We start from the raw sequence: 60948 nt of genomic DNA, 5'->3' as shown, positions 1-60948 counted from the left end.
CGAGCAGCAACAAAAAACTAAAATGTCTTCTGTAATGTAACAAAACATTATAAAATACAAGTATGAAATGTACATTTTACAACAAGGAGTGATGAAATATTTTATGTTCTATTCAACACCCTCAAACAAATTTGATCACAGAAATTCTGTATATTTTCTTTTATTTATAGAGCCAGTGGATTTTAATCCAAGTATCAAAACGTATTAGAAATATAAATAAACAAATAAATAAATACAAACCAAACTATAACAAGAAATTGTTCACTTTAGGAAATATGTGTATTTGCTTTCTTGCTGAGAGCTAGATGAGAAGATCATGTCACGACTGTCAGTTAAACATTAAACTACAGCCTGCAGCCTGATAGCTCAGCTTAGCATGAACTTATCAGCACCTCTAAAGTTCACTTATTAACATGTTACTTATTGTTTGTTTAATCCATACAAAAACCGAAGTGTAAAAACAACAATTTGCGTCTTTATGGGGGTTTTGTGCAGGACTATTTCTTGGCTGGGAGCAGTGACTTCCTTGTTGTCTCCATGAGGTTGCCAGGCAACCAGCGGATACTCCTTTGGACAGAACCAAGCTGGCTGTTTCCAGTCTGAATGCTAAGCTAAGCTAACCGGCTGCTGGCTGTAGCTTCATATTTAATGGACAGATATGAGAGTGGTATCAATCTTCTCTTCTAACTCTCTGCAAAAAAACAAATAAGTGTATTTCCCAAAATGTCGAACTATTCCTTTAAACATTCTCAATTGTACCACCTGACAGACAGAAATACTCTTCTGATGTTGTGTAGCAAATGTAGGGACACACAAAGGAGCATCTGCAACATAGTTCAGACTATTTTTATTCTTCATAATCCTTTCCTAATATTTCCTCTCCCCTCTTCATCCTTTTGCAAAAAACAAAAGTATTTTGGGAGTTTGACATTGCAGATAGATTGTTCCTATTTATGTGTGAGCAGCCTGAGCAGATATAAGAGATGGTATTACAGGCTGGGAAAGTGTTTATGGAAGCAATTGGTGCTCACTTCATCAAGCTTCTCTTCTCTTGAACCAGCAGCTTAGTTGTGACACTGATTACTAGAAAGCCACAAGGATTTCATAAAGCTAAAAGAATTTAATCTGCTTCCACTGTGCCTGCATGATAAATCCACACATGGTTCTTAACATACATATACATTACATAAATGACTTAGAATCACTTCCCCAACTCCATAAGTAATATATACTGTATATAATCTTATTACTTAAACTTCTCATTTGGAAGAGAGCTTTAATTTGGGACTGCTCATCCATCAGCCTCAGGGAGTTTAAAAACATTGAATTGCTCTTCACACCCTCCTTCTCGCAAAAGGAAAGCAAAATCCAACAAAGGGGAAGTGGAAAATGGTGGTGGAAACAAATAGTTGCAACAGAGAGGAAGCTTAGCTTATTAGCTTATGAACAAGTGTTTCAACAATGTTTACAACAGTACAGTACGAGACAAGAAAATTATTGTAAAAGGAAACCCATACTTAAAGGAGAAGACACATTATAAAGGCTCCATTAGAATGGCTTGTTTGTATAAAATCATCATCTCACATTGACCAAAATGTGTCACCACGTCTTGTGAGGTGAATACCAATTGTTCACAAAATTCTTTTTAATTTCTTTTCATAAGAGAGAGCAGTGCCTCTTTTGAATCTCATGCCTTTTATACTGTATAGTTTTTGATGTTTAATTCAGGTGAACCCTCCTCATCCCCAAAGCCTCTTTGCTAGCTGTCAAAAGCAGCTGTTGATGCCAAAGAGCATTTTTGCGTTTTGATATTCATTGTATTAAATAGAAATGGCTTTTTTGGCAACGTTTTGAGTGCATCTTGGTCAATGTATCTAATAAAAATTGGAAGTATTCCTTGTCGCATTCCCTCTAAGTAACAATGGAGCAGATGTCTACAAGAGTTGAAGTATCCTGCTTTCTTTCTCCACTAATAACCACTAAGCAGTAAGATGACAGCAATAAGAACATTGTAAGATCATTTTAAAGTCTTTTAAATACTCTAATCTCCAGAAAAACTCAAACCCTGCACCTCATGAACAGTATGTTACGGGTTAGAATCTTATGTCCAATCATACTTCAGGCGCAGTTAAAGTGTACTTTTAGATGCTATTACTTGTTCTCACCAGACAACAGGAATTCTTCAGTCACACTGGACACATTGAGGCCTTGTAAGAGGAACCAGACTGTTCTGTAAATCACTTCATTGTTTGTACTGGACAAAAAGATTAAGTCTGTTCCCTTAGATGTTGTAGTGGAGATTATGCGCCCCCCCCGGTCACACAGCTGTGGTCTGTTTGATGCTGTGGAAGCTGATCCTGGTTGGAGATGTAGGGATGGACATGGCTCGGGCCACTCGCACTCGAAGGGCATGGTTGTCCTGCCAGCGGTGCCACCGTTTCCTTACTGCAGAACGTACCTAAAATGTTGAGAGTAAATGTTATATTATTGTACTGAACTACTTGTTTTATATGCAACTTGTCGCTACTCTTCTATGTCTGCATAGAAGATCAAATGTTATAACATAAAAGTTCGACATTTTGGGAAATACGTGTATTCACTAAATGAAAAGATCATTACCACTCTTATATCTGTTTATCAAATATGAAGCTACAGCCAGGAGACTGTTAAGCACCTTTCAGACATACACCCCTTTACATTAATCTGATGGCAATTTAACATGTTGGTCTCATGTCTGAATAAGCACCACCGCCAGCAATGTTACGTATTTCATGTCAGAAAAGTGCTTTAGCTTAGCTTAGCATAAAGACTAGAAGCACATCTAATGCTCACACATTGTTAGTTATTCAGTTTTTTATGGATTAAACAAACCAAGATCTAAATTAGAGAGCTTTAAAGGTGCTGATAGGTGGATTTTTTTTACCTTTGGACTGAGCCAGACTAGCTATTCCCTCTCTTGCTTTCTTGCCAAAAGTTAAATGAGAAGATTGATACCACTCTCATATCTGTTCATTAAATATGAAGCTACAGCCAGGAGATGGTTAGCTTAGCATAAAAACTGGAAAGAAGCTAGTCTGGTTTTGTCCAAAGGTGAAAAAATCTGCCTACCAGCACCTCTAAAGCTCACTAATTAACAGGTTATATCTTGTTTGATTAATCCATACAAAAACTAAAGTGTATAAACAACAAGTTATAATAGAGAAAGGATATCTGTTTCCCCCTGTTTCTGGTCTTTAAGCTAAGCTAACTAACTGTCTCCTGGCTGTAGCTTCATACTTAACACACAAATGAGAGCGGTATCGATCTTCTGCAAGAGTGCGAATAAGCGTATTTCCCAAAATGTCAAACTAGTCTGTTAGTGTTGAATTCAGACAGAATACAAAATTCTATTTGATAATTTTAAAGAGCAATGTGTAGGTTGAAATTCTTAAAGAATTAACATTTTTAGTTTCATGGAAATAATCATTTGAAAAGAATATGTATTATTATGTATTCACTGTAAATATTTGACTAACCAAATGGATAGAAATGTGGAGAAAAGGTAGGCATTTAGAGGCATGCTCCACTGAGAAAAGCATTGCCAAAATGTCCAAAATTCAAACTTATGTCTTAATGCCACACAATCACTTTTGCCAATGACAATTTTGAACTTGTATTAAATAATTGTACAAAAGGGGTGACTCAAATTCTTCACAATTCCTCGTCAAATTAACCACCTCTCCACCCCAGAGTTTCAATTATCCGAGGGTTGGAAGAGAGCAGCAAGAGGATCCTTCATTTTTCACAATTACAAATGTGTAAATCTTGTAATGGCATTAATGACTTTCAAACAGCTGGAATTCAAGCAATTTGCTTTTATCTTAATTAGATGAAAATGACAGAGCTCAATTAAAGTATTTTTTTTAATCATATTTAAGGACCATCATCAAAATGCTACAATTTCTCTACTGGAACAGAAAATCTTTTAGCAGTTTTACCCCCTTTATGAAAGCTACCTGATCCTACCCCTGCTTGAACTTAGCAAACACTGTAACTAGGGGTGTAGTTAGAAAAAAACACTACTAAACTAATCAAGGAAATCCATGTGGGGCTTTATTAAGATCATATATCAAGAATCACATTAACAATTTAATGAAATTCATAAATACTGACAGTCTTTTGCAACTCCAGTGACTCACCTCTCCATTTAGAAAGCAGTAAAACACTGACACAAAGAACCCCTGCAGAAAGACACATTACTGTTAGAAGAAGTAAATGCAGCTGTATTGTGTAATGGCACCTTAATTAGACATCAAAGAATTCAGATGGTGCAGTCATGAAAAGAAAATGCAAAAGAAATGAATCATTCAATTTTGGGAGCAAATGTTGTTATGCCAAATATTCTGTAATTCTTGGCTGTAAAGAAGCTCAGCTTGAAATCCCCTTTTTCCTCCCACTCAGTCTTATATTTAAGTGCATCAGATAGAAAGATAAAAAAGGAAATAATGCCCACATGGCCCTGTTAATCTTATCAGCTGAGAGTGCTGAACATGAGGCCATATTGTGTGTAAGCACAGCCAGGATGCTACTTCAAATCATGTTCCCACAAGAAGGCTATCCTGAAAAGTCATCCTGAAAGAAGTGATACAGCTCTGCGATAAAACACACACAATCTGTATGATTCACATGGTTCACTTTGTATATAGTGTGTGTGGGTTTTTTGAGTGTTTCCGAGTATAATTATCCTTATTTTCACCTGAAAAGACTGCAAAAAGGAGTTGAAATAGATGAAAACGATTTGTGAGATGTCGTCCTCCCCTGGATTCACAAAGAAGAGCATGTAGGTGATGCCCAGCAGAGGTAGCAAGACCAGTGTTGCTTTCACGGCTTTTCTGTGAAGACAGGGATTAAACATCAACAGCTTAATGTATAAAATTACTATTATAAGAACTTGGATTTCATTCAAGTTGATTTTGGAAAATGCATGATTTTGTGTGAGTGGCAGACTGGGAACAAAAACACACACACACACCGCCGCTAATACAAGTGTTAACCATTAACAAGAACAAAGTTTGGGTTGCCAGGTTTCATGGTTTTTAACATTTTATTTTTTTAACAATGCATTTCTAAATTTTCAAAGACTTGTGTTTTTACTTGCTAATAAACCATCAGGTCTGCAGTTTAAAATGTTAATAAGTTATTAAAAGAGTTTTTACAATTATCCATAAAGTCTGCAGGGGTAAATAAATTGTACTAAATTGATTTTGGTTTGGAGGTTCTGCATTGGTTGAGCTGGCCATTGGAGGGGTTTTTATGATGAACTAAAGAGCTAGCTAAAAAGATCTGGGAACCCAAAATGTTTAAAATGAAGTTGGGGTTTTAAATATGAGGAATTATATTCTATAAAAAAATGTTTTCTGCCCACAGTTTTGACATGCTGTGCCAAGCAAACAATTTAGAGATCACAGAAAATCCAATATTTTCTTGTCAAATCGACCCTGCTGTTCACATTGTTCATGCAATTCTGGTAAAACTGGCAGCATTTTGAGGGAACCATTATGTTCTATTTTTAGGTCAACAATTTATGTCTGTCCTCCACTCACTTAAATCTGCATGGCTCATGTCAGCATATCTGTCACACAACAACTGTAAATCCTACTGTAGCCTGAAAGGCCTGAATTTAAGTTGTCTGAGCTGTGACACTGTAAACACCCTGTAGACTCTAAATAATCCCAGAAGAAAAATACACTTAAAGTAAAAGGTGAGAAAGCACTCTAAGGATTTAGCAGTCAGATGCACAATATAAATCAGGACTGCACACAGCTCACCTCTCGCAAGCACACACCAAAGCTCTGCATTTACTCACTCATCAAGTCTTGTCAGACACATGAGATGTTTTCCACCTCCAAAGATTACTGGTGGGACTACATGAAATGGCCTCTTCCATGAAATACTGTAACTACCTTGTGCTCACTCAGGTCATTTTGTGTGTTTATCTAGACTTCATCTGGAAAAAATATGACAGGCACACATCTAGCCTTTTTTATAACATAGTCCATAAATTCAAAACCTGATGTCTGCTATAGTCTTTTCGGGAGATTACTGAAACGTAAGAAATTAAATGTCACCTTAGATTTGAAAGGAAGAAAGGATCTGAACATTTCTACTTTCTAACAAAAAAAGTTGATTTACTTGCTTGAAGTATCAGTATTTGAGTAAAACACATCAAAGAAATAGGTTTTTAGGGTGTAAATGATAATGATTTGGTAATGATTTACCAACAATAATTGGAATTACAGGCAATACTTATCCTGAAAGAGTCACAGCAAAAGCCATAAGAACAATAACTGATCTCTACTGATCTATTACAGTACTTGGCAGTGATTTGATTTGATTGCCCTTTACATCAGATCCTTTTCCTCCCAAATATCTTCTCTCTGAGCATCTGAGAGCTTGATCCTTAAAAATCTTGAGGATATTTGAGGATCAAGCTCACAGATTTGTATGAAATTAAGCCAGAATTTAAATGTTGACACTAATTGTGAAAGTTAAAATTAGTCTGATTTCTAAATCAGCTGCTTTGATGATTAAAAAATGCATTTCTTCACAGTCATTCTTCACAAACATTACATGTTGTCCTTGGAAGGAGCAAACAGAAAGAGAAGTGTAATTTCTATACTGTATACAACCGGGGGGAGAAGCATTGTCCTCTACGGTGGCCCAATGTACAAGAAAACGTGATGCAGTGACCTCTAAGGTGCTCTTCTGGTGGAGAAAACACGATGCAGAGACCTCTAGGCTGGTCTACATGGTCTAAATGGTTAAATAGTTAATAGTTCCCTGTGTGTTTTTATTACAGAGGTGTAGTTATACTTTAAATCTGAGTCACATAATAAAACAATTTTAATCTTAGCCAGGGTTTGGAACTGGTTCACCATAAACACATCACAACTTTCTACACGCTGGTGCCCCACGACATCAGCTGGTGCGCTGCTTCCACACTATCGACTCACCTGTACTGTATTGTTTCAGATGTGGTTGAAGCTCTTAGTTTGGTCATAAGAATTCTTACTATGTTGAAGAGGAAAACAAAGTTTATCTAGAAAAACAAAACACACAAAATAATTAGTTTTGGACCCTGTGCTAATGGCTTACACTGAAACACACCAAGAGCATTTTCTGCTGCGAACAGACTCTGCTCATTAAATCCTGAGCAGGAGGAGTAGAGGGTAACACAAGTCAAAGCCACCTCCTCTCTCAACAAGACAGTGTTAGAGGAGCACACAAATCAGAACTGGTCACAGCACTACTACATGCTGGTAACAGCTTGAACATAATCATTAGCGGATACATTCCTATGAATACAATTTGTTTTTTTCAGGATTTTTATGTGTGGAAATACCTTAACCCATCAGGAAGATTAATTCCACCTTGTCAACAAGCTAGATGCAGGATGGAAATGGGTTTCATTATAAAATAATTTTCATTTCAGTGCAGATTTGTTCATCAGTTTACATCTACAAGCAGGCATTGTTAGTGTGCGTTATATGAATGAATGGTTCTAACAAATAGTGTGGAAAATAATGTAAGTGGATGTACAGTGCAATGACTTTCTGTGTAGTTGCTTACCAGGAGCACAAGAATAACTGGTCCCTGGTAAATGTAGTCCATATATTTTCCAGGTTCTTTACCAAACCAACATCTGTTGACAGAAGAAACGAAAGAATCAATATCATCAAATTAGAGAAAACATTTAAAATTATCGGGACTTGGACATAAAACATAAAATTTGTTTTGGGATACTTACTGTTCATTTTCATAATACAACTTTCCTATGGCCCAGGCTACTATTATAGGGAATGGAATACCTGTAAGAAATAAAAAGATTCATGTAAGTCAGAAATAAAACATTTACAGAAAAGGGGGCATAGAATATTGTTAGAAAAAGCTCAATGAAAAATAGGAATAGAATGTATTAATTAATGTAGTAATCCACAGTAAAATACATTTGGTAACCTAACTATAAACAGTTTTTATTTTTGATGGCACTGGAGATAGTAGGTCAGAATAATGGTGGTGAATACAACAAAATATATATATTTTTTCCCAACAGAACTATATAACTTTGTGCCGCTTGATCAAAATGGAGAAAAATAACAAGACTACAATCTTCTGCTTATCAAGTACAAACTTGAAATGAACAAACAGGGCCACAGTGTATCACATACAGTAACAACATTTAAGCCTAAATTGGCTTCACAGTCATGTGATAGATCACTCAGGAGCCACAGCTGCTGCCCTCATTGAGGTCCAGCAGGGAAATAATGGATATATGTACATATATCTGAAAAACAAATGTTGTGGAGTGGGTGCTGGTTTTCTCAGAAACAAAGTAAATAATATACTTTGAGAAATATTTGTAATAATATGAGAAAGATATGTTTCCAAATTTAGACAAGTGACAGAACAGACGCCATGTGTATGAAAATCATTATTAAAATCAATTTAAATCATCTCAGAAAAAGAACAGAACAGTCCATGTTAAATTCTCCATCCTTCACATAGGCCTACCGCAGCTCTCTCTAGTGTACAGGGACCACATTTCAACAATCATCTGTCAAATCAGCATGAGTTGTTTCATGAATGCACACCAAAAATTAGCTGCTGCATAGCAGTGACATGTTTTGAGGAGAGGATGGCTGCATACTTGGCTCCAGAGATTTGATTTTATCAAGTCTGACTTTAAAAAAGACCATGTGTGCTTGAATCGTCTGTGATAAAATAAAACCATTTGAATTTGGCATGCTGTCATCCTTTCTTCAAAACAAACGCCAAAACATTTAGGGGTAATTCCCCGATTTCAATTCTTTATTTGTTTTCATGTTAATGTGGTCTGTGTTTCAGAGTTTGTGCTTATTTGACAGACTGTTTGGAGACTGTGCTGCATCAGAACCTATTTGCTGCTTTTTACTGCATGTTCAGATGGAGGTAAAAAAAAAGTAAAGCCCTTCGGAATATCTCACTGCCACCCCAGAGCACTCAGGACTGCAGTTCAAGGAAAGTCTGAGCGAAACATCTTCTAGCTAAATATCATTAGTGACTGCACAAATCAGATGTGTTAATAACACGGTGACAGAAAGCTGACCAGATGTGGTCGAGTTTTGTAACTAGCTAGATAAAGAGGATCACATGTTCGTAACAGTAAATGATCAGTGGAATGACCTTTAATGGAGCTGAAAGAATACAGGTCTAAACCTATTTCAATCCCAGCTAACATCAGGGTCTCTGGTGGAAGACAGATTTAATCTGCCCCACTTCCATCATTTCCTAATGAATTCTAATTAACAATCTCTCAAGGCTTATATCAGTGGCACAATGAGAAATCTCTTTTCTGGCTTCCACAATGCAGCTGTTGTAAAAATGAAAGAACAAAAGAATTTGTACAGATTATTCTTCATACTTATACCAACTTACCTGTATTTATATTATGTATAGTCCATACACTACAGCTACCTGTTTCGACTTTAGTATGACTTTTAACAAGTCATTTAAATGTATCTATTACATTTTAAATAGTTACAGTATTCCTGTATCTGCTTCCAACATTTTTAGCCTGTTTCTTTTGCTGCGGTAACATGTGAATTTCCCCAACAAGCAAATTATACTGTTTTCTTTTCACAGATGGAATATACCGATGAGGGGCATCAATTACAGAAAATAAAAATATTATTTTTCACTGAAAATACACCCTATGGGCTATGTGGCTGCAAAGATATATTGGAGTTTAATCTACACCTGCAGGAGTGCCTAGTGAATTTCAAGTGCTGATGAGTTGACCTTCCCCAAAGAGGAAGCCACACAGATAATCGAATCATCATAAGAATCACATTAGGTCATTAAAACTAGATTGATATGTGTGATATCTGCCTTTGGTTACTTCTATTTTAAAGCCTATACGAGTTTCCTAATCATAGTCATCAGTCATCCATATGTCATTACCAATCAAATGTCAACTACTCATCTGCTAGTTATCTATTTACTTTTCATTTTTGAGCTCATAAAGCTCTACTGCATGACCTAGATGCAGTAAAGTATGTGTTTATTTGTGCAAGAACACACAATGTCTATTACATAAAAAGAAAGAAAGAAAATGTCAGACTGCCTAAGGGAAGCATACAAGCATGTTTCCATGTGAATTCTTCTGCCTCAAGATGAAATATTCTGACACTGTGTTTCCTAATAGCTTAAGTCAAAGTGAGCATAGATAATTTATGACGGGGTCATGACGTCATGACGGGGCATCTGCTACATGTTCAAAACTCATTCTATCACTGGAAGTCAAGCAAAAAAAAAAAAGACATTTTCCACACTTCACTGCAGCTCTGTTCTCTTATGAAATCAAAGCCTCATCTTGAGTCTGAAGCACTAAAGGGTCTCCCTTCGCTTCAGTCACTGACCATACTTCACTTAAGTGCTTTCATTCAAGCAAATGCTCACTTTGAATTGGGGAGAAATGTCATATAACATTGTGGTCCAGTTGTTTTAAAACCAGTTATTCATATAAAACAGGACAATATATCGAATTCTGAAACTGATCATTCTGGGCAGATATATGATTGGTGTCAGAAGTCAACCAGACATCAACACTAATACTCATGTACATTCACAGTTAATCCAAAACATCTATAACAATTCAAAATGATCTTGTGATATGATTGAAAGCTTTAGAACAGCTACTAAATGGACCTTGAGGTTAGATTGTTTTGTCAACTACTGTTTCCAAGGTCAAGAATATACTTTGCAACCCAATTCCTAATCTTGATTTGGGAGTCAGTCCATAAAATAACTACATTTGGGATCAGAAAATATAAAGTTAAACTGGAATTTAAATTGGGTTTTGTGGCTTGGCCAACTCAGGTTCTAATATTTGCATTTTGAGTTAAAATCCATAGGAAAAACCATTAGACTATAAGAAAACCAGGTTTTTATACATTTTCATTCATAAGGATCAGTAAACACTTCGATTGTCATTTATTATTTTCATTTCATACAAAATGAAAACTATAGTAAGTGTACCAAACAGTGAACCATGTGATTCGTACAGAACCGTACAGAGTGAAGTGTTACTAACGCACTGTCAACATTAACATACTCACACCAGCCGATGAAAAGGAAGACCCATTTTCTGAGCTTATCAGTTGAATAAGTCATTACAATGGCTGTGTGAAGGTAACATCCTTCAACAAACATCCAGAAAAAGTTTGTCACCACAAAGTAGTTGTATATGGTTGTAATTAATCGACACCAAGGCTGAAAAAGAAAACACAAGACTCAAAGTTACTTGTAAATTGCAACAGAAATACTAATACTTTTCTTGATATAAAATTGTTTATAGCTGAACTTGTTAAGAATTTCTAATGGCTTTATATATACAATACTGTAAATGAATGATGTTACCTCATTGCTCTCATGGATATTATGGTCTATCAACTGGAGCAAAAACCACATAACATTCCTAAGTATGAAGGTGGTGATCAAGTTCCAGTGGATGATGTTTCGAAGACACCGTATGCTCCTAGACCACAAGTCGAATGAAAGACACGTTTTATTATCATGCTTTCATAGAGGCAGTACAGCTTATTCAAAGTAAAGCGAAGTCTGAATATTAGAATAAAGAAATTGGGGGAATATTAGCTTTTTGTTATACTGTCCGACAAGTTATGTCATGTCACTGCAGATAGAGGCTCCAATAGTATATGCAAACAGTCTGTAAAAAAGTATGTTGATATATTTTTCATAATTTCATCAAATACTTTTTTTTCAATTTACTTATAAAAAATATGTACTTAAAGTATACAGAAACTAAAAATATACTGTATGTATCATGTCTGTGTGATCAAATTTGACTGACTTATGATTTAGAAAAAGGAGTGTGATTTTTGACACAAATTGGGGTTTAAGTATAGTACAGTATTACTGTAGATGTGGTTGGTCAGCATGCTTTGAAGAGCCGCTAAAAGATTAATAATTTCATTTGTCAGGCTTTTAACAGACAGTTTTAGTTCAGATGACGGTCAAAATGTTGTTTCAGATCATTTCTTATCTTGCCAAGAAAAAACTTCTGTGGAGAAAATACTAAGTAGTTGTAGATTGTGCCATGAAATCTAAAGAGATTTAATCTTGGAGCAAAATATTGACTATTTTGGCCTTCAACCTAAAGAAATCCATATTTGCCTTCAGAAACCCACATCGATTAAACCACAGTGAAAAACTCAGCTGAGGCTGTTTAGTATCTGACCTGTTCTGTCATAGTAGATGTAGATGTGTGTGTGTGTGTTTAAACCAGGACATGAAAAGAGGTATGACTGAAGAGAATAAGTGTTGTGAAATACACATTACATATTTCTCAGCCTGAGTGCTCCAGCTGAGCCATGCAGCAGAGATCTGCTCATTTGACATAAGCAAGTTAATGAAAAGCTGTCCAACGATATTACATGAATTTCCCTGATTGTCTACTATGAGGTCTCATGCATACAGGACACATTTAGATGGGTACTATTTCTGTACTTGCCTTAAGCACAAGAAGAGAATGAAGGCCACGACTAGAGCTCCCACAGAGATACAGTGGCCTAGGTAGTTGATGATCAGCGCTATTTTATAATGCACTGGATATTTTCTCTGTAAAGACAACACGTGAATTACTTCTCTAATGTAACTGCTGGACAATAGAACAAACATAAGAGGTTAGGAATACATAAATAAATGAATAGAAACAGGGTGTATCTATCTATTTATCTATCTAGGCTTCATTGTTTTGAAGTTTAGCTTATGTGAGAGAAGGCAAATGTCACTGCCACACTTCAGATGTCTTGGCTTAAAATTATCTGAGAAAATAGAGCAAGACCCAGAAATACACACAATCAGGAGCCATGATGTGAGGTAATCAGGCCAAAACCCATACATCAGTCTTACAGTTTGGCCTCAGGATTTCCTTATAGGGACACAGACAAGACTGTACTGGAGTGTTTATTAAGTCGTCTGGAAACAAATGTTTTAACACTTTAAAGGGACAGTTCACCCCAAAATCAAAAAGACATATTTTTCCTCTTACCTGTGGTGCTGTTTATCCATCTAGATTGTTTTGGTGTGAGTTGCCAAGTTTTGGAGATACAGGCCATAAAGATGTCTGCCTTTTTTTAATATAAAAACTATATGGCACTTGGCTTGTGGTGCTCACAGGGGCAAAAAACACATTTGAAAAATATGTATTATGTATTATAAAATATGATTTTGGGGTGAACTGTCCCTTTAACTGCACTACACAGAAAAAGAAAATGCAGTTCAATAAACATTACGCAATCAAAACACTACATTTCATTTGCCATATCCAGTTGGTTTTCCCTGTATGCCATTAGTGTAAAGATGAGGAACTGTGATGAGCATTTATCGGAGATAGTTAACAGACTGCTTGCAAAATGAAGGACATAGCAGGATTGCTCCAGCGATGCCACACTAACCTTCTCCTCCAAAATGGGTTCACAACTGGAGTAATTGCTCTTCAACGCCCACGTCCCATTATCCATGCATTCCCTGTAAGCACTCCCTGCAGGAAAAGATTAGGCGCACGGTTGAGAAAATTGTAGGATTGTTGCAAACATTGATTAAGTTTTCAAAAACAAAAACTCTAAGATTTGGTTGGTTGAAATTTCCCATCTGTATTCAACATCAGACACTGCACTCAGCTGAGTAAGTGCTGGTGCAAGCCAGTTGTTTGTTGTGTTGTTGTTGTTGTGTTTGCAAAGTAGGTAAGCTAAAACATCCTTGTAATTTCTTAGGGGCTCAGTTCAAACTTGAGCACTATCTGTATGAGCCTTACACAGAATACCAATTCAGCAATACAAATTTTTATTCATGGTGGGGAAATGCAAATCCTCTTACTCTGTCAGTTTATTTGCATATCTTTTAAAACCCACTTTCCATAATCATTTTGCAGTTCCTCACCGCACATTCTGAGGGCCCTTTATCTCTTTAACATTGAAAAATGTATAAAGAGTCGAGCAGAAACAGAGCAGCAATAAATGTGTAAAGGTTATTTACTTCTATACTATCATGACCAGCCACTTAAAGTGATCATTTGAACCCCTCTGCTGCCAAGACACACATGATTAAGTTAGGTGCTTTATTATTGTGCATGAAAACTCACATCAGTTATGGTTTTGCTGCTGTCAGAAGCTGAATCAGAAGTCTTATTTATACAGTTTTCAAAAATGCATTAAATATAATAGAGTCAGTACACCTTTTGTTATTATTTTACCAGACAATATTCTCACAGGTCAAGGCCTCCAGTGTGTATTACATATTCACATATTCATTTATATATAAAACTCCAAATAAATGCCTTACAGATGAATTTTATTTCACTATATGATCAGTTTATTTCTAAATACTCAAACTGTTCAACATTATTTCATAGTTATGTGCTGAAGTTGCTTCAAATGCTCTTATTTCCTGTGAGCAAATGAGTGATATCTCCTTAAATATATGAACGGATTAATTAATAAATATATTTATCTCAATGTTCAGAAATTTGCATAATACTTACAGTATTTTTTCCTGTTGGGGATTACCAGTTCAGACAAATCTCACACTAGTGTAGACTGTAATGTTTGTATTCACTCATCCTGACTCAAAGATTCTTGTCAACAACAAAACAATATGGCAGGAAGTGAGGAAAGCATCCACCTCAGAAATGTCTACAGCAACTTTTGAACCAGTGGCAGCAGCAGAATAAGATCCTTTGCATTCGAATTAATGTTATGTAATGTGACATTTGTATTTGGAGAGCAGACAGCAGTATTATGAGCCTGTTTAAAACAGGCTCATAATACATACACACTGCTTTGTGCTGTTCATGAAGGAAGATCCCAATTCTCTGCCGTTTGAGTAGGAGCTGTGGTAAATCAAAGTCGGTTAAATCACTAACGCACGAGTGGAATGTCAATCCCCTGAGATGCAGTAAAACAGTCAGTTACAAAATACTCTAAAACACAAACACAATGTGCTTGTTTGGTTGACTTTAAGAAAAAAACTGCCTCAATACGTTTATTGATTAGTTGTGGCATCCACAAATTTCTTGTGAAGTCTAAGCAACCGTGATATGACAGCTAAAGGCTCATGCATTGTTGGAACATGAACTAAGGCAAATAAACTGGAGAATCAGGGCTGCTGCTTTTGTTTGTATCATCTGTGAGGACATCAAGTAATTTTCAGGAGGGACATTACTTCTTTTGACTGCTTAATAGTGACAAATGACATTAGTTTGGAGCCATTATGGTATTGATTATGCTGCACACTGAGTGAAGTGAAGAAAAAATGGAAATCCTTGTACACTCTAATGGAGTTCAATACAACAGTCAGAGAGGTGTTGATTCAGCTCCATGGTAATTTTAAGCTGTTCCTGTTCTTACATTGAGCTCCATTATATATTGGATATACACAATATAATAACAACACATATTAAAAAAAATTGCTGAATCAAGAGCTCTTTGACGCAATGGACTTTATTAAAAAGATTTATATTTTCTTCTTTGTGTACATGTATCGAAATTTTTTCAACACTTAATTAAAAAGGAACTTGGACCGACGACAAGGCATAGACAACAAGGTCAGCAGCGCCTGTAATTCATTATCCTTGTGTTGAATGAGCAACTGGTTGATGTCTTTGTTTGTTTTCTTCCAGAAAAGGGACATGTGAAAAGGGCGTGACGAATCAGGGAAGGACACGTGGTCACTGACAAGACGCAATCAAGAAGCGAACGTGGGTGTCTGGGTCATCGTTTTAAAAAGTCTCAGTTTTTGCATGTCAAGACTAGAACGCAACCCCATAGTTTTCAAACAAAATCGGGGCTAGCAGTGTTTCTAAATGTATCTGTTTTCGGGGCTCAAAGTTTGGATGCTAGGTGTAAATGTAGAAAACTCGTGTTTTAAAACAAAAACGTAGTAGTGTGGATGTAGCCTTATATTTGCAGACTTGATGGCTCATTACAGGGTGAAGTGAGAAACCCATGAGCATGTATTAATGAGTTACTAACATTTATAACAGCATTATTCCAAAATAGACAGGATACAAAATAAGCCTACAGTAATTTTTCACAACCTGGCAACCCAAAAGTTGTTAATTAATAGTTTATATCAACCATTAATAAATCCATTAGTTACAAAAGGTGACCTATTAGACACCTTTATAAGTGAGTAACATTAAATGTGTGGTTTCAGTTATTGCATTTTCTGATATTAATTTATTTCTGCAGGCAGTTTCAAGTAAACCTCAACTCACTTCAAAAGAAAGAAAATATATATATATATTTTTAAACAGGCATCCTTTAGCATTACACAGCTAACACCACTGGCATTTAAATGAAAATGAAAAGATTACCACCAATAATAATAATAATGCACCAGGGAATGTGGAACATATGCTGTGTTTTTCCATTAAGGCAAGTAAACATGCATTTTTGTATTTCACTTCAGTGCGGTTTAAATAATCCAACATGTTCCATCTTCAGAACATAAAGTTGTTCCTTGTTAGTGGGCACTACTTCTCTGATGGTATCTGTTGCATTTACATCACCTTTCAGTTTATTAGTGAGTAATTTCTCTTCACTCATCCCAACACAATTATTAAAACAAAGCACATCATAAATAATCTTTGCAGACAAACAATCATAAGCACTTTGTGTCATTGTAACTGTTTTGGGGAATCAAGCTGAGAGTCAGTATGACAGCATCAACAGGACACTGGAATCACTTCAAGTCATCAACAGCTAAAATTCCTCCAGTCAGGTAAGTCTGCAACATCTGAAGTGACAAACACCCGTCACAGGGAAGATTTTCTCTGCCAATCCAATGTTTTAGTTTTTTCAACAATCTCTTTTAAACTACACATTTATTTTCAGATACATGATGAAGAACTATTCTTATCACGCGACATATTACATCTGCAAAGAACATCATGAAAACTAATATAAAACCTTATAGCACCTTTACAGTAAGTTGCCTGAGTTGATATTGCAGTAGCAGCACAAGCTTTCCAGTGAAAGTTCTCAGCCTCTCCAGGCAAATACCACACTGTCTTTGTGAAACAAGCAGTGATGGGGCAGAAATAGAGGAAGGGGAGCAGGTTGTGAGTGTTGTCCCTGTGAGCCATTCCACTGAGGCAGGACTAATTCAAGGCACTGGTGCAGGAAGAGCACATTTCTGACTAACCATCTGTGCATTACACATGATAAAGCTATTCTCTCCACATTTTTCTTTACAGTGCGTTATATTAACAGTACATTTCTAAAATAAAGCAAATGACTCAGTCTCTCTTGAGTTTGGGTAGGGATAAAGCTGCCATGTGAAGGTGTTAACAGTGCTGTAAGCAGCCCAACACTGACCACACTCCACTCATGTAAAGATGCATAAGGAGACGAAAGAAATGTACAATTCCCAATTTGCTTACTCTGTACCAACATTGCCCACTTCCTGCACTAGCCACCATGCCAACTTTCGTGCTTTTCTTGGATGCACAAATATGCACATGCAAACAAACACCATATGACTGTTCAAGGATTAGAAGCTTGTTTGTCGAGATAAATGAGGAAAGGAGTTTTATATGAGGGTCATAAACATTAAAGATTCAGTTATCAATTGTGAAATTAATTGTTATTACATTTGTAAGAACTAATCTACACAACCCAAACAGTCTGTGTCTTCACTGCTGCTGAGCTTGACCTGTTTTTTTCAGCTGATTGTTGCTGTGCTACCAACCATGGGACCTGCAACAATGCCACAGGAATATTGCATTTTCACTTAAAGGTTGTGTAAGCCTGTCTGTCTATGTCTGGTGTTTGATTGCTCTGTGCTTTACTTTGTCATCTGTCTTTTAGCTTTGTGTTACTTTTGAGCCAGGAGGTACTGATTGATGGACTCAAACAAAGGAAACTGACTGCTATGCCTCCTCAAAGCACAAAGCTGCTGCTCACAGCTTATCACAAATTACCCACTTGTTTCAGTTGCTTTGTGAAATAGTCAGTGACGCTATAGCCTTCTATTTTGATGAGTTTCAAAATGAGGTAAAGATAAAAGGCTATAATATCTCAAAGTTGCATGATCAAAACAGCTCATGCAAGCTGTACACCTGAGCCAGTTAAGGCAGCGTTTACTTCAAGCCATTTGAAATTTAATTTCATGAGCTGGGGACAGAGTAAACTAGGCCATACCATAATAACATGGGAACCTCACAGCTCATTGCAGTTTGATATTTCAGTTAGGCAGGAAGAACTGGAGCAAAGCTGCCATGTTGCATACACAGACATCAGAGGGCAAGTGATGACCTGAAGGCATACCCAGTAACAATTCAATCACAGTCTATCATATCAGTCTTTGAAAGACTGTGGAGTTCTTTTACATCACTTATGACCTGCAGTGATTTAAATAAATATTTAACCATTTTATTAAACTGGGCCCCATTTCCCAGAAGAATCTTAAGGCTAATATGGTCAATAAATCTATTTTATGAGCCTTCTTAAGCTTAAGAGGTGTTATATATGTTATATAGATCCCAAAAGCATCATAACATAAGAGGGTCTTAGAAATGATTGTAGCTCACCTGGTAGAGCGCGTACCACATATCAACGCTGAGGCCTGGGTACGAATCCAGCCCGGGCTATTTGCTACATGTCATCCCCTCTCTCTCTACTGTGACTATCCAATAAAGCAAAATTCCAAAAAAAAAGAAATTATCATAGATTTACAAGTGTTTGAAATGTAAAAATTCAAAGTATCCATGGTTTGCAGGAATGTAAAATGGCTTCATCTCTATCACTGTGCGAGCTGTGGTTTTTATGGGGAGCCACATAAGCACTGAATCCTTGATATTTGTCTGAAACTGTTTAAAAATAATGTAAGTTTTTGGGTTATGTTTTTTTTTTACATTGTCAGGATGGTTCTTACCATTTTGGGGCCTGCATCTCATCTCCAAGTCTGTTGTTTTTGCTTTTTATGTGTATGTCAGCAACCGCCCTTGCCCTTTTTGTCGTAGATGCAAAAGTGTCCTTTTCAAAGGGCAAATAAAAAAATGTTTTTCTTTTTTCCCCCTGTATTTATCATCTTTCTGGAAAAGGAATACCCTAAATGATACGTTTGCCAAAAACACCTAACATAAGACACACGGTGCTCCCTCTGTGCAGTATAGTGGAAAACTTAAACTGTTCTCTATCTGGAGAGAAATAATCAGACTTTCCAAAAATCACATATTCATGAATCAGGTGACCTGTGGTTCAGATCAGGAAGCGTTAGTCTCCAGTGAGTCTAAGCTGTCAAGGCTAACATGCCAACATCACAACATTAAAATGCAACTGTTCCAAAAGCCCTTGATTGACCCAAGTTTGATCAAACACAACATGGCAGCTAAACCACTTCACCAAAAAGAATACTGTCCTGTCCTTGTCACATTCACTCTATTATACATTTTGTCAGAGGTGCTGATCTTTTTCAAAGCAAAACAAAGTCCCTGGCTCTCTGGCATTATCAGCACACGCTCCAAAAGTGGATGGATTACTTAAATTACGTCTCTGGGAGGTTTATCCTGAGGGGGTACTGAAAGCCCAGACTATGTTTGATCACAAGTCACATATACATTACAAAGTGTTTAAACTCATCCCTCTGGGTGAAAGCTTTCTGGTACTACTGCTGCAATTTAACTCTGATGCTCTGACTGTTGACTTCTACCAGTAATTAGCACTTCATTGCTTAAATATGCTAAAGAAAAAAGCTTGTTAACTCATAACCTGTCCTGTGTTATTAAAAGAAATCTGTTTGTTTTCAGAGATTATTTACTCATCTAATCATGTCCTCCTGGGAAAACTAAGTTGTTGTATCAAGCTGCATATGGAATAAATGTTATACAGTATATACACAGTTTAAATGTTTAAACAATCCAATACAAATGTGACAAACTGTGCTGAATGTCTTTGTTTTGTCATCTTTTCCTTCTGTGAAATTCTGACACACACTCATGGCTTCTATAAAGGGAACAGCCCAAGGGGAGGAATAGCTCTAAAGAAAGACATTCAAGAGAAATATCACATATCTTTGCTGAGAATTAGACACCCACTTCCACTGTAGATGATTCCTGTAGTTTAAAATACATCTTGGGAACATCACTAACGTGAGTGTAGATTTTAGTTGGATAACAGAAAAAGACAATCATTTGTATGAGAGCCAAAACAACAGGGTAGAATGTAGTGCAGGGAACCTGCCAGAGTAGAAATCCCACTGTTGTTTTTACTGTTTTCTCAGAGTGACTGTAAGCCTTGCTGTCATGCTACATGTGACAATTGAGATGGCAGTGGGAGATGTGGTTCTAGAAATGATGCACCGGGTTTAATGGCTGAGACATGGTGTAGCCTCATGGACGACCAAACCACACAAGCTCAGGTCAACCACCACTGAGCCAATCAACAAAAGACATATGGGGTCAGTCTAAAAACTGGCTGCTTGCCTGACCAGCCTGCTACTACCATCCTTTACAGTAACCTACAGTACATGGCTTATTGAACATCTGATTTGGCAATTTAGCAGCAAGTGGCTTGAAAAATACATGTTTCTTTCAGGTTTCTCTTGAGGATAGTGTGCAGCTGAGTCAGCAGTTAAGAGCTTCACTGCTTTTGGATGAAAGTTTCAGTGGAAAAATACAATTGCATTTGGCAATATTGCATTATTTTTCTTTAAAGGTTGTAATGAGAGAAGGCGAATGTAAAGAATGTCCACACTCAACTAAACTAAACACTCAACTCAACTAAATGACAATGGCCAAATTAAATCCCTCATCGAGTCCTTCAGATTATATGCCTGCTTGATTTCTTAAAGAGGTTTTAACAGTGTTGGTCCCACTATTTTATCAATTCCACTGTCCACTAGCTGTGTTCCCTCTTGCCTTTAGGACGCAGTAGTTCACCCACTTCTTAAGAAACTTGGCCTTGACCCTGTGGATTTTAAAAATTTTAGACCCATTTCTAAATTCCTATTTTTTTATTAAATGTTGAGTTGACTTCTTTTATGAATACTTGTGGTATCTTTGACAAATTTCAATCAGGTTTCTGTTCACGTCATAGCACCGAATCTGCTCTCATTAAAGTGAGTGACACAACCTTTTTTACAGCTGATGCTGGGGATTGTTCGATTTTATGTCTTCTGGATTTGAGCTCAGTGGATCACTCCATCCTACTGGACCGCCTTGAAAAGTGGGTTGGCATCAGGGACACTGCTCTAAAATGGTGCAAATCCTGTCTATCAAACAGGACTTTCTCAGTGGTCATGGGTAATGCCTCCTTTTCAGTGGCCCCTCTGACCTGTGGTGTTCCACAAGGCTCCATCCTTGGCCCCTTGATGTTCTGTATATACATGCTGCCACTGGGACAGATCATAAATAAACACAAAATCCAGTACCACTGTTATGCAGATGACATACAAATGTATGTCCCATTAAAAACCTGAACACAGTTTTAATCATCTTTTATGCTGTCTGTCAGAAATAAAGTGCTGGATGTTCCAAACCCTTCTCCAGCTAAATGAAAACAAATCGGAAATAATTCTCTTCGGTCCCCCAAAGTCCATCCCTATTTTACAGAAACATCTTGGATTCCCGTCTTCAAATATCAAACCTTCAGCCAGAAACCTGGGTGTAATATTTGACAGTGAACTTTCATTTAAAATACAAAATACAAATGTTGTTTGATCATGTTTTTTTATCAATTAAGGAGCATCTCAAAGATCAGGTCTTTTCTCTCTCAACCTGATCTTGACAAAGTCATTCATGCCTTTATTTCTTCTTGGTAAGACTATTGTAATTCACTGTATTCAGGTTTGAGCCAAAAAAACATCTTGCGCCTTCAGCTGGTACAAAACGCAGCTGCTCGGCTTTTAACAAATACTAGAAGACAAGTTCATGTCAAACCTGTTCTAGCCTCTCTTCATTGATTACCAGTTGGTTATAAAATTGATTTTAAGGTTTTACTGATCACCTTTAAAGCACTCATGGTTCAACGCCTAGCTACATTGCTGAATTGCTGCTCCCCTATGAGCCAGGGCGCTGCCTCAGATCCTCAGGCAGGGCTCTGCTGGCTGTACCTGAGTCCCAATTCAAGACTAAAGGTGATCGGGTTTTTGCAGTCAAGGCCCCTCAGCTCTGGAACTCCCTGCCCAAAGATCTGAGGCTTGCTAAATCAGTGACATCTTTTAAATCACTTCTCAAAACATATCTTTTCAAAAAAGCCTTTTATTAATTCTAGCACTCTGTTTTATTGCCAACATGTTGTATCTGTTTTATTATTAGTAATTATTTTTATTGTTGGGGGTTTTATTTTAGTTTTATTTTATTTTATTATTATTTCATTTTATTTCATTGTGTTGCTGTATTATTTTAATTGCCTGATTTTATTTGCCTCAGTCCTGAAATGTTTTAATCCTGGTTTAATCATGTCAAGCAATTTGTAACTTTGTTTTTGAAAAGTGCTGTATAAATAAAGTTTATTTTGATTATTATTATGTTAAATCAATGAGAAGAAAGAGAGCTATTGACAGAAGATGGGCAATAATAGTCAGTCAAGTCATGAATAAACTGATCAAGCAGAACAAGAAAACTGCAAGAGCAGCTACGAGGAGAAGCCAGCTGTCGAAACAGCTCAATCACACACACAGACTTATGGTGTTATCATTCTCTTATTGTTTTAGTGCCCCGAAAGGCATGACAATAAGACACCAGCAAAGTCATAGCTTCATGTATTAATATCTGTATTTAAAAATACAAACAGCTTTTTAACTAAAAATACCTATAAAATGATTCAAATTATGTAATTGCAACCCAAGGGAAGTAATCATTTATTATTCCCCAGAAATGGGCCTATTAGGTAATCTGTTGATCTTTGCAAAGTACCAAATACAAAAAAAATCAAAGTCATCCAAGCATAGATTTTGTTAATAACTGATGTCTTCATTATAGACCATGGATGACAAGCACTGGAGGTAAACTAAAAACTTAGTCTCAAATGCACTCTGCATGAGCTAAGTATGTAATTGCTTGTGATGATCTATTAGTACATTTAACATATACATATTAGCATACAAATTAATAATCTGCATGTGAATTTCCTCTCTGACTCACAGGAAGTAGGTTGTGGGTATAAGCCTGCCATTGGCCGACTATCAGAATTCTCCTCCCCTTCTGCTATCTGCATGTTACTGTTTTAAAAGTCCCCGTCATTACGTGAAACAACAACAACAACAACGTCCAAGCTAGCAACCTACATGCTGAAAATTTCAAGTTTTAACTCTGGCAGCAGCATGTGCCACTGACATTGACTGTTCCCTCTGATATCAGTTTAATAACGTTCTCCAAGAGCTAAATACAGCTATTAAATCGTCGGGTTTTACTGAGTCCAGTGAGATCCTCCAGAGCTAAAGTATAGGCAGGCTAACCTCAAGGGCACCAATAATCAAGTTATGTTTGTCTTTTTTATTAGTAAAAGTCATATCACATAGTCAACATACGTCATACTGTCTTTTTCTTTTACAGGGATTTAACCATTTTAATGCACATACAAATGTTCCACAAAAACAACTCCCCCTGACACTATTTCACAAGGGAAAACATTCATGGTCCCCAGAGGATAAAACCTACTGATGTTGGTGATCCCCTGTCTTTAATCCAGCGCCATCATCAGGTAAAAATTTAGATTTTTTAACACTTTGGTTTTTGTCCGAATACCTGCACAAATAATGACATTCCCATTAGCCTTGTGTTTTGAGCTAATTAGCTAATGTCAGCATACTAACAAGTCAAACTAAGATGGTGAACATGGTAAACATTATACCAGCTAAACAACACTATGTTAGCATTGTCATTATGAGCATGTCAGCATGTTGATGTTAGCATGTAACTAATGATTATTTTTACTTATTTACTATATAAAATGTCAGAAATTAGTGAACAAAGCCCATTCATATTTTCCAGAGTCAAGGTCTAAAAATTGCAAGTGTTGGCCGATTAATAGCCTACTCCAAAAGCCAAAGATTACAATAATATAAAACTGAGGAAACTAATTAGCAAGTGTTAGCAAGCTAACACAATAAAATAAGACAGTAAACATTACCCCCTAAAAATGAGGATGTTAACACTGTCTTTGTGAGCAACTTAGCATGTTGATGTTAGCATTAAGCTGAAAGCTTAAGAACTATGATTGGCACTCTCATTACACTTGAGATGGTTCGTTGAATTTCATAAATGAACTAATGGGAAGGAGCACGACATAGATATACATACACAACATAGGTTTTAATGTATTGCTTGCTTATGCCCTATAGTGAGGACATCCTCTCTGCTAAAACATCAATGAACCTGAAATAAATATGTTCTTTTTGAATTTGCTCAGTATTACTCAGATGTGTAATAGAGTGATTATTTTCAAGAAGAAAATAATTTAAAGTGAAAAGAAAGCCTCTTTTCTAAGCTGAACTCAAAGGACGGGGGCAGGATTTGTTTGGGTTTCAGAGTCAGTCGGCTGGAACTGCTGGACACACGCAAGGAGAGAGAGACAGAGAGAGAGTACAGCATACAACTGTTATTATTCCTCTAGGTGAAGATTTTGTTTGTTTTTCTTTAAAACCAAATATGCAGATTTGGAAGGTTGTGGAGGTCATTGCATAAATTTAAGTTTATGACCCCAGCTGGAGAACAATGTCAGAGGCATGATGCGCAGTTTAAGGTGAGGATTTTTATTCATATTAACATTTATTTATGGCTATTGATTGCTGGGTTAACAAATCCCCTATGTTTAAGGTTACAAAAAGAAAAATCTACTCTATTGTTATATCATTAGTTCTAATAAAATGTTTTGCATTTATATTTCAAAATAGTTGATAAGTCATTGTAATGATAATGTAATGTGCTCAACAGTAGCCAAGCTAATTCTACAAATAGGGCTAGATCATTGTCATTGTCAATTATTTGTACTAATTATTTTTTTGATTAATCCTTTAATCAGTTTGGTCTATATAGTGTGAGAAAATAGTGAAAAATGTCCATCACAATTTTCCAGCTCAAGTTGCTGTATTCAACCCTGAAGTTTCAGTTAAACATCAGAAGACTTTCTTAGAGTCTACAGCCAGGCTGCGAGGCTGTACGTACAGTAAGCACAGTGGTGCTTTGAACTAAATGCTAATGTCAGCATGCTAACATGCTCACAAAGACAATGCTAACATGCTCATTTTTAAGTGGTAATGTTTACCATGTTCATCATCTTAGTGTGTTAGAATGCTAGCATGTGCACTAAACACAAAATACAGCAGAGGCTGACAAATTAAAAATTTGACCTGATGATGATCACCAAAGTTATTAGAACGCATCCCGCAGGATACATGAATGTGTGTACCAATTTCATGGCAATCCTTCCAATAGTTGTTGAAACATTTAACTCTGAACCACAAATGAGAGTTTCATGGTGATGTTAGATGAAATGTCAGGGGATCACCAAAGTCATTAGGATAATGACATGAATGCGTGTACAAAGTTTTGTGCCAATCCATCAAGAAGATTTTACTCCGTCGCATGCTCTGCTGCAATGACACAGTCTGTGCTCTTCTTGAGGCACACACTTTGGAAACAATTTTCCCCTTTGGGGACAATAAAATCTATCTATTTATTTTTCATGGTAGCGCTATAGGAAAAGCCATAGGATCACCAAACACTAGGCACCAGAAATGTCTTTGCAAAATATCATGGCAATCCATCCAATAGTTGCTGAGTTATTTCAGTCTGAACTAAAGTCGTGGACCGACTAACCCACATAGAGCCATGCCGCTAGAATAGCTAAAAATCATTAATCGATTATTAAAATTGTTGCTGATTCATTTTCTGTTGATTGACTCATTTTGGATAAAAGTATGACTATAAGCATCACACCATGAACACTTGCAATGAAAGGTAGTTTGGGTAACTGGTAGTCTATCTCCTTTTGTTTAGTGGGGAACACTAAATCTTTACTAAAAAGCATTGTGCCTTGAGTGATGACCACTGAAGCAGACAGGCCAACAGAGCCTGATGAAGCTGGGTTATCTTTTACTCACAGCTGTGCTTTCCAGTTTCTCTTCATGCCCTTGACATATTTGGAATAACTACAATCGAATTTCATAGATTTAAATGTTTTTCTCGCGTGTTTGCTGTCAAACTCTCACATCTGGTGAGTGAGAGAAAATGAACAAAACCCTGTGTACTACAAGTCTGTGGCCCTGGGGTAAACTAACAAGCCAAAGGAAGGAAGATAGCGTGTCTGGATAATAAGAACATATTATACCACATTACACAGCTAAAAAAGCATATATGCTGTCACATTTTATAAGCACTTTATCAAAGTTATTTATGGCAGGTCACTGCAATAACATAAAATGCTTTTCAGTCATTTGTATTGGTCCTGTGGCCTTTGACTTTTATATAATAATACCACAATACAGAGCTCCCAAGTCTAATTTTTCACTGTCAGAAATGTTTTCCAATCTAGGAATTGTGACATTTTTATACTGCACAAGGTCCATGAGATTGAGATTCTTGTCGGCGTGTTGTTACTGTATGTTGTGTTGCGCATTGGAGACTTTTGTTCCCTCACTTTAGATTCAAGGGCAGTGGCAACAGAAGTAAAACACAAAATAATATCGAGCTTCATGGAGGGGAATGAAAAAGATGAACATACTTGAAAACCCCAGTAGCTAGCTATTCATACACATATGCATGCACAACTACAAATATGAAGTACCACACAAAATCACAATTGTAAACTTTGTCAAAAGAAAAAAACTGTCACAAACTAGAGGGATAAGCATCTCCAGAAGGACAAAAGATGAAAATGAGTGGCTGCAGCACTGCAGGGGTGTTGTTGATCAATACCACTGAGACCATTGTTACCTCTATTAACAGGTGCTGAGATTTTAGGCTCTCTTGACAAGCAAGCTGGTCCGTCCTCTGAGTTTTGATGTGTGAAAACGCCAATTTGGGAGGGGGCTGGAGGGTCAGGGTGGAGGGAATAGAAGACACCAACCAAGACTCCACTACACCACTGATTTGAATGTAATTTTTAGGAGACATGGTTAGTAATTCAGTGTCATTTGGAGAAACAAAATAAGAGGTCAAGGCTTCATGTCTGAGATGAGGAATTTAATAATTAAAATGTTCTTAGAACAATGGAATGTGTGTAACAATTTGTCATTTGTAAAATACCACTAAATAATCATTAATTGATGATGGACAATCCATTGCATAATATGTTTTGCAAGGGAAACAATCAAAATGGGACAATAAGAATGGGACATGACTAACATCTCTTTCTCAGGTGCTATTATTCAAATAACACAAGACAATACCTAAAATTAAAAGCTAAGAGCTCCATACTCAACAGTTGTAACCACTGATGTGAATATTATATGGTGGCTTAAAAAATGTCTGTCCAAGTTTTGTACTACACAGCCATCTTGCGCTTTTGACGTCATTTGGAGCCAGAGTCTGCGCAGCAGTGATCAGAGATGGAGCTGTTACATCGAGGTCCCGCCCATACACCCGGCTGACTCAATCACAAGCATGGCTCAGCTGTCAACCATGACATGAAGCCCTGTTTTTTTAATAGCGTCAAATAACTATGGTGGCCGACAAGTGCAAACACACTGCAACTTAAGAAAACACAAGCAAATTTAAAAAAACATCTCCATTAATTTGACAACACATGCACAGCATTTAGAAAACATGCTGCAAATACAGAAACACTCTGCAAAACTCTGCAAAAACACACAACACAACCAAATACCCGAACACATGGCAAAAACACACAACAGTTGAGTTTTTAGTCTGGCTCATGTCCTATCCGCTAACACTGGGGGGGTGGGATTGATGACCTTTACCACAGCCAGCCACCAGGGGGCGATCAATATGTTTTGGCTTCACTTTTGGGGAGCTGTCATGTCATCCATCTTTATATAGAGGTCTAGGGTATTGTAGTATATGTGGATGCTGAGCCAGTGGTGAGTGCAGCTAGGGGAGCCTGGTGCCGATTGGACCGCCTGGGAGGAATTGGTGTGCAGTGGCTAGTGAAGTGTTTGCTACACATGCTGACCTGAATTTGCTGACTGACTAACCTCTTACCCAGTCTCACCGGGGAGAAGTGGATCAAAGGTTTTAAAGGGGTGGATTCACCGCAGGAGACGCACTTTACAGAGGACTTTGGTGCAGTCACTGGATTCAGCTAAGAAAAAACAGCACGGGTTGTAGCAGCCAGGAGTGCATGATTCTCGAAACAGAGGAAGTCAATTGCATCAGTGACGAGTGTCTAAAATAAGATGTTCTTTGGTTTGGAAATTTCAAACCAATAAATACAATTTTATTTAAAATTCTGCATGCAAATCTGGGTCTTGACATGCACAAGTCAAATACAGCATACAACACCTTCTGTCCTTCTTCCCACCCTCGATTCGGAGAAGGAAAAAATCCCCCAAAAAACATTTTAATGGGGAAAAAATGGAAGAAACCTCAGGAAGAGCAACAGAGGCTGAATCCCTCTCCCAGGACAGACAGACATGCAATAGATGTACGTGTGTACATAATAGACCAACATAAAATTAGACAATCAGGATGACAGAATTATAGATAGATTGTAAACATATGTGAAGAATATGGATGCAGGAGGATATGCCTTTTTAAGGCAGAAATATGGGTTTCATATAATTCCTCCACAGGGGAACTATGGGGACATGACAGCCCACTGACAAGAAGATGCAAAGCATTATTATGCTCATTTAGACTGCCATCAAACTTTAGTGATAAACATTGATGAGTCATTAGGTTATGCTGATGGTACAGTGGAAGGATTTCTTTTACACTGCTTGGGTAAATATCCTTAACTTCTTAAATAGGTTACACAGCCATACCTCCAAACGATCTACATTACATCTTCAGTCACTTTTAAAAATTTATGCCCACAGGTCTGTCCTTCACTGTCACTAGAGGCTCACATCTAAATGATGTACTAGAATGTTTTTTTTTTTTTTTAAAAGATGACTGTTTTATGCATGTGGTGGTTTCTCACACATAATGACATTAAAACAACAACAACAGAAACACACATAGCATCTTAAAAAGCATCACCATGAACTTCCTGAGTTGAAACTTTAGCCTGTCTCTGTATATTCACCACTCTATTTCAGTTTCGTTTTTGCTTCAGAAAGACGAGGTAATGTTGCACAGACTAATCTCTGATTTAAAATATAGCATCAAGCTGTATCCCCAGCAGGCAACGCTGCAGCAGCTCCGCTCTTCTCTCTGAACCTGATACACACCACAGCACCGATACGTCTCAGACTTTATTAATCCTGATAAGAGAATCAATAAAGTTCCATTGTAGAAACAGCAATCCTGAGTTGTGTTGACTAGAAAGGTATATTATGTGCTGATGGATGTCTCCTCAGTGACAATGAACAGAGACACACAGGGATGAGGTGAGTTTACCAAAGGAGGGAACATGATTCACCGAATAATTACAGTTACACTCTGAGAATCTGAACAGAGAAAGCACACAGGTCACTGAGATATTGATACTTGAATTTGAAAACCTGATACACTGGTGTTGATATCATTCATCTATACTGCTGTGAACATCTTATCTTGCCTGAGGCTTGACAGAAAGCACATTACATGGCAGTTCCAAAGCAAAGACAATGAATGACTGTAAGTCACATCTAACAATTCTACCCAACTGTTGTGATGTGCATTTCATGTAAGCCAGAGAGAGAAAAAAATGACGATGGGACACGGGAAGGTTTAAAAATGTATAAACCTCTTAAGCCACTCTGCACAGACATTAATATTTATATATGCTTGATGAAATGGAAAGGAATTTACAGCCCCTTACCTGAGTGGGCCTGTTAAGTCTGTGAAATCTCTGATTTTTTTTTTTAAAAGAACTGCAACATTTTGCTGACATTAAACTTACTAGTTTAAGCACAGGGATTTGTCCTTAAAACATAACAGTAGCCCATCCGGGATCATGCTTTTCTAATATGCAGGCCTGTAGCATTAAATGCTTAGCTCTGAGACATTCCAAGGAGGAAAATGGAAGAGAATATATTGTTAGTCCCATAGGTCAGATCCTGTATGTGGCCAACGTGAGCAACTAAAAAAACAAACACACATCCAGTTTGGCTTTAGTTTGCAAAACAGTGTGCTGTAGCTTCACATCAAATTTTCTAATTCTACTTTATTTCAGACTCTGCGTGTTACTGCACTGTGTTAATTAACACCTGCTCATGTGAAGTTAGGGCCTACTTCTATTCTTAGTGTGACCTATTTTGTGATTCCAAATTTTTATTTATCTGTGGCTGCAAATGGTTGCTGCTAATGTGATCCCAGCAGGATCAAGATAATCACCTCCATTGTCTCGGGATCCATGTCACTTTGTTGTAAAAACATGCAGCATCCTGTGACATAAGTGTCAATTATGCAGTTAGGAGTATTGTAAAGGCTCCCTTGCTGTGTTTAACCAGAATCTAATGTAATACACGTGTGCTCTACTTGCACTGATACATTCACCCTAATACAGTGAATTTCACAGACTGGATATCCTTAAAATTTAACATGGATAATTCAGTCTTTACATTGTGTTAATATGCTATTGTTTAACTGAAATTAAGGGGGGGGGGGAATACAGCACTACTGAGTAGTTTGCCTTGGTGATGTGCATATGGAGTTCTACAGATTACAGAGCCTACAGAGTTCCATAGTGCATATAGATGTGGTAAAAGGTCAACAGGATATCATGGTGCAATGTGGCACTGCAAGATACATTATAAAGTAAGCTATACACAACATTCAACACACATACTGAAGCAATCATTAAATATTTAGCTAAGTGAATAAATGTATTTCCCAAAATGTTTAACTATTCCTTTAACATTAACTCTGCCCCCTCTCTGAACTTACCTCAACGACTACTGTAACATGACTTTTAACCAGGCATTTATCCCTATAGATGCTCAGTGGCTAGCAGAGGACAACTGCCAGGTTGCTGTTTCACAGTTTGTAATGCTTGTTGCTTTACAAATGTGAAACATGAGAAAAAATACTTTGCTGAATAAAATACTAAATAAATAAATACTTTCTTATAGCTCACAGAACAGCGCCATAGATTTGGCACAATTAAACCTGTTTTTGATCCATGAAAAGTGCACACTAAGGCTAAGCATGCAATGTTTCAACACATCATGCTGCAGTCTCACCAACCTCCCTCAAAGACTCCATGCTTGTATGCACTGCTGCCATAATCTAAGTGTGTTAAAAGTGTATTAAAACGTTCCATACCACAAATTCTCATCAGCCTATTACAAATCCTGTGTGAGTACTTTTTTCATATATGACAATTGATCATAGACAGCTAAACCGATCAAGTCTGCCACAGTGTCTCTAATACAAAATTCCATGATCCAAAAGTCTATTATCTTCTGCTACAGTGGAACTTGTGAAACAAGCTGTAAAATACTTTCTGATATATAAATGCAAAGTGGACAAACTGTAAAATTCACTCATATTCTTTCCTACTTTGTTCCCTGTCTGAAATGCAGTTGTAATGATATTTATAAAAATAAGCTTTATGACAACAAAGCTTATTTCACACACATTACAAAGCACATGTATGTGACAAATCAACACTAATCGACCAATCTGTGGTAAAAGTAATTTAACACTTATATTTATAAATGGTGTTGACGGTGCAAGAATAAAACCTGTAGAATCTGCTCTCAGAAAGACTGATTCCTGTAATTATCTTACTCAGGAGCTCTACACAAGGGAACAAAAAAATCTGTCACCTGTTTCATTCCACCTCAGAACTGCAATCTGTTCGATAACGTGACTTAATTTTCCAAAAAGAGTTTATTTTATCTTTAATTCTTATACTTATTCTTTCGTATTTGATTCATCAAACCTGTTAAAACAGCATGAGGCAATAGGAGTAGTGCAATTACATTATCATCTCTAGCAAACACAAAATGCCATTATACTCCAATGCATTTGACAGGCCTATTGTTTGATTGGAAGATCAATTTCACAGAAATATTCAATCACTGCAATCTCACGACAATATCTAATATCCTTAGCTTGTCAAAACTATTATATCGATCCACAAGGGTGTCAATAAATGAAGGTATATGTCAGAGAAGGTGTTGGCACATGTTGTCATGGCAAATGACTGCACTTTTCACACGAGTGAATCAAACCACCAGGCATGTCCAACTAATGCTGAGCACCAGTAGAGCAAAGGGTGAATCAATGCAGTAAGAGGTAACTAGGCAAACAGCAGGGTGTGCGTGAGTGGGTGTGGTGGGGAGTTAGTGGGTAATGCCACTGCACCTGAGCCTGTTACAGAAATAACAGCTGTGTTGAATGAAAAATCCAGCCTTGGACACTTTTATACTGTCAGCCTGAACCCTTACACTCGGTGCATTACAGGAGTTATTTTCTGATGTTATTTCATGAAATGAATGCTGTAATTTACTTTTTTGAGTGTGTCAACAACAACTTCATCAGTCTTATGATTAATACAGGAGTTACATAACGCGACAGTGTTGGGGTGGTAGAGAGATGCTGTTCTCAGCTCTTGGTAAAACTGTTGGCTGATACAATTTGGGTTTGGAATTGCTCAAGCCAGTCTTTCAAGCCAGCAGACAAAAAGCATCCCTTCAGCTTACTGTTAAAATCAACAGTTAAAAACGTTATTATTGTTGAGAATTAAAGATAGCGCCAGATACTTTGGCTGATGTTAAGACTTCAAGGTGATTTGATTGTCACTAGATTTATAGGTTTATCCACGAATTATGAATTTTCTTCTGTTGCCCAGGTATTGAATCCCTGTTTTGGATGATCTTTGTACATTGTCTTCATCATCCCTATGTTTATGTTTTTCAACTGTGAGATTCTATGACATTTTCTATATTCAAAATTTTTTCTTAATTATATCCTATTTCTTATTTATACTATTATATAATTAAATTTGGCTAGATTAATTTTGTATTATGGTAACCTACTGCCTAGTTAGAGGTATATTCATGGGGTAGCCTAAACAGTGAAGTTATGATAGTGTTACCCTGAGATCTACCACTAGCCTAACTTTATTGCCATTATGGAAGAGATGATTGTGGGTAAATTGATTTTTAATAATATTCAATGTGTGTATATAAATTGATGCAGTTGCTGTTCATTAAAGATTGGTGAGATGTGCCTTCTAATTGGCTAAATGCACACAACCTGTGGGACTGATTGCCTGATAGCTCATGGTCCCTGACTGGCCTCATCTGAGGAAGCATTGTCTATATGTCTGGAATGTTCTTTCTTCCTCAGTTTTACCTGAAGGACCAAAACGTTGCATCAAGTTTGTATAATGTTTATTGCAAGTAAAAGAACAACATGCAGAAGTTCTTGCTTCTCTTGCCTGCAGAAATAACCTCTTATGCACCTGTGTATAGAAACTGAAGGTGTGCATGAGCCTTTACAGTCAGGGTGAAGCTGATTAAAAGAGAAACAGCTGCACACTGACTCCAAACCGCAAATTTATTTGAATACACAAATAACAGGAGACACATGATCTTCATAAGGTCGCAATCCCAACCAACAGACAGATGGGTTCTATGATGACAGGTGTGGTTATGGTGAAGCTGCAATAGGTTAGAGCAGGCATACGTCACCTGTCTTCAAAACGACCACGCCCCCTTTTCGGTGAAAACAACCGCTGTAAAAGTGCGAGCGCCAATTGAAAAAATTACTAGCACCATACCTAAAAGCTGCTGCATCGCATTTTGCACGTCAAACAAAAACAAAAAAAAAAAGCAACGAGTTTTCCCCCCCAAAGAGCGAAGGACAGTAAAAGAAGAGATCTGTGGCTTCAGGCCACCCACAGAGAGGATAAAAATGCTAAACTGTGGGACCCGGCCAGTCAATACGTGTACCTCTGTGGCAAACACTTCATCACAGGTTAGTTAATGATGTTACTGAGTAAATGGCATGTGTGCCGATTACGCCTGTAGATAGAAGCGAATCATTAAAGAGTCTTTTTGATTGTGTGAGTACAGTTTTTCTGTGAAAAAATTTGGCCCTACCATAAAACACATGCTTTTAGAATGGAGTTTGGTTCAACAGTCTGTCCGCTCGAAAGACCGGGGAGCAGAGGGTATTTTAACGTTAATAGTCAACATAAATTGAGCTGACCTAAGTTCTAATAATGAACCTTGTAGGAAATTGGGCTAAATCCGACCCGTTTTCTACTTCTCGGCTCATAGTAAAAGGTTGCGTAATAACTCAAACAGCTATCAAAATTGAGACAGCGGTGCTTCACCAGAGCGATGTAATTAGTTTACAGTAACTTCACATTGGACAGACTACCAAAATAGCAACAAAAAGTGTCTTAGCGATATAAAAAGTAACAGATGTCAGAAATACATTACCTGGAGATTCAATACGGTATGTCAGGTTAGTCCACTTGTCATCAACCCCTATTTCTTTCTTTTCTTTTCTTTTTTTCTATATAACGACGCCGGTCATTGATCAGCAACGACATAACATAATTGTTTGCCTGACTGGCCATAGGATTTGGGCTCCTGATAGCTAAAAAGCAATACAATATTCTTATTTTATGCTATTAAATTGGGGGGAAAAAACTCGGAATTTGCATTTACTGCCAGTCAAATTAGAGGGGCTGCTTTAACCCAAAAGGGGGCTGGGGCTTGACGAAGGTACCCGGATGCTCTGCTCTCATCTTATGCCATATATTCAGCCTTCTGAAATTGCTGTGGGCTAGATACAGCAAAAAATATGTGATTGGAGGAGACCTCATGAAGTCAACTCTGTACCAGATTAAGTGGACAGAAAATTCTGCTGCCTGGCTGACACTCCTGTATGTTACAGAATCGTAGACTGCAATGCATTCTGGTCAACTGAAGCTGTTGTCCATGAGTAAATATGTGCCTCTGCTTCTTTTTATGATGGAATTCTTCTTTTTGTTTATGATTGTTAACCATTATTGCAAATCCATATTCTCTTGACAGTGCATTTTACCTCTGAAGGTTTTTATTTATTTTTTCTCTATGATCATTGAGATTCATAGTCATCGCTGCTTTACATCAGATCAGAAGGAAAAAGACCCAAAAAAATCATCCAATTTAACATGAAAAGAAATCAAGAAATGGTTAATCTTCACTGCACTAAGACACATTTAAGTTGTTGGGTTTGTTTTGCTGATATATAGTATTTTACCTTTACCTGAAGCAAGCACATCTGGCTGTATTGTGCGTTTTTTAATCTCTTTTTTTCATAACTGACAAACCAACTCTGTACAAAATGTATAATGTTATAAATGCATGATGAAGAACTTTTGCCGTGACAGCTAAATATCTTACTCGTTGTGTTGTACTTCACCCCGTTGATGTACTCAGGGCAGGGTCTCTCTACAATCCTCCCGGTGCTGGTCCGCGGCCAGCAGGTTCCAATCTCATCTGTTGTGGCATTGCAATATAAACCTTGGGGGGGGAGTAAAATAAAAAAGGCGGAAGGCTTATTGTTTCCGTCATCCAAGAAGCAACACCTTTCAATATTTAACTGAAAAAAGGAAGCAATTCTATCTTACCATCAGTGCTCAGCAATGACAATGAAGCGTTTTCCAATAAAGTGTCTTGGAAAGCATCTATCAAACTACAGTTTAAGTCCCCGAGCTCCCCAAATATGATCTGATAAATGGTAGCATCCATGGTGCGAGCCGCCGCTTTAAATAATGAGAGATTAATTTCCAAGTCCGAGAGGACATGGACACACTGAGCCCAGCGGTGTTCATGGGCTTGTGAATCGGAGCAACAGTAATGACAAGTAGAGAGCACAGTGCTCCTGCTGGGATGCGTGTGTCTGGCCAATCAGAGCCACGCATCCGCACATTCATCCACGTGCTGCAGCAACCCGCTGAACACGACTGACCATACATATCATAGGCATTGTCAGTCTGACATTTTACACCTGACACCCAGGTCGTGTAAAACAAAAAATACCATTTTTTTCTCGTGTTTTATTTAAAAAGTCGCTGCATTCAGAAGGAAAGGTGTGAGAGAGACTAATAAAAATGCACAAAACCCAGGCCTACTTGTTGATGCCTGCGGATGTAGCCTGAATGTGTACTGCATTTATTTAAAAAAAAAAGCAGTTAATCAGCTGCAAAGCCTACAACAAGAAAAAGGCCATGGTTAAAAGAACCAACAGTGATTGTTGGTAGGACACAGGATGCAAGCCGTGGCCTCTAGTGTCAAAGTCAGACACTTTATACACCCAACCATCCACCTCAATCTCCTCCCTAAGTGGTTTTGTGACATTACAACAACATAATGCTATTTCCACCTTTTGTTTCTGAGACAGGATAGCCATTATTTCCACAACCAGAAAAGGTCGGTTGTCCAAAATGTAAATAAGTCGTTTTAAGCATTTCAACAAATGGCTGACACTGAAATACAGTAATTTAATAATTTAGGCTCCACACACTCAGTCCTTCATTCTTTGTCAAAGGAGCAGAGCCTGATTTTACAATTCAGTGACAATAGCTCTAGAAAGAATGAGTTCTTAAAATAGGTGGCTTTCCCCTTTAACATTATAGGCCTATTTTGTGATTTTAAAATGTGAAAATAATTATGACCACAATGAAAATGCACATGTAATTCAGTACTCCCAACACTTAACATTTCCAAAAAAACTGCAAATTACAATAAGGTTGAGTGGCTCTCCTCTCTAACAATCAACTGCTGTGTTCACTTAGCTGGGTATACAGTTTGGTTTAAGAGTTTCAGTATATGTCAGATGCAAACTAAAACCCTTCACAGTATAGTAATAATAAATAATAAAACTTTATTTATAGAGCACTTATCAAAACAAAGTACAGTGCTTCACAACAAGAGAAATAAAATACCACAGTGAATGATGAAATAATAAAGAAATAAAATACACAAAAGAAATAAAATAAACAGCCAGTTCAGGTAAAATGTGTTTTGAGAAGAGATTTAAACAAAGACACTGACTCAGACAACCTAATTTCTTCGGCGTCGGGGCCCTGATGGCAAAAGCTCTGTCCCCCTTAGTTTTCATCCTATACTCAGGAAGAGACAGAAGACCCCTGCCTGAAGATCTCAAACTACATGAAGGTTCATTAGGGATTACAAGGTCTAAACTATAGTCTGGAGCCAGGCCATGAAGAGCCTTAAAAGTAATCAATAACATCTTAAAATCAATCCTAAAACAAACAGGGAGCCAAACAGGTGTGATGTGATTGTACCTCTCGGTCCTGGTTAACAGCCTAGCAGCTGGGTTCTGTACAGTCTGCAGTCGTTTCAAAGTTTTTTGATTAAGACAAGTGAACAGTTTGTTACAATAATCAAGGCGTGAGGAGATAAAAGCATGTACAACAGTTTCTGCATCAGTAGAATGCAACACATTAGTCAGTGGATCAAATATAGGCAGACATTCGCTGTTTGAATTTGAACTTAAGTCCAGTCAGTGAATTTTGTCATAAACAAAGTGACCTTTAAACAGATATTCTGAACTGGCTGTTTCCAACTGTTTATGCAAAAGCATTTTTTTAAATAACTAACTAATAACTAAAATGTCTTAAATCAGTTGACAAAACATCTTTCTTTGTGATTTGCTTATATTTTTGTTAATATGAAAAACATACATATATATGCAACTGTCCAATATATGCAAAACTTGTCCAATGAAAGGTGTCTAGACTAGTCATGTACCTCATGACTGAGTCTAATATCGTGGCTGTTTACCTGTTAAATTTGAGACATGACCTTTTCACCAATGTGAAGCTTTTTCTCTGAGTTCCCTCTAAGCTTCCACATGCAGCACTCCATCTCATTTCAGCGCACTGTGCTTTAAGATCACGTACTCATACATCTGTAGCACACAGTGCTAAGTACAGCATCTGAATGCTGACTTGACCATGTGATGAACAATGTTATAATTGCCCACGCTATTAATAGTACACCAAAAAGTTAACTCATTCTCCCACAGCTCCCCCTCAGAACTACACTGCTTTCTGTGATGGGAGGAGAAAGGTGTGTTTTTGTCATGACTTAAATCTGATGGAAAAAGCATATTCCAATGTTAAAATAATGTTCCTATATTGTTTTATTATGTTATGTGTTGTCACACAATGCATCTTATGTAACCTGTGAAAAGGAGCAGAAGACTTGTGGCCTTCTCATTCTTCAGCTGAAGACAGCTGTACAAAATTCTAATAATTGTTACCATAAAGATAGTGATAAACATAATGTCCATCTAGGGTTGAATACCTCTTTGTAACTTCACAGATCAAATAGAGTGCTTTATGTTTTATCACATACACATCACAAAGATCTGAAATTAGTTTACCAGTAAATAACATTATAACACGTTGCTGTCTAAAGGACAGTTTATTAAAAAACAAGGTCCTCCCCAGTGTTATTGACAGCCTCTTCGTGACTTAGAAAAAAACAGCAACACCCTCCTCCCTGTGTCTCAAAATAATATATTTATGGCCAACATTACAAAATAGTGAAAATACAGCCACTCTCTAATTTTGAATAAAGAGCTGCCAAATAAACAATTATGACAGCCTCCAAATCAGTGAACCAGGAGCAGACTGCTGATTTTGATGAGAAAAATATAGCCCTAATACAGAAATAGGACTGTTGTCCATTTCGCCAAATGCACCTTTATGATCCAATGGCACATATTAAAGCTATCTTGTTGATGTCCCTAAAATGCATCCATTAAATTACATATATCAAGTTGAAGCCAAACAAATATCAAGTAGGAAAAAATGCAATTCAAAGTATTATATGCATTATTTAAACTGCATCCATGTTAACACAACACATTTAAATTTCACACAGATTTTAAATACTCTGCTGCTAACTTACAATGGGCATAAACAGAGTCTTGAACAGATTAATCCATACTTTTTGCAAAATTATCATATAAACTTGTTTTGAGCTCAAATTGCACTGCTCTGGGCTTATTATTGCTAGAGGTAAGGGAATTGCAAATCACAATAATGAGGATCTGGTTGAAGAGTGCATTTGTCAAATAATGTATAATATATCATGTTGCCTAGGATTTCAGCTCAGCAAAGATTTGTATCTTTGTACCTTTCTCTTCTGCCTACATGACATTACATGATACATACAGTATGTTTTCACGCTTTCAGTAACCTCTACTCTTTGTTTGAACAACAGAGCATTCATTATGAGCTAAGATGAGAGACATTTCATCAGGGTTGCATGGACCCAAAGCTTGCAGTTTCATCTGGCTGTGGATGACTAATCACATGTACATGGGCTGCAGTGCAGAGATACAACCTGTGATTATTACTGGTTTTCACATGTGCTTTTTGAGGTTGTTAATATGGTTACAAACCAAATGAATCATTTGAAATTAATGGGACATTCCTGTTGTTTTCTCTCAGTTTTGTTGCCACTGGCATGTTGAAAGCCCTTTGAAGGAAATCCTTTACCCTTTGAGTCTAGTTGACCTAATTCGAATGAATGTAATTTCTGCAAGTTAGCCTTTTTGCACAGTAAAAAAAAGACACTTTTTTCTCCTTTGGCTGACAAAGGCAGAGCCAAACTCCAAAGAATGAGAATCTGCAGGTCAGTTATGTGTCGAAGGATCATGGAGGTGTGGCTCAGAGCAAGGGCACGGCACGGAGAAACCCACTGCAGAGAGGCAACAGGAGGGGGGGAACACAAAGTGCCCCTTGGAGCCTCTGAAGAACCTACAAGGTTCCGAACAAGGCTAAATGAGACACAACAAAAGAATACCTTGGGCTAAATAGGTCACAGTGATAACATATTGTGTAAAATATAAAAAGCCAATACCAGCTATACATTATACAGCACACTGGCAGGGTTTGATTAAGCTTTAATGTGACTCCCTAGAGTATAGAACGGCAAAACAATCTCATGAGTCAGCCTGAAAAGCTTTGCGTAACTGCCAGGTTTAGCATGAGCTACTTACTGTGCTCAATGAAATGACAGCTGCCGAATAAATATCCTCATGCACAGTCCAGTGAGTACAGGTCTCAAGGTGATTTAATCAAAGCTTAAAGCTGTTTGACAGTGCAGCTCAGCAGTCACATATTGAGCCATGCTCAGGTGGCACAAGTGATACGCTCTGCTCATTGTAGCTATTTGACTCCCAGTTCATTTGGCTGAGGATGTGAGCAGTTGTCTGTCAGTCCAGTTTGTTTATGCCCTGCTGCTGCTAGCCATGACCTACTCCCCTGAGTCATTGTGCCACAAAACACTAGAATGGCATGTTGAACACATGCCTCAAGGAGGGAAACCTTTGACCACTCTGCTCTGTCTGATCTGAGTGGCAGTGATTACATATAGCAGTGGTTAAACCCTCCAGTTCTTTGCACTGTTTAAGAAGACCTTCATGTTAAAACACTGTAAATGACCTCTCTGGGGGCTGAGGAAAGCAACTGTACTGCAATTAATATGCTGAACTAAATGACCTGTTGTCACTAGTATCTTTGTAATTATCTGCCTACACCGCACTGCGAACTCTGCTTCCATGCTGAGCCATGATGAATGCAGTGTGTTATCACAAGCATAGCACTGTCCATGCATTGTGAGGGGTGAATGGGAATGCCATATCTTCTAAACAATATTTGCCAAAGCAGATCATTCTAGTCGGCTGAGCTCAAACTGAGACGCTCCTGCTGTTGCACTATATATAAAGATACAGCTTCGTACTATTGATGCTGGCTTGTGTCTCACATCACTTTGTTGTACACTGAATTCTCACCTGGCCGCACTGTGAGTAAGAACACAACTTTTAATGCTAATGGATCTTGTTAGTGCACATTTAAAAAATATATGTTACCCACCTGAACTGAATAAGAACGAATTAGCAGAATGGATTGCTGCAAAGGTGTTTTACCAAGCTGTTCTATAGGTAATCTGGATTTAAAGTGATTTTTGCATTGATAAGTAATTAATAAGCAATAGCAGGTCTTAAAACATACATATTAACTTATCAGAATCAGAAATACTTTATTGACCCCTGAGGGGAAACTCTTTTGTTACAGCAGCTCACTATCACGACAGTGCACACAGGAATAGAAGTATTAAGTAAAAAATATTATACACTAAAATACAGGTCAGGAAATAAATTAAGTACCAAGTGGGTATAAGTATAAAATTAAAATAAGTGTGAAGTACAAGGTGGGTTTACCGGTTGATGATAATAATACAGCATAAAGTAATAGTGCATGAACTGTTAAGTGTAGCTCATTAAGATTATAATAAGACGGAGGATATTGCACAGCAGTAATAGAGGTATGAATAAATATCAATAAATAGGGAATTTTAAACTGAAAAGAGTATATTGCACAGCAGTATTAACACAGAATATTGCACAATTATTTCAAGTATTGCAGAGATGTTAATGATCAATGTCCTGTTTAATGACATAGGGTCATACAGACTAACACTTAGAGGGAGGAGTTAAAGGGTTTGATGGCCACAGGCAGGAATGACTTCCTGTGGCGCTCTGTGGTGCTTTTTGGGGGGATGAGTCTTCCACTGAAGGTACTCCTTTGTTTGACCAGCACATCATGGAGTGGGTGGGAGACACTGTCCAAGATGGCAGGTAGTTTGGCCAGCATCCTCCTCTCTGACACCACCACCAGAGAGTCCAGCTCCACCCCCACAATGTCACTGGCCTTACGGATCAGTTTGTTGAGTCTGTTAGCGTCCGCTACCCTCAGCCTGCTGCCCCAGCATGCAACAGCATACAGGATAGCAATGGCCACCACAACACACCACATATTAGTGGTTGAAGTTTTGAAATATTTCAAATGAAAAAAGTTGAATCCCTTTTGAAATTAGAAAAGTGAAGTAATTACATTAGTGGGGTAATAATTGCTTGTGTTTATGTGGTATGTATGCAGCGCCATTTTTGTACTGTATCCACTGTTCTGTGTGTGTGTGTGTGAAGGTTTGAGGATAGAGCAAACTTTTTTTTTTTTTAAAGGAGACCACACAGTCAAAGTCCCTAAAAACTAAAATTGTATTGAAGAGACACTAGCCTGAGGTTGTTCAGTTTGTTCAGAGTAGGTACATAAAAAAACACATGTTCACGGGAATAAAAACTAAGAAGGATGATGTGTCTGTAGGTATAAGAAGCAACTCTATAATGAGACCAGTCCAACTCTGTGGGTGGAGAGTTCTCCCGCTTCCTCCAGCTTTCACCTCAACAAATACACTCCAAAGTTCAGCTCAAGCTTTGACTTTTTATCCCAGTTGATGTTTGTGCTGTTTGTTGATTTCTATTTATACGTATGCATGCCCTTGTGAGTCTGTGTGTGTGTATTTGCATGTTTTTTGTTTCTTTGCCACCGTGAGAATAATCCAAGTGGTTGTTTTTGCAACATGGAGCTCAAGTGGATGATCTGAAATGACTTTTAGTAGTTTGTGTTATTACCGGGACTCTTGGGACTCTGAAGTGTGAGTTATTAGGGTGAAGATGAGAAAAGACTTGTCAGCTGCAATCTTTGTTTTTCTAAAGCCTCTGTCTCAGAGTTTGTACTTTTTCTCTTGGAGTAGTACAGAGAGTATACAGCACACATTACAAAAACGGGGCTACCTGAATACATTTATTTGGTCTGTCACTGTTTGAATCTTTTTGGAATAAATCTTCTCATACCGCTGCTATCAGATTTGTTAGTGCAGACAACACAGACCACTGTTTGCAAACTCCGGTCTCAGACAACAGCAGTAGTATGCAGGTACATGCAGCAAATACTTCACTTCTGTTCTGAAAACACAAATTTGTTTTAAGCTAAATATTTCAAACTGGTGTTTTAAGGTGGTAAACTATGGTGTTTGAAATTTGGCATGAAATCTTACTCTGTGTTCTTGTGAAATAATGTCCGTAAATGTTTTTGATATTAGCACCAAATCAAATGAAGCCCAAAAGCAGCTTTCAGCTCATTGTTTTGGTTTCCCAGAAACATATGGTTGAATCCAAAAAACTCTTAAGAGGTGAATGGAGTGGAAGTGGGTCACATGGATCTGACACTGAAAGGGCAGCTGACACTAAGAAGTTTGGCTCGCAAAGGTCTTTGAAAAATCTGATTGAGTTGGAAAAGAGAAGGGGGGGGGGGATGAAATAAATAGAGTAAGCGTGGAGATAGTCTTCCAGATTGAATTTTCGCTAAGCTTAATTTCTCAGTAGGTGGCGAAGCATAAAGATATATGGTGTAACTTTATAAGCCTTGAGCAGAACAGAAACCTTTGTTACATACTGTCGGCTCAGGACTGGCTCCAACAGAAATTACAGTAGTGTTTTCTTCCTTCTCATTATTCAAAATATTATTGTCATTTCATCAAAAGGATTAAATCATTTTCATTGTCACTACTGTACTCGTCAGGTGTCGTGTTCTTTTCTGTGGTTGTAGCTCACGAGGTAGAGCGGGTCGTCCATTAATCACAGGGTTGGTGGTTTGATCCCCAGCCCCTCCCGTCCACATGTTAAAGTGTCCTTGGGCAAGATGCTGAACCCCAAATTGCTCCCGATGGTCAAGTCACCTTGCATGGTAGCTCGCTGTCATCGTGTGTGTGTGTGTGTGTGTGTGTGTGTGTGTGTGTGTGTGTGTGTGTGTGTGTGTGTGTGTGTGTGTGTGTGTGTGTGTGTGTGTGTGTGTGTGAATGGGTCCAAATTGTAAAGCGCTATATAAATGCAGCCATTTAACATTCTATCTGTCTTTGAGTTTCCACAAATTAATTAAACAGCACCCCCTCTGAGGTAGTGTAAGCCGTGTATTTGATACTTTTTGTAGACACAAACTTTCGGATCTGTGCATGATTATTGCTTGGCATGTTATAGTATCCCACTGATCTGGACTTAGTATCCACGTTGGCAATAAGATTTGCCATGTGGTGTACACAGTATTTTAGAATGTTAACAGACTTGTGAAGGACTTAATCTGCACAGTTTCCTCTTGATTTGAAAATAAATGCCATCCTGTGGTTTACTATAATTGAATATTATGTGGGGGGGGGGGGTTGTATTCCACTAACCATGCAAAGGCACTTAAAAAATAAATCTATCTGTTTGTAAAAGAATACCTGCAGGCTACATGTCCCTCTCTATGCCTTATTTTTAGAGGACCTATCTGACTTCACTTCCTCACACATTTTTCCCACACTGCACCACAACATTGCTAAAGCGAGCATGCTTAGTTTCAGGGTTAATTTAACTGGGCCCTCTAAAAGAACGGCTGGCCTCAGTCTGGCCCATGTGGTTTTAAATGAGCCACAATCACCACTGCTTTATTCATGCTTCCTGCAACCTCAAGGAAGCATCCAATATAACAGAGCACTGAAAGCGTTTCAGAGGTTGCTCTTCCCCGAAGGAAAAACAAAGTAATTTTGTGCATGAAATTATCATTCAAATGCAGTTTAAAAGCATAGCTGTTAGCACAAAAGAAGCTTTGTTTCATTTACATAGTGCTACACTCAAAGCTTTCTAATTTCATAGCAAGCAGCAGTTTGGTGTTATTTCATCTCCTCAGTTTGTCTTTTTTAAAGTGGAGAGGAGGTGTAGTGTGCTGCCAGGGGAGGCATTAAAACTATTAAAAACATTTCTTCACTTATCTAAAGGTAAGTAACTCAAACAAAACCTCACAGGCTGGAGATGATGTTGTTGTGCGGACAAGCGCTCATACAGTATAATAAGAAAAGTGCTACTTTTTGAGGCCGCTTGTGTGAGCTGGCATGTCAGACACTACATCTACTCACTGAGAATGAAGAAATATGTTGATTGCAGCCACTTTATTTCCCAGAGGCTGATTCCATCCATGAGCTTTATCATAATAGACTGATAGACTGACATGCCCTGGGTGCCTTACAGGATGTCACTCCCACTGCCTCAGATTCATTTTGTGTGAAATGGTTTTGGTTGTAAGGCATTCTTTAGACTATGGCGTGCTTTATACATGTCACAATGTTGGAAATTGTTCTGAGGTGTAGCATGAGATGTCTGTTTTAGACACTTCTTGGGAGCTCTCAATGCCAGCACAGTGTAATGGCAAAGCCACACATTACCGAGTTCAAGATTTAGTTCAACTGTAGTAACTGTAATGATGCCATATTGTGCCTCTTGGTCCATGACACTAGAAGATGAAGCTGCACCATGATGCTGTCAGAGCTCTCATTCAAACCTTTAGAGACTTGAGACATCTGCTGCTCCTTATCACTCAGTTTGAGGTAAAATTATGTGATCATGTCAAATGCATTTCATTAAAAATCATCCCTGCAGCCAGAAGACCTTGGCTATGTGGTGTTCCCAGGTGTGAGTGAAAGCAATGGAAATGTAATTGTAGCAATATATGAGTATGAGTTCGTAGCAAATAATCTCCACAAATAGCACCCTGGGGACAGAAATGAATCACAGGATATCTTCTGAGGCTGAAAGTCTTTGCAGTGTGTTCATTCGGAACTAAATGCCATAAGCTAAGCTGATTTCTCTGGTTTGTTAGGAATATAAACACTGGATGACTTGGGATTTCCACAATAATGTTTTGTCCTTGTCAGAGGTCTTTGGTAAGCTGTTTCTTGATTTTCCTCTAAAGCAGCATTTTCCTCTGGAGGAATATTTGCACAGTTGTACATGTGTCATCAGTGAAGAGTGAATGACACCAGCTACCAGGAGGATCAGACAACTCTTAGCGTTCATTCTTTCCCTAATGGGTTTGTGTATTTATAACTGCAAAAAAGTCCAAATCTGAATGCAAACAGAAACTTTGTTTGTTTACAAGGAACTCCACAGGGTACTTTTGGGCATCTTTAATGAGACAAATGTGTAAGTACAAAGGAAGAAGACAAGAAGTTAGAGCAACAACTTCATGTTTTCTTTGATTACTAAGTAGGCCTACCTATTTTATAATTATGGGTTACAGTAATATTGTTACTGGTACAGGGTAACAGTGCCAATATTGCAGTGAAATTAGTTAGATATCAGTAATTTTAAAATTATTCTATACTACAAAAATTTACTTTTGGAAATTACTTTGTAAATGTGTTTCTTAATTATTCCCTGTACTTATTCCCATGTACTTAATGAGTATTTTAGTGAGTATTTAATTGGTACCTCATATACAAAACATTTACTCAGAATCAGGTTCTCACATACAAGGAAATTGTCTTGGTGTTTTAGTGCATAACAGTAAACATAGTAAGAAAAAAGAGCTGATGTTCAGCTCCCGCTTGAGGTCTTGGTTGATGATGGTGCCCAGGAAGCAGAAGGACTTCCCAGTGTCGACTTGGGGCGTTGAGCTCCAAGTTGTTTTGTCCGTACTCTGTTATTTGTTGGCTATAATTTAAAAACAGTTTTCCTCCAACAATTGAGTTATGTTGAAGGATTTCCGGCAAAATTGTATCTATGTTGAGTACACAGTTTATTTTGGTTCTAATTAACTGGAAGAGAAATTTAGTACAGTCACCATCACTGGGATTTGTATACCAAAACATTTATTCCACAAGTAAATCAATACCATAACTGCTTGTCATCCAATCTCTCAGACAGCCATGAGTAGCACTCACGTTCTGTATCATCATGGATTTACTGCAACACCTTAATGACAAACTGACTGAATGATGCTGAGGTCCTCACCATCTAAATCATGGATTTACATCACGGATAATACTTTTGACACGAGCTGTCATATGATGGGCAAAGCAATTTTGTATTCCCCATACCTTTGACCAGATGTCATTATACAGGAGATTTCTCCCTTCGCTTGTCTCAGAATTGGCCTGCAAAGACATGCAGGCCAGGTTGCTGAGGAAGTCTAAAGAGGATTTCTGATATAAGCTGCTCTGGGTGTCTGAGAGACTGAACAAGTGGAAGAAAACACAGCAATGCCACCTGATCAGAGTTTAAGATGCCACATCTCACTATTTCTTTTATCACCAGAACTATGAAATCAAAATTGATTTCAACTGATTTGCATTGTGCTCAGCAAAATTCTCCCCCGCTGAGTGCTATTGTTCTTAATTTCTTTGTGTTGAGGCTGTTTGATCTTTGATTAAACAGGTTTTCTTTTCTAGTGTTCAATTTATAGGGCATTCTATGTGCAGTACAATAAGCAAATACAGAGTAGCTTTAATCAATAGTTACTCTTCAGAGTAAATCAGACTATACCTTTCAGCTCAATACCCTGATCTTCTGCTGTATGTTTAAAAAAAAAAAAAATAACAAAAGCTACATGGCTGCAGGGAATCATTTCATCATGAAGCTTTTTAATCCCTCTCCCTTTTGAAATGTTCAATTAGATATTTTAGTAAACACTATGATTAAGCTGTTTTCCATTTTATGGCCAAAATATGTGTCATCTTTGTCATATAATCATATTATGTTAAATGTAGTGCAATGCACTATTAGCAGTAGCACTGCACAATCTTGCAATTTTCTGGATCATATATTTAGTGAAATTTATACAAATCTGTGAAATTCCCTTGTTGGAAATTTCACATTCCCTCACAACACCATCTTCAGATTGTTGGTTTTAACGGTAACCTAAATTGTGACAGCCCTCATGTTAACAAAGCTGGTTTCACATCTCAGCTGGGATTAATCTGTGATGTGGTTCAGTGTGGGATGCGGATGGCATTTTAGTGAAGTCCTAAATCTCTAATCTCTAAAGACATATGATAGCTCCAGTGTATATAATTTATTTCCAAAGTTCAAGCTGGAAAAATCTGTCCTCAATAATACAAATAATATTACTGGGGTCAACATGAAACAATCTCACCTGGCTCTATCTTTGGCTGTAAAACAGTTTTGGACTTATCAGTTGAGTTTTAACATATCATGAAAGGAAGCTCAAATACAATTTAGATCCTGATATGCTGTATATTGGATTGTGATCCCTTCCCATCTGTCCTGTGCTGTTTTGAATGTACTGTAGGTACCACAAGAGCGAAAACTCTCCGCCTTCAGGCTTCAGCCTCCCCAGAGATGTCAGGCTCATGTCAGAGAGAGAAGCTATGTGAACAGAATGCAGCAAAGGACATATAGTACTGAATTTCTTCCCTCAGGAAGTGTAACATGCTCAACACAGACATTTCCCTGCTGTTAATCATAGGCCTCCAATGTGGTTTCCAACATTGTTTGCAACTTTTTAACATAAACATGTTCTATTAATGGAATTCTGGCATAGTAAATAAGGCTGTTTTAGGTTTGGGGGCACAACAATGCATACATGTCCCCTGTTCCATTGGAATCAAGCATGGCTAAAAAGTCAAACATGAGGCTCAGCCCCCCTCCTCTTCCCAAAAGCTTTTGTACAGTCTCTATAGATTCTGCCAAATTTGGAAACACAAAAATATGTAGTAAATAAAATATATAATTTCCTAATTACTTACATATTGTTCACTATTTTAGTAAAATGTTATGGAGTCAGGTCAGCTAATGCTGTATTGTATGCAGTCACGCCAATAAAGCCACTTGAAATTAAATTGAACGGAGTTGATGCAACTCTCTCTCTACATGGCTCTGGAACAACCATAGCTACGGAGTAGGCTACAGCAATTACGAGTGAAACCTAAGAAGTGTCAAAGAAAAGTGTCTAATGATCCAGATAAAAAAGAAACTCAGCGTTCAGAGGAAGGATTACAGTCAAAACAAGAAAGCGATCGATGGCGAGGACATACACAGATAACCATTGATGTAGCTTTAGCTTTTCCATGTTGGAGAGCTGAGAGAAGGGACTGAGGGCAGACACAAATGTCACATTACTGCTCTTGGACAGGTTGGTTAAATATTTGGAGTAGGCTATGTAGCTGTTACATTTACTCTACCTAAATAATGGATTATTGTCCCGGAACTGTGGACATGTCTGTATTTCTGTAAGTATTTCTGAACACGAGCCTGGGGCGAGCTCACTGTAGGCATACATCATAAGCACTCGTCAACAGTGTTTGTGTAATTACTCTCACTGCCAGAAGGGGGAGACAAAGGTTCCGTACTCCAACTTTAAGTCATAAACACAGAAGAAAAAATAATTGACTTCAGAATTCAAAAATAGATCACCAGAAATTTTTTTTCTCTCACTTGCCTCTCAGGGCTTCCGTATTAGAAGCTCCTGGAGCTGTTTTACACACCAGCCACATTTTCAGAGCCTGCTACCATTCATTGTCTTCAAGGTGAATAACCAAATGTGCACAGTATGGAGTGAGTGTGGGAAATAGATCTACAATACAAAAAAGTTCACATACTTACATTCTGAAATTTTTATTAAAGTTTTGTTTCTTGTTCCATTTCATCTTTCAGTGGGAATTCAGATAATGTCACCAAGTGCCATCCAATATTTAAGCTGCTACACAACGTCAAGGAGGCTAAATATGAGCTTGGACTTCCAATTTGTTTTAAAATGAGAAAATGTCTTACAGTGAACTGCAGGTACTGTGCTGTGTGTGCTCTGCATGAAGAGAGAGAGAAATACAGTTTCCACAACAAAAGGATTACATAAAAGAGAAGCGACTAGAAGCAGGTGGTCCATGGTGACAGGAGTATACCACAGAGTGTAGCAAAACACAGCTACATCACTGTTAGGTTTCTGAAGTGACATTTGCAGCCTTAAATTTGCACCTAGTTACTGGAGCCAAGTATGTAAGGTGTGACTATACGGCTCAACCTGTCATGCTAGGCTAGGATTCCTGTCAATCAAGCAAAAACTAGAACATACTTATATTTAAGCTTTAAAAGAGTAGCTTGACATTTTGGGAAATATGCATATTCTCTTTTTTTGCTGAGCGTTAGATGAGAAGATCAATACCACTCTCATATTTGTTCATTAAATATGAAACTACAGCAAAGAAATTTACCTTAGCCTAGCATAAAGACTGGGAACAGGGGAAACAACTGCACTTTGTCTTTTGTATGGATTAAACAGTTGAGATATAATGTGTTAAGTGAGCTTTAGAGGTGCTGATAGGTGGATTTTGTTAGTTTTGGACAGAGCCAGGCTAGCTGTTTACCCCTGTTTCCAGTCTTTATGCTAAGCTAAGATAACCGTCCTGGTTCCAGCTTCATATTTCACTGACACAGACAAGCATGGTATCAATCTTCTCATCTAACTCAAGAAAGTGATGTATTTCCCAACATGCCAAAGCATTTAATATCTTTTAATTGAAAATATGATTAACTCCTAAACACACACATTAGAAAAGATGAAAAACAGGCATTAAGACCAATACATATTTTTGGAAACACAATTGGCTCAGAAAAAAATTGGCAGGAGGGTTTTCTTTTCTTTCTTTTTTTCAGGAGGCAGCATCTACCATCCATTGTTAGTACATAAATCTCACAGCTGTATTTTCTTTGGGTTTTGGCCGTACTGGTCGACACTTGGCCACAGTACTTGGTCTGCTTCCAACTCTTCCCTTAACCAAGTTGTTCACCTGCCAAGACCTAACCATTAGCTAACCTTTCCATTTGACTGACAGCTGAAAATGCGTCAGTGTCTAATCATTTGTTCTGCTAACCCAATTTCTGGAATTTATTGTCCACAACACCTAATCTGCATCTGCAAATTGCAATCTATTTAGTCTGCTTATACCAATTAACAACTAAACAATCTCTGAATGGCAAAGAAGTAATAGATTGTTGATGGATGCACATTGTAAGTTATACAAAGAAATTCAAAACGAATATCACACAACATATGCATTATTTTAAATTTAAATGAGAACAATTTCTCTGCCTATTGTGAGTTGTTACTGCATCACGACACACACACACAAAATGCGGACAAATTGCAAAAATCCACCAATCTCTTGAAACCTTTTTTTGTCGCCTAAAAGCTGAATTTTGTGAACTCTGATCTACTAAAAGGAAAATATGTTAAGAATACGATCAGAGGCTCACACCTTTTGCATTTTCTCTTAAACACCAAGATGATGCTAATTCCAGGATTTAGTTTTCTTCCACATTACAGGCAGTGCCCTGTCTGGCTAAACAGCAGGGGAAATATTGCCTGGCATGATTTGTACAACCCAGGATGCTCTTCGTCTTCCTTCTATCCACCCCCCACCTCTCGCTGCAACGCTGCCATTGATTCATCTCCAAGACAGGAGAGACACCTTTGGCCCTCTGCTCTGATTCGTAATTGAACAATTTAGCTACTAGGGTTTGCACCTGTGAGTAGCGAGTACAGCCAACCAGTAATTAAAATTTTGCATTTTGGACAGCAGCACTTTCCAAGTGAACTCAAGAGATTTCAGTCGTGAGGAGAGAATTGTTTTTTAACAGAACTGCTTTAATTGCATCTATTGAGTCATAACATGAAAGATGTTATTTTCTTATAAATACAGATAAGATATTTTTGCAATCAATATATCTCAGCTATTTGTCAGATATGAATCAGTGTGATGAATGTATGTGTTCACTCTCACTTTCTGTATAGGTTAGCTTTATGCTTTAATTTCCTGTTATCTCTTTTGCCTGAGATTAAATCACAAAGCTGATCCCTCATGTGTTTTTATACAGTGTATATAGAGTATAATATAGCACATCCTGATGGAGAAAATCATATGTAACTAACAAAAACAATGAGAGGTGGGCCCACTGACAATCAGGGATATACTGTTCAATAATGTTGTGCAAATCTAAATTTAAACGGTATTTATGTAATGGTTTTATGGCAATAAATTAGTTCAGAAGCTTGTGTGTATAAATATAAAGCTATTATTATAACTGACATGTTTAATTTGTGTAAATGGACTCCAGTGCTAATTTTTCATAGATATTAATCTCCATGATATCATGGACGTCAAATGGGTTCTTTGAATCCGCCATATGCCATATATGCTGAATGTCCCCCTGCCAGTTCATGTTTGGGTCACAAAGAGATTACTGTAAAATACTTCTCAGGCATAAATTACTTATTCATGGTTTGAAATCTGGTGCTCTGTTGTGAGTTTACAGTATTTTGTGTTACAATACAGAAAAGTGACACAGTAATAATATCTGTGATACAAGGAGGAATGGAATTGGACTGGCAAAGCTTACAAAGATGACAGAACAGTCTATTATGTTACAAACAATCCATTGCCATGGCAGGTGGCTCAAAAAAGGATGAATGGATGGATGGACATGCACTAAATCATGCCAAAAAATTCCAAGAATCTAGATTACCTCCCACAATATTTATGTTGTGCGGGTGGGAAAGCATTTGAAACAGTATTTTAACACCATGAGACACTAAACCTGCTCTTATCAATATTCTTATACTAACAATGGATTAAATCGCCATGTGTAATGTAAAAGGGGTCGCTCGTAGTGATGAACCCAGAGAGAATTATTACCCGACCCTGCAGTTCATTGTTGTGTGTTATGGCCTACAACTTTAATGGTTTGGTTCACTCTCACTGCTCTCATCAATCTTGTTTCCAGCAGCAGCAGACAGCTGTTTTGAGATCTGAACATAGCGGAGCATTTAGCAGCTAAAGAGCCAGACATTTTTTGTTGGTTGAGAACAAGTGAGTGTGCCCCACTAGGGAGCTAAGGAACACATATGTTGCATTGTTGCATGAATAAATAAAATGTACAAAAAATATATTACCTTTTACAAAGTACTGTGTATACCGTATATTATAATGATTGTTCACTTCACAATCTACTGCAATCTAATTAAGTACTGTTTCATTTACCTCCACTACCCTGACTAGAAGTATTAGATGCTACGCCATAGTTTAAATGAGGGCGAGGACTTAATGTTTCCCGTCTCCCATCGCAACACCACAACTTGGCTTTGACATCCATGAAATTCTAGACATCAATTGTATGTCACTCTCATACTTAAAACTGTCCATCTTCCTGCCTTCTCCTCCTCCCTGGTTGATCTAAGACAAAGCCCTGGTCCATTAACACTCAGCCGTCATCCCTCTAATCTATCTCAGCACCTGTTTCAGATGCCACTTCTCCTTGAGTGAAGCTTGAAGAAGAGATTCAAAACGATCAAATGTCACTTTGCCAGTTTAAGAGTCGAACATTAGTCCGATAGTACACAAAAATTCTCCAGAAGGGTCTGTAAGAGTCTTAGAGTGTTATTCTAACAATTAGTCCATGGGCCAGACCAAATATCGGTACCATCTGAGTGGGCAAACCCTTAACTATACTAAGTTGTTTATAGCGTCATATAAGTAAATTAATACATGATAGCCTTTCCACAGGAGCAGCATTTCATATTTATTGGACATTTTGTTAGACCTGAAAATCTGCCAAAGCTTAAATGTCACTGTGTATTAGATAATAGTTACTTAAAACACTACTTAGGAGCTTATTACGAGTATCTATGGATGGCCAGTAGTTCAGACACACCCCAGGGAGAGGATATAATGAAAGAGAGATTATTTCCAGGGAAGGCACTTTCCTGGTTTTAAATGACAGCAGTCCATTACTTGAAGAGGTGATAACTGCTAATAAGCTGCCAGTCAGCAAGGTCTAACATATCAAAACATAATCTAGGGATTAAAAAATCACAACTAGAATTTGCTCACCAAGATGGTATCAGTACGTTAAATTTTGGGTCTGTGCCCATGGACTAAATGACTTCCGCAGCTTTTCTCCAAGAGAACAGTGAAATCTCCACTGGGAAATGGGGGGCGCAGCAGTAACAGAGCTCAGTTTGCACCCACAGCTTCACTTGTGCCGGTTTAAATTCATTTAAAATCTTTTTGTAAATCATACAAAGACCATGCTCAAAAGAAAAAAGGAAAAAGTTTTAATTGGAATTTTATCATGCAGGCTTTCTAATTCCTTTTTGTCTGCGGTCTACTGATAGACTGTCCCTGACTGTGAAATATTTGTCTAATCTGCTTCATTCTGAATCCCTAATTTATGTTATTCATACCCTTACACTGGCACCTTCTCTCATTTGTCACAGGCTCTTTTCAACATTACTGTTTTAGCAGTTCACCTCCACTAATATCCACTATTAATCCCTGGCATGTAGCCGTGGCAACAGATGCCATAGAGGTGCTGACATTAATCTGGATATATGTCTCACTAAAAGCCCCTGCAACTCAAACATGCATACACATATACAAACACACTCAACTAATGGATTCTACTAGTCAATGCATTTTGAATGTTCCCTGTGGGGATACTGCATTTTATGGAGTTTTAAGCAGCGGTAGAACACAGCTAATATTATATAACAAGAATATAGAAAGTGAAGAGTATTGAACATAATTCAAGTTACTCAGAAGACCTGGGCCTAATATCATATTGACCATGAGTACAGTTTGGTGCAAGTGGCACTGATGTAGCCTGGTTTCCAAATACCACACCACTTCTTGATTCATGGGCTGCACTTCTCCTCTCAGACATGATGCATTGGTCAATGTTAAACCAATCACAGCTGTCACATTTCTGAACTCCCAAAATTTAACTTATCAGTTCATCCATTTCTCCATGCAGTACTACTGTTTTGGGGTTGGCTTGTTGCATAATGTGGTCATTAGTAAAAATGTTTTGTTTTTTTAATCATCCGTACCGTACCAACATTTTTTTACCGTGGCAGCCCACAAAGGGGCATAAATGAAGACTCATTTATGTCCATTTATCCATGTGTACAACATCCTGGAAATCTTTTGTGTCAAATCTGATTTACCTAATCCTACTATGTCAAGGTTTTTTAACACGACAGCCTTAAATGCCCAGACCTGCTCTACCCAACTAGTATTGTTTAAAGCTGAATATTCACACTGATTAGAAACAACAGCCATGGCTGACAAATATCCAAATAGTATTACTTACAGAAACAAAATGAAACAATTACATGTAAAAAAGCTGTAAAAGCAATTGTCAATTTTACATCCAACTGCAGTTTGTCATCAGTACTGTCTAAATTAGCACATTTTTGCAGTTTTATTTGCTTCCAAGCAAAATTTGAGTAACCTATTTCTATTTGACTATAAAGTTTGTAACAGGGACATTTCATCTGTACTGGATGTGGACTTTTATGAAGATGTAGGAAAGCAACTGTCCCAGTTCTGTTTACATCTGTCTCCTTCTCTCATTCACTTTGCTTTTCAGTGATTTCCTGATGGGAAATAAGTGACAGTGAGGGAGAAGAAACAAGCAGGAGGAAAAACAAACAGATCACACTGCAGGAGTGCTCTGTGCTTCTAGTGATCACAAGAAAAATAGTGCTACAATAACATAACAGAAGACAACCAATACAAATGCAATATTGTCCTGTTTTTGTAATCAAATTAGATGATGTTTCCTTTGGGCCACTATACATCCATTTGAACATTATCCAAACAGATCACATAAACTCGGCTTTCTGGTAAATTTGCCTTACTGGAAACCATTAAAAGCTTTAATCAAACTATACTATTAAATATAATGATTCATGAGTTATTAGGTTGCATAGAAAGTGCATGTAAATTTAAATGTATTGATCCACCTTAATTCATTTTGTTTTACCTTGTCTGAAAAATCTGACAGCCTTCACTGATGTTGTTGGTGAATTGAGAATGCTTTGTGTGCAGGTTCCCTCTGAACAATAGACATGCTGCTTGATTTGCATAGGCTATTTACACTTATCATTCAGCTTGGCAAGCAACCTTTTTGTTCAGGGTACCGCTGTAGACATAGCTGTAATATGTACCCAGTTGAGCGGGAGGTGGGTTGCTCCCCGCTGCCTTTTCTTACCAACAAGTCACTCTGATGTTCTAATGATTACCTCTATCACCTCCATGAAGGGGTGACTGTGCACCCTGCCACGATATCAGTTTAGAGGATCTTCCATGCTGAAGTAAATTCCACTGTAGCAATGTCTTCTATGAAAATTTGCACAGTGCAGCTTTAGCAGTACTATTGTTTTGCCCCATAAGGCTCAGTGGGCATTTTACAGATTTATTGTGTGAGCTGTTTGGTCATATATGTAGCATGAACATAATTTATATTCACTTGATGCATTCATGAGCATTGTCCTTGAAATCTCCAGACCATATTTTGCATGCAGGGATGCACCTTGTGTCTGCAATTCAATTAAGAGAGTATACTTATATATGCTAAATCTATAATTGTGGCATACAGCAGTCACAAGTGACTTTCTAATCAGCTTTTGTGCCTTGAAGAGACAACACGTCAATCAGATTCTTTTTCTGAATTAAATTACGCAGAGGTGAGTCATATGTGGGAAATCTGAGGCACACAGGAAATCACTCTACCACTAATTTTGTGCACTATACTTTGAGTATTTGCCAGAAGGTCTTAATGCATTTTCAGCATACGGAAAACTAACTTAGCACCAAGTAAAAACTTTCAGAAGCTGACTGTTTCTGTAATACATTTGCAACATCTTCAATTCATTTCCTTTGATCCGAATCAAAAAATGAACTGTAAATTAAAGCTTTCCTTTTTATTTGTGTTTGATTTGAATTTAAATTCACAGTTTCAAAGTCCAATAAAACATGTATACAAAAAACACATAGAGTAGAGATGTCAGTGGCAAAATGTTGTCACATCTAACACACTGGACAACATTTCAGGAGTGTGAGGCCCACATTTTCAGACATCTTGATGGAGTTCTTTGGTCCACAGTCGACTTTGATTGACATTGATCTCCCCTGCAACATACCAAAGGAAAAAAAAATGAGAAAACATAAACATTCAAAAGCTGGAATAAAACCTCTCAAAATAGACTTGTCTTGTTGTTGACTATTAAATGTGCCCTGAGATAAACTTTCCACTGCCCCCCATTTAGATGCTTGGTGACAGCACAGTGGATTCAGGTAGAGGAACCGCCACAGAGGTTAGCATTTTCATCTTGGTGGAAATATTCTTTTGTTTTCAAGGTGTTTACAATCCAATTTTCAACCCTTTGCAGGTGTTAAGTCACACGGTGGCCAGCATGCCATTCGGCAGTAGCTGCATGTGAATAGAGGCAGTTGTGACATGACACAAAGGGCAGAGTGACGCTTGATATAAAATGTATGCAGATGAGGAATAAATAGCAGTAAAAGAGATGTTTGGCTGTGGGCAACTGGAACTGTTCCCATCCTGTGTGTTTGTTCTATCTGATTATGCAACCAGCTCATTACCACCCTTCTCGTTCCATTGTCATAGCCAAAGACCAGATAAAGATATGAGGGGATTATTACCATAATGAAGCTCTCTCTAAGAATTGACCTGTTATGTGTAAACACTGGTCCTATAGCCAAACAACTATGTGAAGACCTGTATAGAGATCATATCTAAGCAGATAGTTGGAGATATCTTATCCAAAGAGAAAGTGGAAAAAGTGCATTCAAACCCCAGAGGAACTAGCTCAGAAACTGTGACTTTCACTTACCTATCAGCTTCATCTCTAATTAATATGCTAACAAGCGCTGATAAGACTATCTAATCACTTTATAGGTGGTAGTGATAGTGGAAATAATCCAGAATCAGGACATTTCAGGTAAAATAGTTTTATATCTATAACTTATTATTATTCATCATCTACTGTACATACATTTGTATTTAATGTCTGTTTCTGTGAGTAGCATAAAGGGAACTGCAACTTTAAATCTCATTTCACAACCCTGTGTTTTAAAATGATAAATACATCAACCTTGTACCTACCTTGTTCCACAGGGGCAGCTATAATAGGATGGTAAGTAATATCCAGTATCAACTTCGTAATCCTAAAACAGTGTGGATAGTGCTAACACCAGGAAGTCAAAGGTGAATATTTCTTTATCAAAGCTGCTTTACAGCACTACCCACAAAAGTGTATTTTCTTTTTTTATATATATTTCTTTAAATTTCCCTGCCTTTATTGTTTATACTGTCTTTATAGCTTATAAACATTTTTAAGTATTTTAGATAATGTTCCATAACGTTTAATTTAACCCTCATGCCAGATGTAAGCGTTTACAAGTAATAATAATTGAAAGTTCCCTGTGGAAAAAAAGTTTCGACTTATTTATAATAAACTATTTGGTTTTGATTGTCATCAGTTATCAGTCTCTGCGTGTCAAGCTGAGCCTATACAAACTCGGTGCACTGTCAATCTCAATCATACTATTCAGATGAGAGGAGGTGCCAATTTATTGGAATATAACTTAACATTTCATTCGAAACCACCCAAATGGTGCAAAAAGTAGCCTAAATGATCACAACTCGCCACATGTAGTCCATCTGGCAACACTGTTCACAACTTGTTTCCACTGCCCCCAAGTGGCCCAAAAAATTATCAGATATTGCAGTTTTAAACATTTTAATCAAGGAACAAAGATGCTGGCCTCATTATTTTCATCCTAAATTACATCCTAAATGCTCAGATTAAAGTCTGAGATTTAATGTACTCGCAGCTTGTATTATTTTTCTATAGCTATAGTATTTTCCATATTCAAATGATGATATGTTTATTTTTGGATGCAGATGTCCAATGTTCAAATATACATTTCTTACAGTAAATACAATTGATGAAAAAAGAATAATCCATCTTCTTGGATACCTCACTGTGTCTTAAAGTATATCCTGGAATATATAGACTGATGGGTAATTAAAGTTTCACTCCTAAAATCTCTGATAACAGAGTTCAATGTCAAAGTTTTCAACAGTCCCAACAAGCATGGATCAGGGAATCTGCAATTCCACATTTTAGGCAGTTCCCTGATATACTATTGTAATATTTATTAACTTTATCTCTCATATAATAGATGTTATGTGCATAGTTCATTATTGGATTAATTATAAATTTGTTATCCATCTTGGACTGATATCAGTTTAAGTGTATTTTCTTTTCTATGATGAATGAGGATATTTAGTTGAGATTTGATTTTGGCATTAGGGAGGACAAACACTTAAGGTCTGTTTCCCTTTACAAATTTGTCATCACCGACAAATTTAATTCATGCTAATTCTCTAATCCTTCATTTAATTGGATGCTGCTCTTCAAAATTCCTGCAGAGAGATGAATGAAGCTGAGTATCCCAGTGAGACAGGGTAAGGAGGAGGAGACACTTGTTGCTGGGCACAGCCTGGATACTGGCTAAAAACTCTCCAGTTGGAGCGATATTCTTAACTTCATTTGAAAGGATTTGTGTTCCTCTGTGGGCTGGGAAATCCAAAAAAAAAAAAAAAAGATGTATGTAAAATGCATGATGGCCAATGTGAAACCAGGTTGTTTTTCTTAGTTCATAACAAAGCAGACTTGTGTGTGTTGTTTTAACTACCTTGATTTTATAACTGTATGTACTGTATTTCAGATTGGGGTGTTTATACTGTGTTTAACACATTTTTTAAAACTGCTTTGTACAACGTTGTTTTTCATGCTTGCAATGAAGGCATTTTTTTAAACTTATGTTCATTCTTTGAATTGTTTCCAGCCTTGTATCACATCCACTGATGATAATAGTGATAACCCTTTGTTTCCAGTTTAAAACCTGCATTAGTTGAAAGGACACAAGTGGATTTATGAATGAAAGATTGGCTCGTGTCAAGCAATTATAAATCCATTGTCATCATAATCCCTGGAGAGAATGCATCTTTTATTAGATGCTGGTTTACGATCCATGTAATTATCTCCTTTTTGAAATGAGATCACCCGGGGGCAATCACCTCTGACCACATATAATCATGCTGCATGTTTCCATTCTGTGATCATCAGAACTCATGTTGAGCAATCAATATTCTGACCAGTGATCAATCAGCTTAAGACTGCATTCTGTCTATAATACCCATGAGGTCCGTTGATCTAACCAAGCCTCTGCTCTCGTTAATTTGCTTTCATCTGTCATGTAATGCTCCTTTGTTTGCTACATAGTAATAATAGCTAATGCACCATGACCTGCAGTTCAACCACTCTTGTCGGGTATCTATAGTCTATATTCTTAATCTATCTAAGAAAAGGCCTGTTTTTGATTGGAGCAGAAATCACTGGCTCAGTGACAGAGCATCCAGTGCAGCACATTTCAGGAGACAATAGCTCTGCTTTGTGGCCACATGCATTCCACTTGAGATACAACAAGAGCACAAAAATGTGAGTGAGTGTGTTCAATAATTTACTTACATTGTTGTTGCTGCACTCTCTGGAATTATGCATAAGATTTGTTTTTGGAAAAAAATTCTCAAAGGCCTGCAGTCACAACGGGCTTATTCATATTCATCACAACACTTTTATTTTATCATAATGCTGTCATTCAGCCTTAATCATGCATGCGGCATATTTGTGCTGAACATGTTCTGGTGCTACATATTGTTTGAATTAGTTAAAAATGTTTACATAAGATGGCAATGTTGGTCAGTTGGTCAGACTTTGGTTCAGACTTAAATGGATTGACATGAAATGTTGCACAGATGGTCATGGTCCCCAGAGAATGAATTCTACTGACTTTGGTGATCACTTGACTTTTCCGGAAGTGCCACCATGAGGTTTACATTTTTCGTTTATAGTAAAATGTCTCAGCATTATTGTATGGATTGACATGAAATTACTATTGTACAGACATTGATGGTGCACAGAGGATGAATCCTAATGACTTTTCAAATAGCGATTTGATACTTTTATGAGCCAGTGTGCCTTCTCATAACCTATAACCAATAACAGTGCTCTTCTGATCAATCCAGTCTAGATGTGAATATTGTGAAAACAATGTTATATTGATGTCTGTCTATGTATGATGTTGCTGACACTGTAAAATGAAACTCTGCTGACCCTGACTGTGTGATCGTTATGGTAAAGTGAAGTCATTTAATAATAAAAATGATTAGGTTCCTCCATAAAGGCCCCTTAGGCTTTGGAACAACCTGCTGAA

The 60948-nt window shown here is 37.5% G+C and overlaps 1 protein-coding gene across 2 annotated transcripts; it reads right to left on the bottom strand.

Moving 5' to 3' along the window:
* Positions 1-657: 657 nt before the first annotated feature.
* LOC122887196 (corticotropin-releasing factor receptor 2) lies at positions 658-35938 on the bottom strand. Of its 2 annotated transcripts, XM_044220170.1 has the most exons (12): positions 35724-35938; positions 35497-35616; positions 13497-13582; positions 12551-12657; positions 11437-11554; positions 11136-11289; positions 7787-7847; positions 7609-7681; positions 6993-7078; positions 4736-4871; positions 4179-4220; positions 658-2458 (listed from the first exon to the last, which is right to left on the bottom strand). In XM_044220170.1, the coding sequence occupies exons 1-12, from the start codon at positions 35842-35844 to the stop codon at positions 2318-2320; spliced, it is 1245 nt and encodes a 414-aa protein (XP_044076105.1). In that variant the 5' UTR covers positions 35845-35938; the 3' UTR covers positions 658-2317. The 2 variants fall into 2 exon arrangements, with proteins under 2 accessions (XP_044076105.1, XP_044076106.1); XM_044220171.1 differs by lacking the exons at positions 35497-35616; positions 35724-35938 and adding an exon at positions 34546-35474.
* Positions 35939-60948: the final 25010 nt, after the last annotated feature.

The sequence above is a fragment of the Siniperca chuatsi genome, linkage group LG13, assembly GCF_020085105.1.
Source record: "Siniperca chuatsi isolate FFG_IHB_CAS linkage group LG13, ASM2008510v1, whole genome shotgun sequence".
NCBI classification, from domain to species: domain Eukaryota; kingdom Metazoa; phylum Chordata; class Actinopteri; order Centrarchiformes; family Sinipercidae; genus Siniperca; species Siniperca chuatsi.
This window is presented reverse-complemented; position numbering and strand designations above follow the sequence as displayed.

What these genes read in the sequence shown, in the direction of transcription:
- LOC122887196 (XM_044220170.1), bottom strand. Translation starts at nt 35,844, where the DNA reads ATGGATGCTACCATTTATCAGATCATATTTGGGGAGCTCGGGGACTTA. An exon ending in AACCCATTTTGGAGGAGAAG is followed by an intron (nt 12,658 to 13,496) that starts GTTAGTGTGGCA and finishes TTGTCTTTACAG; the next exon opens with AGAAAATATCCAGTGCATTA. An exon ending in ATTCTCTTCTTGTGCTTAAG is followed by an intron (nt 11,555 to 12,550) that starts GCAAGTACAGAA and finishes CTTGTGGTCTAG; the next exon opens with GAGCATACGGTGTCTTCGAA.